We start from the raw sequence: 71314 nt of genomic DNA on the forward strand, positions 1-71314 counted from the left end.
GGCAAAAAACACACCCAGACTTTGGTGATGATGGTGGGCTTCATGAGAGAACAAGCTGTGTCCCAAAACAGCACCCTATTCCCCATAGGGCTCTGGTCAAAAGAAGTACACTACATAGAGAATAGGGTTCCAATTGGGATGCTTCCTAGCTCTAGGTAAGGGCTGTAGATCAACATCCCTTTACCTTCAGATCTTGGAGGATCACATTGTTACTTTTTTATGCTGCCCAGTAACTTTTTCCCAGAGTGGGGTGTGTAGTTAGTGTTGCTAGATGGAGCCTAGATTGTAACATGTAGTAAATTATCTTTAACAAAGACCCTCTCTGAACCTCCTCTCTCTAATCCTAATCCTATCTCTACGCCTAACTCTAATCCTAACTCTAACCCTATCTCTGCGTAGATGATTCAACCTATCAAGGACCTCTATAAAAGACCATTAACCACAAAAGGCAGTGCAGCTTCACTGATAAAACATACAAGTCAAAAACTGGAAGGGTTTTACTAGTAAAATATATAACTCATTGACTGGAAGGGTTGTCATGTTTATTGTGAAACTAACTGGGCCAAAAAAAGCTTTAAGCTTCGCGTAAAAACAAAATCGCCTCCACGGTGAATAAAAGCAAATAATTAAACCAAATCGAGGACATGTCTGTGTGACTAAAGGGTTAGGTTGCTGCCTGCGGTCTACAGTATATAAGCAGAGCAGACAAAGGTCAAGCCTTCGTCCTACTCCATATAATCAGATCTGAGCTCAAAGCTATGACAAAGTTTATTGCCTCACCCGGCTACTTAAGCAGGTGTCTGTGCCTCAGCCTATCGCTCAGCTATCTCCTGAAACCATTTTTATACAATCTGAAACTTCTTCGTTTTGAGACTATCATGTACCCATGCTACTAAACTTCCTGAAAAATCTAGAAAGTTCATTTATTTGGTTCTCATGCTGCATCTTGCTAGCAGGTGCAAGTGAAGATGTTGGCTATCAAAGTAATTAGCTGTTATTGACAGACAGAGCGGATGGTTGTCTTGGTAATTAGCTGTTATTGACAGACAGAGCTGATGGTTGTCTTGGTAATTAGCTGTTATTGACAGACAGAGCTGATGGTTGTCTTGGTAACTAGCTGTTATTGACAGACAGAGCTGATGGTTGTCTTGGTAACTAGATGTTATTGACAGACAGAAGGTGATGGTTGTCTTGGTAATTAGCTGTTATTGACAGACAGAAGGTGATGGTTGTCTTGGTAACTAGATGTTATTGACAGACAGAAGGTGATGGTTGTCTTGGTAATTAGATGTTATTGACAGACAGAAGGTGATGGTTGTCTTGGTAACTAGATGTTATTGACAGACAGAGCTGATGGTTGTCTTGGTAACTAGATGTTATTGACAGACAGAAGGTGATGGTTGTCTTGGTAATTAGCTGTTATTGACAGACAGAGATGATGGTTGTCTAGGTAATTAGATGTTATTAACAGAGAGAAGCTGATGGTTGTCTAGGTAATTAAATGTTATTGACAGACAGAAGGTGATGGTTGTCTTGGTAACTAGATGTTATTGACAGACAGAAGCTGATGGTTGTCTTGGTAATTAGCTGTTATTGACAGACAGAAGGTGATGGTTGTCTTGGTAACTAGATGTTATTGACAGACAGAAGCTGATGGTTGTCTTGGTAATTAGCTGTTATTGACAGACAGAAGGTGATGGTTGTCTTGGTAACTAGATGTTATTGACAGACAGAGCTGATGGTTGTCTTGGTAATTAGCTGTTATTGACAGACAGAAGGTGATGGTTGTCTTATTCCCAACAACAAACAAACAGGAACATGAGTCAGAAACAGTAAATCTGATTTACTACCAACCTCCTCCTTCCTTTAGAGAGAGAACAGTCTAAAGACTGGAGGAGGAACAGAGAGAGAACAGTCTAAAGACTGGAGGAGGAACAGAGAGAGAACAGTCTGAAGACTGGAGGAGGAACAGAGAGAGAACAGTCTGAAGACTGGAGGAGGAACAGAGAGAGAACAGTCTGAAGACTGGAGGAGGAACAGAGAGAGAACAGTCTGAAGACTGGAGGAACTGACGTCAGGTTGTACCCCACATAGGAACTGGAGGGCAGCAGGAACTGACGTCAGGTCGTACCCCACATAGGAACTGGAGGACAGCTGGCAGCAGGAACTGACGTCAGGTCGTACCCCACATAGGAACTGGAGGGCAGCTGGCAGCAGGAACTGACGTCAGGTCGTACCCCACATAGGAACTGGAGGGCAGCTGGCAGCAGGAACTGACGTCAGGTCGTACCCCACATAGGAGCTGGAGGGCAGCAGGAACTGACGTCAGGTCGTACCCCACATAGGAACTGGAGGGCAGCTGGCAGCAGGAACTGACGTCAGGTCGTACCCCACATAGGAACTGGAGGGCAGCTGGCAGCAGGAACTGACGTCAGGTCGTACCCCACATAGGAACTAATGGGCAGCTGGCAGCAGGAACTGACGTCAGGTCGTACCCCACATAGGAACTGGAGGGCAGCTGGCAGCAGGAACTGACGTCAGGTCGTACCCCACATAGGAACTAGTGGGCAGCTGGCAGCAGGAACTGACGTCAGGTCGTACCCCACATAGGAACTGGAGGGCAGCTGGCAGCAGGATCTGACGTCAGGTCGTACCCCACATAGGAACTGGAGGGCAGCTGGCAGCAGGAACTGACGTTAGGTCGTACCCCACATAGGAACTGGAGGGCAGCTGGCAGCAGGAACTGACGTTAGGTCGTACCCCACATAGGAACTGGAGGGCAGCTGGCAGCAGGAACTGACGTCAGGTCGTACCCCACATAGGAACTGGAGGGCAGCTGGCAGCAGGAACTGACGTCAGGTCGTACCCCACATAGGAACTAGTGGGCAGCTGGCAGCAGGAACTGACGTCAGGTCGTACCCCACATAGGAACTAGTGGGCAGCTGGCAGCAGGAACTGACGTCAGGTCGTACCCCACATTGGAGCTGGAGGGCAGCAGGAACTGACGTCAGGTTGTACCCCACATTGGAGCTGGAGGGCAGCAGGAACTGACGTCAGGTCGTACCCCACATAGGAACTGGAGGGCAGCAGGAACTGACGTCAGGTCGTACCCCACATAGGAACTGGAGGGCAGCAGGAACTGACGTCAGGTCGTACCCCACATAGGAACTGGAGGGCAGCAGGAACTGACGTCAGGTCGTACCCCACATAGGAACTGGAGGGCAGCTGGCAGCAGGAACTGACGTCAGGTTGTACCCCACATAGGAACTGGAGGGCAGCAGGAACTGACGTCAGGTCGTACCCCACATAGGAACTGGAGGGCAGCAGGAACTGACGTCAGGTCGTACCCCACATTGGAGCTGGAGGGCAGCAGGAACTGACGTCAGGTCGTACCCCACACCAACTATGAGCTCTGATCTGATGGGGTTCGGCTGGCTCCTATTATCTGACGCTCTGTCCCAAATGGCACCCTATGTCTTATATAGTGCACTACTTTTACCAGGTCTCATAGGTTATAGGTATAATGTGTCATTTGGGAAGTAAACCCTGTGGACTGTAACCTACCATCTAATCTCCCTCAGTGTAAAAAGAGTTATGCCAGGAAGACTTTTGGGGGCCCGTTTCAAAATGCTACTGGGGGGGCCCTTACCCCCAAAAAGAGAAACGTTCCCCCATACATGAAGTGTTATGATAATTAATAACCTGCTACTAAAAATACCTCTTCAGTTCTTCTGTTTCCTGTCCGACTCCGGCGTTATGGACAGTACAGTTGGACCCTGAGTAGTGAGGCTGAAATATTCCTGATAAACTGCTTAGTTACCCTAAGACCCAGCGTGAGCTGCTGACCCTAAGACCCAGCGTGAGGTGCTGACCCTAAGGCCCAGCGTGAGCTGCTGACCCTAAGGCCCAGCGTGAGCTGCTGACCCTAAGGCCCAGCCGTGAGCGGGGGCTGCTGACCCTAAGGCCCAGCGTGAGCTGCTGACCCTAAGGCCCAGCGTGAGCTGCTGACCCTAAGGCCCAGCGTGAGCTGCTGACCCTAAGGCCCAGCGTGAGCTGCTGACCCTAAGGCCCAGCGTGAGCTGCTGACCCTAAGGCCCAGCCGTGAGCGGGGGCTGCTGACCCTAAGGCCCAGCGTGAGCTGCTGACCCTAAGGCCCAGCCGTGAGCTGTGGCTGCTGACCCTAAGGCCCAGCCGTGAGCTGTGGCTGCTGACCCTAAGGCCCAGCCGTGAGCGGGGGCTGCTGACCCTAAGGCCCAGCCGTGAGCGGGGACTGCTGACCCTAAGGCCCAGCCGTGAGCTGCTGACCCTAAGGCCCAGCGTGAGCTGCTGACCCTAAGGCCCAGCCGTGAGCGGGGGCTGCTGACCCTAAGGCCCAGCGTGAGCTGCTGACCCTAAGGCCCAGTGTGAGCGGGGGCTGCTGACCCTAAGGCCCAGACGTGAGCGGGGGCTGCTGACCCTAAGACCCAGCCGTGAGCGGGGGCTGCTGACCCTAAGACCCAGCCGTGAGTGGGGGCATGGGAAACCTCCTTGCGGGAGTGGCCCAACTGGTGGGCCTGATAGTCCCTGGGCAGGGGAGGGACGGTGCCGCTGGGCTTCAGGGGGAAAAAATATCCTAATGTCAACAGCATTGTGTTGAAAACTACATCGGCTCAGATTATAGAAGGTAAAGACACAGTTTAATGTGTTGCAGGTCCACACAACTGTGGAAAGGTTAACACACAATAAACAACTGCTGCGTAATGACCATGGTATGTTCTTATTCCAATAGCAGGCCTGCAATCAAGCACGAACAAGCCTTAACAATAGCAATAGCTTGTCCCTGGGAAAATAAAAATGCTGAGGGCGCCATCTACTGGTGACATTGTGTAGTCACACCCTCCTCATGTTTCCTGACATTTTACATTGCATTGCATCTGGTGGTGTCCTGTGTCATAGGGCTTTAGGGTTAGAATCTTATCTCCTACACCCCATGGCATGAGTCAGTAATGACTCACAACCATTACCTCTGAAAATGTATCCTGCTGTCGTTCTTCCATTTCTGATGGAACAGAGTGTCTCCCACAGACAGTTACTCTCTGAGGTGCCCAGCCCAGACAAAATAGACACCTCTCTGCCCAGGTAAGAGGACGTAGACCCATACAACACGTAAATAACATTCAATATGAGGCCAACATTAATATGCCTTCAACTGAATGGAGTAGTGCCTAATAACATAACAGTACACTACTTCCATAGGGTTTATAGTAATGCACTATAATGGGGAATATGGCGCCATTCAGGACATCAACATTATCTTCCCCCTCTACAATACCAGAGTCGACAAGTTCAAATAAAAAGGCATGTCTTGGAATTCAGCTGATACAGTAAGGTAGGAAGAGGAATATTCAGCTGATACAGTAAGGTAGGAAGTGGAATATTCAGCTGATACAGTAAGGTAGGAAGTGGAATATTCAGCTGATACAGTAAGGTAGGAAGAGGAATATTCAGCTGATACAGTAAGGTAGGAAGAGGAATATTCAGCTGATACAGTAAGGTAGGAAGAGGAATATTCAGCTGATACAGTAAGGTAGGAAGAGGAATATTCAGCTGATACAGTAAGGTGGAAAGAGGAATATTCAGCTGATACAGTAAGGTAGGAAGTGGAATATTCAGCTGATACAGTAAGGTAGGAAGAGGAATATTCAGCTGATACAGTAAGGTAGGAAGAGGAATATTCAGCTGATACAGTAAGGTAGGAAGAGGAATATTCAGCTGATACAGTAAGGTAGAAAGAGGAATATTCAGCTGATACAGTAAGGTAGGAAGGGGAATATTAATCTGATACAGTAAGGTAGGAAGTGGAATATTCAGCTGATACAGTAAGGTAGGAAGAGGAATATTCATCTGATACAGTAAGGTAGGAAGAGGAATATTAATCTGATACAGTAAGGTAGGAAGAGGAATATTAATCTGATACAGTAAGGTAGGAAGGGGAATATTAATCTGATACAGTAAGGTAGGAAGTGGAATATTCAGCTGATACAGTAAGGTAGGAAGAGGAATATTCAGCTGATACAGTAAGGTAGGAAGATGAATATTCAGCTGATACAGTAAGGTGGAAAGATGAATATTCAGCTGATACAGTAAGGTAGGAAGAGGAATATTCAGCTGATACAGTAAGGTGGAAAGAGGAATATTCAGCTGATACAGTAAGGTAGGAAGAGGAATATTCAGCTGATACAGTAAGGTAGGAAGATGAATATTCAGCTGATACAGTAAGGTAGGAAGAGGAATATTCAGCTGATACAGTAAGGTGGAAAGAGGAATATTCAGCTGATACAGTAAGGTAGGAAGAGGAATATTCAGCTGATACAGTAAGGTAGGAACAGGAATATTCAGCTGATACAGTAAGGTAGGAAGAGGAATATTCAGCTGATACAGTAAGGTAGGAAGAGGAATATTCAGCTGATACAGTAAGGTAGGAAGAGGAATATTCAGCTGATACAGTAAGGTAGGAAGTGGAATATTCAGCTGATACAGTAAGGTAGGAAGGGGAATATTAATCTGATACAGTAAGGTAGGAAGAGGAATATTAATCTGATACAGTAAGGTAGGAAGAGGAATATTAATCTGATACAGTAAGGTAGGAAGGGGAATATTAATCTGATACAGTAAGGTAGGAAGTGGAATATTCAGCTGATACAGTAAGGTAGGAAGAGGAATATTCAGCTGATACAGTAAGGTAGGAAGATGAATATTCAGCTGATACAGTAAGGTGGAAAGAGGAATATTCAGCTGATACAGTAAGGTAGGAAGAGGAATATTCAGCTGATACAGTAAGGTAGGAAGAGGAATATTCAGCTGATACAGTAAGGTAGGAAGAGGAATATTCAGCTGATACAGTAAGGTAGGAAGAGGAATATTCAGCTGATACAGTAAGGTGGAAAGAGGAATATTCAGCTGATACAGTAAGGTAGGAAGAGGAATATTCAGCTGATACAGTAAGGTAGGAAGAGGAATATTCAGCTGATACAGTAAGGTAGGAAGTGGAATATTCAGCTGATACAGTAAGGTAGGAAGAGGAATATTCAGCTGATACAGTAAGGTAGGAAGAGGAATATTCAGCTGATACAGTAAGGTGGGAAGAGGAATATTCAGCTGATACAGTAAGGTAGGAAGAGGAATATTCAGCTGATACAGTAAGGTAGGAAGAGGAATATTCAGCTGATACAGTAAGGTAGGAACAGGAATATTCAGCTGATACAGTAAGGTAGGAACAGGAATATTCAGCTGATACAGTAAGGTAGGAAGAGGAATATTCAGCTGATACAGTAAGGTAGGAAGAGGAATATTCAGCTGATACAGTAAGGTAGGAACAGGAATATTCAGCTGATACAGTAAGGTAGGAAGAGGAATATTCAGCTGATACAGTAAGGTAGGAAGAGGAATATTCAGCTGATACAGTAAGGTAGGAAGAGGAATATTCAGCTGATACAGTAAGGTAGGAAGAGGAATATTAATCTGATACAGTAAGGTAGGAAGAGGAATATTCAGCTGATACAGTAAGGTAGGAACAGGAATATTCAGCTGATACAGTAAGGTAGGAAGAGGAATATTCAGCTGAATCTTCTCCATTTTACCCACAAACAAAATCACATGTCTTCTAGTAAAGCATATGTTTTTTTTTATTATTATTGCCAGTATAATTTAGCAAATTATCTTTACAGTCATTTGTAATGGGTAATTCAAATCGTGTAGTGAAACATTTGCTGTAATGATCCGACCTCAAATAAAGGCTGTTTCATATTTAGGAAGTACATTTCCTTGTAAAAAAATAAAGTCTTGTGCTATCTGCTCATTGATGCATAGGCAGCCTACTCCACTTCATGGAGACCACACATATACTCGGCGTACCTGAGGTAGGCTACTTAACTCGCAAGCAGCGAATTCTGAGTGAATAATGCGACAAATATGTGTTTTTAATACAATGGGTAAGCCAACGCATACAAAGCAAAAAGACGACCCTTTCCAAATAATGTGATCTTTTCCCACAGGGAAAAATTCTGACCGCGCCGCAATGTTCTCTCGGGACTCGCAGCCATATACAGTTGAAGTCAGAAGTTTACATACACTCAGTTTTTCACAATTCCTGACATTTAATCCTAGTAAAGATTCCCTGACTTAGGTCAGTTAGGATCACCACTTTATTTTAAGAATGTGAAATGTCAGAATAATAGTAGAGAGAAGGAATTATTTCAGCTTTTATTTCTTTCATCACATTCCCAGTGGGTCAGAAGTTTACATACACTCAATTAGTATTTGGTAGCATTGCCTTTAAATTGTTTAACTCCTCCAAACATAACGATGGTCATTATGGCCAAACAGGTCTATTTTTGTTTCATCAGACCAGAGGACATTTCTCCAAAAAGTACAATCTTTGTCCCCATGTGCAGTTGCAAACTGTAGTCTGGCTTTTTTACGGTGGTTTTGGAGCAGTGGCTTCTTCCTTGCTGAGAGGCCTTTCAGGTTATGTCGATATAGGACTCGTTTTACTGTGGATATTGATACTTTTGTACCTGTTTCCTTCAGAATCTTCACAAGGTCCTTTGCTGTTGTTCTGGGATTGATTTGCACTTTTCGCACACCAAAGTACATTAATCTCTAGGAGACAGAACACATCTCCTTCCTGAGCGGTATGACGGCTGCGTGGTCCCATGGTGTTTATACTTGCGTGCTATTGTTTGTACAGATGAACGTGGTACCTTCAGGCGTTTGGAAATTGCTCCCAAGGATGAATCAGACTTGTGTAGGTCTACAATTTTTTTTCTAAGGTCTTGGCTGATTTCTTTTGATTTTCCCATGATGTCAAGCAAAGAGGCACTGAGTTTGAAGGTAGGCCTTGAAATACATCCACAGGCGCACCTCCAATTGACTCAAATTATGTTATAACTGAAATAATCTGTCTGTAAACAATTGTTGGAAAAATTACTTGTGTCACGCACAATGTAAATGTCCTAACCGACTTGCCAAAACTATAGTTTGTTAACAAGACATTTGTGGAGTGGTTGAAAAACGAGTTTTAATGACTCCAACCTAAGTGTATGTAAACTTCCAACTTCAACTGTATATATATTAATAATATATAACTATATATTATACTGAACAAAAATATAAACGCAAAATGCAACCATTTTAAAAGATTTTACTGAGTTACAGTTCCTATAAGGAAATCAGTCAATTGAAATACATGCATTAGTCCCTAATCTATGGATTTCACATGACTGGGCAGCAGTGGCGTGTATGTACGGATGCCAAGGGAAGCCTGGCTTCCCTGAAAAATGTAACAATAAAAATACAATTGATCTTTTCTCTCTGTTTCATACTTTTACTTCAATTCGCAAGAGGCTGAATGTATTTGACAGGAGATCCAAGCAAGGAAAACACCGCCCCTCTGTAGGCCATCTATCTGATGGTGTCTGGTCCAAACGTGGATGACCCGTACCGTTGAACGCAAGGGAAGCCAGCGAGCATTTGACATTCCCTTGATGATAAAAAAGTATAAAAACTTAGCCAATCAGGGTTGAGCTAAACGTGAGCGAACTTAACTGTGATTGGTCCTGGTGCACCAAATCGCTTTGAGATACGTCATTGACAAGTTGAATTGTTGCATCTCGTTGTCCTCCGGTGGCTAGTTAGCTAAAATTGTCCCTTTCCTAAACTAGCTATGGATGGAGATAGGGATTTGGACTTGTGGTTTTACCTAATTCTCTGTACTGACCAATGATTATAACGGCGACTCTGATCCAACCGTTAGTTCATACATTGTTGTGCCTCTTGGCCTGAGAGGATGTTAGTTCTATATGTAGCTAGATGTAGAAGACTAATGTTAACTAGCTAACATTGCCCATGAATGGAAGTTAGGCAAGAGAGCAATCATTTTAGCCAAGTAGCCTCGGACAACAAAAAATACAAGTTTTGTCAACATGAAAGAGAGAAGAATGGCATTGGTGTTTCTCTACAAGTAGGGTGAGTCAACATGTGTTTCTACTTACACTAACAACTTGCACTACTTGCACTAGTTTACAATTGGCTCATTCATCCCCCTCCTCTCCCCTGTAACTATTCCCCAGGTCGTTGCTGCAAATGAGAACTTGTTCTCAGTCAACTTACCTGGTAAAATAACGGTAAAATAAATAAATAACACACACACAGAAATCAGAACCATGGACAGCCACATCATATTTAGCTGATTGGACTAAATAGTTTTTTGTGTATCTTCTTAGACTAAGCAGAGGTGATTTGATGATGTTGAAATGGTGCTGGAATAGTGGAGGCAGCTCCTGTTTTCTCTGGGACTTGCGGTAACTCTGTGTGGATCTAAATCAATGTCACATTAACTTGCCATAGGTCATGTAACTATCTGTTACACAGCAATGTGCTTCGTGGACTTCATGGGACAGAGGTCGCTCTACGTTTTTTTTTTATAAAACAAAGTAGTGGTTGAATTTATTCTGCCACTGTGTCTTCTTATTGTCTCGGCTATAGTCCTATATATAAGAGCGTCTCTGGATAAGAGCGTCTGCTAAATGACTTAAATGTAAATATATAATATATTAGTCACAAGGCATATGAATTAAAAGGATTTATAGAAAAAAACGATGCAATTATCACAACGCATGGTTTGTAATATGGCTCTTTTTTGGGGGCGTCAGCAAACTTAATGATGGTGTTGGGAGTCGTGCTTGGCCACACAGTCGTGGGTGAACAGGGTGTACAGGAGGGGACTAAACACGCACCCTTGAGGGGCCCCAGTGTTGAGGATCAGCGTGGCAGATGTGTTGTTACCTACCCTCACCACCAGGGGGGCGGCCCGTCAGGAAGTCCAGGATCCAGTTGCAGAGGGAGGTGTTTAGTCCCAGGGTCCTTCGCTTAGTGATTAGCTTTTTGGGCATCATGGTGTTGAACGCTGAGCTGTAGTCAATGAACAGCATACTCACATAGGTGTTCCACTTGTCCAGGTGGGAAAGGGCAGTTTGAAGTGCAATAGAGATTGCGTCATCTGTGGATCTGTTGGGGCGGTATGCAAATTGGAGTGGGTCTAGGGTTTCTGGGATGATGGTGTAGATGTGAGCCATGACCAGCCTTTCAAAGCACATCATGGCTACAGACCTGAGTGCTACGGGGCGGTAATCATTTAGGCAGAATACCTTCGCTTCCTTGGGCACAGGGACTATGGTGGTCTGCTTGAAACATGTAGGTATTACAGACTCGATCAGGGAGAGGTTGAAAAGGTCAGTGAAGACACTTGCCAGTTGGTCCGCGCATGCTTTGAGTACAGGTCGTGGTATTCCGTCTGGCCCTGCGGCCTTGTGAATGTAAACCTGTTTTAAAATCTTGTTCACATCGGCTACAGAGAGCGTGATCAGACTGGATTTCTTATAAGCGTCCGGATTAGTGTCCCGCTCCTTGAACGCGGCAGCTCTAGCCTTTAGCTCGATGCGGATGTTGCCTGTAATCCATGGCTTCTGGTTGGGATATGTACATCAAATCAAATGGGGACGTCATCGATGCACTTATTGATGATGAAGCCGGTGACTGAGGTGGTAAACTCCTCAATGGCATTGGATGAATCCCAGAACATATTCCAGTCTGTGCTAGCAAAACAGTCCTGTTGCGTAGCAGCCGCGTCATCTGACCTCTTCCATATTGAGCAAGTCACTGGTACTTCCTGCTTTAGTTTTTGCTTGTAAGCAAGAATCGAGAAGTTAATATTATGGTCAGATTTTCCAAATGGAGGGCGAGGGAGAGCTTTGTACACATCTGTGTGTGGAGTAGAGATGGTCTAGTTTTTCTCCTCTGGTTGCACATGTGACATGTTGGTAGAAATTAGATAAAACAGATTTAAGTTTCCCCGCATTTCAGTCCCCGGCCACTATAAGCGCCGCTTCTGGGTGAGCATTTTCTTGTTTGCTTATGACCTTATACAGCTGGTTGAGTGCGGTCTTACAGCTGGTTGAGTGCGGTCTTACAGCTGGTTGAGTGCGGTCTTACAGCTGGTTGAGTGCGGTCTTACAGCTGGTTGAGTGCGGTCTTACAGCTGGTTGAGTGCGGTCTTACAGCTGGTTGAGTGCGGTCTTACAGCTGGTTGAGTGCGGTCTTACAGCTGGTTGAGTGCGGTCTTACAGCTGGTTGAGTGCGGTCTTACAGCTGGTTGAGTGCGGTCTTACAGCTGGTTGAGTGCGGTCTTACAGCTGGTTGAGTGCGGTCTTACAGCTGGTTGAGTGCGGTCTTACAGCTGGTTGAGTGCGGTCTTACAGCTGGTTGAGTGCGGTCTTACAGCTCGTTGAGTACGGTCTTACAGCTCGTTGAGTGCGGTCTTACAGCTGGTTGAGTGCGGTCTTACAGCTGGTTGAGTGCGGTCTTAGTGCCAGCGTCGGTTTGTGGTGGTAAATAGAAGTCTACGAAAAATATAAATGAAAACGCTCTTGGTAGTGTGGTCTACAGCTTATCATGAGGTACTCTACCTCGGGCGAGCAAAACCTTGACTACCTTAGACATCGAGCTGTTATTGACAAATAGACGACCCCCCCACCCCTTCGTCTTAGCAGACGTAGCCGTTCCGTCCTGCCGATACACGGGAAACCCAGCCAACTGTATATTATCATTGTCGTTTAGCCACGACTCGGTGAAACACAAGAGATATTGGTTTTTAATGTCTCTGTTAGAACAGTCAGTGATTGCACGTTGGCTAAAAGAACGGATGGTCGAGGCAGGTTATCCACCCGACTAACTCTCACAAGGCACCCTGATCTCCCCTTCATGTGAATGACGGGGATTTGGGCCTGGTCTGGGGGAAACATTACATCCTTCCCGCCCAACTCATTAAAGAAAAAAAATCCTTTGTCCAGTTAAGAGTAATCGCTGTTCTGATGTCCAGAAGCTTTTTTCGGTTATGAGAGACGGCAGCATCAACATTATGTACACAATAAGTTAATGTGAAACACCACAAAATAGCACCATTGGTTAGGAGCCCGTAAAACAGCCATCCCCGCTGGCACCATTGGTTAGGAGCCCATAAAACAGCCATCCCCGCTGGCACCATTACGTTGTGACACTGCTGATGACCAGAGGCCAAATCTTTGTTTTGACCTTTCAGTTAAGTATATACTTTGGGCACCATGTTTCAATAAACATCTTTGCATTCAAGCCTCAGTTTTGGATCATTTTTCACGTGGGTCTCTCTTCTAGTGAAACAAAACCAGACGTTTTAAAGTGACCCTTTGTCCACAGCACAAGGAGCACCTATGTAATGATCCTGTTTAATCAGCTTCTTGATATGCCACACCTTTCAGGTGGATGGATTATCTTGGTAAAGGAGAAATGCTCACTAATAGGGATTTAAACAAATTTGTGCAGCTCATTTGAGTAATACATTTTTAGTGTATATAAAAATGTCTGTGATTTTTTGTTTCAGCTCATGAAACCCAACACTTAACATGTTGCGTTTATATTTTGTCAGTCTTAACACACCTCATGCTAAAATAAAACTCAAATTACCCAAAAAATGTACTGTAAAATACCATTTGAATACACTTTTATAATTGTCATTTGGATGTAATGTACCACTAGTTACTTAAACAATGCCTCTTTATATGTTTACATTACTCGTCTCATATGTATATACTGTACTCTATACCATCTGCCTGTCGTTCGGCCATCGCTCATCCATATATTTACATATTCTTAATCATTCCTTTACACTTGTGTGTGTGTATAAAGTAGTTGTTGTGAATTTGTTAGATTACGTGTTAGATATTACTGCACGGTCGGAACTAGAAGCACAAGCATTTCGCTACACTCGCATTAACATCTGCTAACCACGTGTACGTGACCAATAAAACTCGATTTGACTGTACAGCATCAAAAGTGACTTGAATTCCAGGACCATCTACACATTTTTAATATAATTGCGAAATGAATATTGATAAAAAAATAAATGTAGAGCATAGTGGATTAAAGGTTGTTTTAAAGTTGGATGGTCCAACATTATACACTAGATGGCAGCAGAACCACAAAAATAATGACTTCAGACCAGAGTTAAAAACAAATCCATTTCTTCAGATGTCTTTTTATTGTACAGAGCTCAGAATCCCGTGAAAAACCTGAAGGACAGAAATTCACAACATTAATACCAGAAAACAGGTTCTTACAGCAAATAAACATTTCCAATAGTTTGTGTAGTCAGATTTACATAAAAATACTAAAGACTCCAGTAATCTAGTCAAGGGTTTCCTTGATACCACGTGATAACAAAACAAAACACATTGTAATCCAAGTTTCACTTTCAGGACGTCGATTCGTCTTTGGTAACAGCATGCTTAAACTAGTGTGTCGTATATCCAGACAACAAGCTGCTTTTAGTGGGACTTACAGTTAACATCCCAGAGGGCGCCCCCACGCCCCACAGAGGGCGCCCCCACGCCCCACAGAGGGCGCCCCCACGCCCCACAGAGGGCGCCCCCACGCCCCACAGAGGGCGCCAAAAGGGAGCCCATAAGGGACACAACCTGGGATGTTGGGAAATATCAGGACAAGCTGCTCTACAAAAACAAATAATGTGCCGCTGGCAAATTCAATGGATTTACATTTTTTTATGTATATGATTTTAACAGAGCCTGGGCGTTTAATCCAGAGAATTCATACTTGTTCCCCATCGAAATAGGAAATGAAATCTCAGTGGAATACAATCCGGTCCAGAATTACCAGGTTTTGTGACGGTGTAAAATACCGTTTTCACTTCATATTTGGAATGACAGTAAGTTTACTTGTGGTTTCAGACAAAAATTGGCTTATTTTTCAGACTGGTTTCACCAGAGTCGATAAGATGGGGAAAAAAGTTGAGCATCATTAACCACATTTCGTAAAACTAGTAACTGGACACTTCAAGTAGAAACAACGACATTCAAAATGATTGAATTGGATCAAGCTGAGAAACTGGCCCCGAGACTGTAGGCCCAGAAGACAGTCCTGATGCCAGAGGTACACAGCACTGAAACGCTAAATCGAGACCTTGACGATTCAATAAAACTTAAAAAGGTGGAAATTGTCTCGCCTACTCATCTTCAGGACCTGCATTTACTGACATCAGACGTGACATCCCAATACTAGATCATTGAATTAGCTGGTTGATAAGATGAAATCAGGTTTGCTACAACACATACAGGTGGGTAGCTCCCCAGGAACGGAGTTGAGAGCCCCTGACATAAACGTCTCATCTCACCACAGCTTCTCTAGTTCATCCTCCTGATGAGTCTGTTGATCTGGTCCTCTCGGTTTCCAGCATCTCCTCCCTCCACGAAGTGAGTCGTCTTCTTGTTCATGCCGCCGCGAGGTGAGGACAGTTTGAAGGGCCACAGGAAGTTGTTGGCGGGCTTGAAGTTCTTTCCGACGGTGTAGATCTCATGGATCAGGTCCTCCACACAGATGATGCTGTATTTACCTGGGGAGGGAGGGACGAGGACAAAGCCAGAGTGAAGAGACGGCACGGTTTTTCAGAGAGGTAATCTACAGCTCAAACTACTAAGCCTTCACCCCGCCACGGTTTTAGTAAACAGCTGAGGGATGGAGAAATGTAACGACTCAAATTACCCCTTTAATGGACAACGGTCTGTGTAGATCACCCCTTTAATGGATAACGGTCTGTGTACCGTAATGGGATATCTAGGTCCATTAAATTAAACATTATCCAAATGCAGTCGGTTTCTCAATGTGGTTTCAGACAAAATTTGGCTAATTTTTTTTCAGACTGGTTTCACCAGAGTCGATAAGATGGGGAAAAAAGTTGAGCATCATTAACCACATTGTGTAGAAGTTTATAAGACAGGAGTAAGGGGGCATCCTGCCCTAGCTTAGTATTCGAAACTGGCTTTCACTTCTCAGAGATAGATCTATCTCCATCCAGCCCCATATAGGACCGGCAGCCCAATTCAGATCATTGTCCTCCAATTGACCTTTTAACCAACCAGATGAGCTCTTGCCAATAACTGGGCAAAAGATCAGAGTTGGTCTGCCTGTGTAAAACACAGGCGTACAGAAGTAGCGTAAAAAGCATACCCAGAGCCTTATCGATCAGGGCGTTGTCTGTGAGGGCGATACGCTGCTTGGTCATCCTGCCATGGCCGCGCTTGTAGATCAGCTCACGCACAGACTTCAGGTTGGGGTACCTGGGAGACAAGAGAACAAACACTCAGTTGTGTAATTAAGGAGAAGTATACCTTTAATTATATGCATAATACCTGTATCTTTTATTCATGTTTATTATTATGAGTATTTCTGTAAATTGACGTGGCTCTGTGCAAATTCACAGGGTTTTTTGGAGGCAAAGCCAGGTGTAAACTGAGTTTTTTTTTTGGGCTGTTGGCGAGGGGTTCCGCCCAGACAGGTTAACACCTAGTTTATCGTTGCCATTTTACCCATCTTCATTTCAAAAATACATATAAAAAAAAAAAATGGTGAGCTTTGAAACCTACTGAAAAACATTAAACAAATGAAATGCATTAGCATTAGGTTATGTAGTCTCATTAAACCAGAGACATATTCCTGCACCCAATCAAAACATCAATGGGTCATTTATACCGGGCATGCCACAGACTGGTTTACTGCAGTTAAGTGAGTGCCATTAGTAATTTCTCAATGTGGTTTCAGACAAATTGGCTTATTTTTTCAGACTGGTTTCACCAGAGTCGATAAGATGGGGAAAAAAGTTGAGCATCATTAACCACATTGTGTAAAACTTCTGGGACAATGACAGCAGTTTCAAATTGTACCATCTTACCTTAAATCACTGCCAAATAAATCAATATATACGAAACAGAACCCCAAAAAAATAGGGAAGGGGGTAATCAAATCCAAGCCTGGAGGTCCAAAGTACTGCTGGTTCTGTTCTACCTGAATTAATTGCACCCACTATGTGTCCCAGGTCTAAATCAGTCCCTGATTAGAGGGGAATTACCCACTATGTGTCCCAGGTCTAAAACAGTCCCTGATTAGAGAGGAATCACCCACTATGTGTCCCAGGTCTAAATCAGTCCCTGATTAGAGAGGAATCACCCACTATGTGTCCCAGGTCTAAATCAGTCCCTGATTAGAGGGGAATCACCCACTATGTGTCCCAGGTCTAAATCAGTCCCTGATTAGAGGGGAATCACCCACTATGTGTCCCAGGTCTAAATCAGTCCCTGATTAGAGGGGAATCACCCACTATGTGTCCCAGGTCTAAATCAGTCCCTGATTCGAAGGGAATCACCCACTATGTGTCCCAGGTCTAAATCAGTCCCTGATTAGAGGGGAATCACCCACTATGTGTCCCAGGTCTAAATCAGTCCCTGATTAGAGGGGAATCACCCACTATGTGTCCCAGGTCTAAATCAGTCCCTGATTAGAGGGGAATCACCCACTATGTGTCCCAGGTCTAAATCAGTCCCTGATTAGAGGGGAATCACCCACTATGTGTCCCAGGTCTAAATCAGTCCCTGATTAGAGGGGGAATCACCCACCTGGTGTCCCAGGTCTAAATCAGTCCCTGATTAGGGGGAAATGAAAATTAGTGGCACTGGCCCCGATACCCCTGGCACTGGGTGTCCACATCCAAGCAGATGGTCACGGCAGCCTTACCCCCAAGCGATGTAGGGCTCAGCGATCCTCAGCATGTTGATGGAAGCCTTGTTCAGTTTGACGAACACGCCGTTGAAGATCTGACGCAGACGCATGAGCTGGAGGACCTTGCGCACCTTGGGGCTGACACCGTTGATACTGAGAGGAGGAGGAGGAGGGGGGGCAGAGAAAGGTAGTTACACTTGTGTTTTCAGAAACGTGTCATTACTTCATTTTTCAGTCTGTTTTAGTTTACACTCAATGTGGTTTCAGACAAATTGGCTAATTTTTTCAGGCTGGTTTCACCAGAGTCGATAAGATGGGGAAAAAAGTTGAGCATCATTAACCACATTGTGTAAACATGAGGTAGAATTACCCTTTGTTTTCTGTTCTACCTGATAATTCATTGCATATCCTTGTGTCCCAGGTCTAAATCAGTCCCTGATTAAAGGGGAACAGTGGAACTGGCTTAGAGATCCAGAGTTGAGTTTGAGGGACAGGAAAGTGGGACGTTACAAAGACAGGAAAGTGACATTCATTGTCTATCCCAAGTGACAATACAAATAAAAAAAACAATGTGACCTTAGATTTAATATTACATGCGTCTTTTTTACCCAGCAGCTGAGTGAAAATGGAGAACAAGCCACTGAGAGGCAATTTCTGACAATGTCATTTAGCAGGCACTTTCATCCAAACAGAAACCTACCCCCTGATCCTGATGACGAAGGCCAGTTTTGGCTCAGCTGGAACGTAGAAGTTTCCAACCTTGCGGGCTGTCCGCCCCATGCGGATCTCACGCCGGTACATCTCCCTGTACTCCTTGTGGTACTTCTCAGCCCTCTTGTAGATCAGGTGCCTGGTCACCTTGCGAGTCTGGGGGATGCAAAACATCAAGTATGAGCCAGAGCACTAAAGCTGGGTAACACGTGTAGTTAACCTTTACACGTTGTTTTGTGCCTGAAGTAATTGTTGAATCTGATAGTGGATCGCTAAATATTACAGCTGGGGGGGGGGGAGCTTATTTTGGACATTGCCAGTAGTTTCTAATCAATGTGATTTCAGACAAATTGGCTTATTTTTTCAGACTGGTTTCACCAGAGTCGATAAGATGGGGAAAAAAGTTGAACATCATTAACCACATTGTGTAGAAGAAGTTTGAATTACGGTGCATCCTTAAAACCAGTAAGGTTAGTCATTTTCCCCACAACCAGCAGTAGGCCAATGCCAGTACATCAACTACATATTCTAAAATCATCGTCAAGGTGGAAACCTGCTAGTTAACTAGCTCAAACTTACTTTTTTATCGGCAAGCATCTTCTTGATACGCATGGTCTTCATGGTGGCGAAGGCCTTTCGCCTTTTCAAAAGGCTCTCCGGGACCGCCGGAACCTTTTTTCTGTAACCCAGATTCAAATGAACGTTTTTTAATATGGTAGCGACTGGCAGTGTAATCGTTTTCTTAAAAACGGAAAAAACTCATGTCAAGACTGCTAGCAACATCACCGCTAACGTTTCCTAGTCATTTCCGAAACGTGAGCCTGACTTGGTAACGTTAACGTAATCAGACAACGGACGGAGACAAATGTATTGTGGGGGACCAAACAGCAAAATAGTCAGAAATCATTCGCTACCCATCGACAATATATCCGTAACACTAAAAGCCATGCATATAACGTTAGCGTGAAACGTGCAGATGCAATCGCTAGCCGGACGTGTTTTTCGGCCCACATCCAAATGAACCCAAATATCGTCGAGCAGAAAACGACATTCTCAACACTACTGATACGACCAACATGTTTTTTAACAGTAGATACACAATTTTATGTCAAATAACTTATGATATTCGTTAAATCGGTAGATGGACTAAGATTCTGGCAGAGCACAAATCACTCACTCTACGTCCGCCATTGTGTCCACCGAGAAAGAGAATCTCTCTGATGCGCATGTGTGAGTTAAAGATTGTAGGACACCGGTCGTTGTCTATTAAACTGCCTGAACAGAATTTGCTCCTGCCATTGATAAAGAAGACTGTATCCACTATATCACAGATAGAAAGATTAATTATACATATATTTCAATACATCTTCCAGTATATTTGGTGATTTTGACAGTGCACCCAAAATTGATTTAAAAAAAAGGATAAATATTGTTTTATTTTACAATAAAAACATAACTTTTACCAGAAATATATAGTTATTGAATATAATTATAACTGATGTGTACATGTTGACATGATGTGTTCATGGTATTATAAGATTTTGGATGAATTCACTTTCGTTTCATAACTTTAAATCAAACTGGCATTTTGTTGATGTAATAAACAAAAACAGTACAATCTTCATCAACAGGTTATCCACTAAGTTATCTTTACAATGTTTTATTTAAATAGGCAAATCAGTTAAGAACAAATTCTTCTTTATAATGACAGCCTAGGAACAGTGTGTTTAACTGCTTTGTTCAGGGGCAGAACGACCGATTTCTACATTGTCCACTCTGGGATTCTAACTAGCAACCTTTCGGTTACTAGTCCAACGCTCTAACCACTAGGCTACCTGCCTCCTCTGACCACTAGGCTACCAGCCTCCTCTAACCACTAGGCTACCTGCCTCCCGGAACCACTAGGCTACCTGCCTCCTCTAACCACTAGGCTACCAGCCTCATCTAATCACTAGGCTACCTGCCCCCTCTAACCACTAGGCTACCTGCCTCATCTAACCACTAGGCTACCAGCCTCATCTAACTACTAGGCTACCAGCCTCATCTAACCACTAGGCTACCAGCCTCATCTAACCACTAGGCTACCTGCCTCCTCTAACCACTAGGCTACCAGCCTCATCTAACCACTAGGCTACCTGCCTCCTCTAACCACTAGGCTACCAGCCTCATCTAACCACTAGGCTACCTGCCTCCTCTAACCACTAAGCTACCTGCCTCATCTAACCACTAGGCTACCAGCCTCATCTAACCACTAGGCTACCAGCCTCATCTAACCACTAGGCTACCAGCCTCATCTAACCACTAGGCTACCTGCCTCCCGGAACCACTAGGCTACCTGCCTCCTCTAACCACTAGGCTACCAGCCTCCTCTAACCACTAGGCTACCAGCCTCATCTAACCACTAGGCTACCTGCCTCCTCTAACCACTAGGCTACCTGCCTCCTCTAACCACTAGGCTACCTGCCTCCTCTAACCACTAAGCTACCTGCCTCATCTAACCACTAGGCTACCAGCCTCATCTAACCACTAGGCTACCAGCATCATCTAACCACTAGGCTACCTGCCTCCCGGAACCACTAGGCTACCAGCCTCATCTAACCACTAGGCTACCAGCCTCATCTAACCACTAGACTACCTGCCTCCTCTAACCACTAGGCTACCAGCCTCCTCTAACCACTAGGCTACCAGCCTCATCTAACCACTAGGCTACCTGCCTCCTCTAACCACTAGGCTACCAGCCTCCTCTAACCACTAGGCAACCAGCCTCATCTAACCACTAGGTTACCAGCCTCATCTAACCACTAGGCTACCAGCCTCATCTAACCACTAGGCTACCTGCCTCCTCTAATCACTAGGCTACCAGCCTCATCTAACCACTAGGCTACCCGCCTCCTCTAACCACTAGGCTACCTGCCTCCTCTAACCACTAGGCTACCTGCCTCCTCTAACCACTAGGCTACCAGCCTCATCTAGCCACTAGGCTACCAGCCTCCTCTAACCACTAGGCTACCAGCCTCCTCTAACCACTAGGCTACCTGCCTCCCGGAACCACTAGGCTACCTGCCTCCTCTAACCACTAGGCTACCAGCCTCCTCTAACCACTAGGCTACCAGCCTCATCTAACCACTAGGCTACCTGCCTCCTCTAACCACTAGGCTACCTGCCTCCTCTAACCACTAGGCTACCTGCCTCCTCTAACCACTAAGCTACCTGCCTCATCTAACCACTAGGCTACCAGCCTCATCTAACCACTAGGCTACCAGCATCATCTAACCACTAGGCTACCTGCCTCCCGGAACCACTAGGCTACCAGCCTCATCTAACCACTAGGCTACCAGCCTCATCTAACCACTAGACTACCTGCCTCCTCTAACCACTAGGCTACCAGCCTCCTCTAACCACTAGGCTACCAGCCTCATCTAACCACTAGGCTACCTGCCTCCTCTAACCACTAGGCTACCAGCCTCCTCTAACCACTAGGCAACCAGCCTCATCTAACCACTAGGTTACCAGCCTCATCTAACCACTAGGCTACCAGCCTCATCTAACCACTAGGCTACCTGCCTCCTCTAATCACTAGGCTACCAGCCTCATCTAACCACTAGGCTACCTGCCTCCTCTAACCACTAGGCTACCTGCCTCCTCTAACCACTAGGCTACCTGCCTCCTCTAACCACTAGGCTACCAGCCTCATCTAGCCACTAGGCTACCAGCCTCCTCTAACCACTAGGCTACCAGCCTCCTCTAACCACTAGGCTACCTGCCTCCTCTAACCACTAGGCTACCTGCCTCCTCTAACCACTAAGCTACCTGCCTCATCTAACCACTAGGCTACCAGCCTCATCTAACCACTAGGCTACCAGCCTCCCGGAACCACTAGGCTACCAGCCTCATCTAACCACTAGGCTACCAGCCTCATCTAACCACTAGGCTACCTGCCTCCTCTAACCACTAGGCTACCAGCCTCATCTAATCACTAGGCTACCAGCCTCCTCTAACCACTAGGCTACCAGCCTCATCTAACCACTAGGCTACCTGCCTCATCTAACCACTAGGCTACCAGCCTCATCTAACCACTAGGCTACCAGCCTCATCTAACCACTAGGCTACCTGCCTCCTCTAACCACTAGGCTACCTGCCTCCTCTAACCACTAGGCTACCTGCCTCCTCTAACCACTAGGCTACCAGCCTCCTCTAACCACTAGGCTACCAGCCTCATCTAACCACTAGGCTACCTGCCTCCTCTAACCACTAGGCTACCAGCCTCCTCTAACCACTAGGCTACCAGCCTCATCTAACCACTAGGCTACCAGCCTCATCTAACCACTAGGCTACCTGCCTCCTCTAACCACTAGGCTACCAGCCTCATCTAACCACTAGGCTACCAGCCTCATCTAACCACTAGGCTACCTGCCTCCTCTAACCACTAGGCTACCTGCCTCCTCTAACCACTAGGCTACCAGCCTCATCTAACCACTAAGCTACCTGCCTCCTCTAACCACTAGGCTACCAGCCTCATCTAACCACTAGGCTACCAGCCTCATCTAACCACTAGGCTACCTGCCTCCTCTAACCACTAGGCTACCAGCCTTATCTAACCACTAGGCTACCAGCCTCATCTAACCACTAGGCTACCTGCCTCATCTAACCACTAGGCTACCAGCCTCATCTAACTACTAGGCTACCAGCCTCATCTAACCACTAGGCTACCAGCCTTATCTAACCACTAGGCTACCAGCCTTATCTAACCACTAGGCTACCTGCCTCCTCTAACCACTAGGCTACCAGCCTCCTCTAACCACTAGGCTACCAGCCTCCTCTAACCACTAGGCTACCTGCCTCATTTAACCACTAGGCTACCTGCCTCCTCTAACCACTAGGCTACCAGCCTCATCTAACCACTAGGCTACCAGCCTCATCTAACCACTAGGCTACCTGCCTTATTTAACCACTAGGCTACCAGCCTCCTCTAACCACTAGGCTACCAGCCTCCTCTAACCACTAGGCTACCTGCCTCCTCTAACCACTAGGCTACCAGCCTTATCTAACCACTAGGCTACCAGCCTCCTCTAACCACTGGGCTACCAGCCTCCTCTAACCACTAGGCTACCAGCCTCCTCTAACCACTAGGCTACCAGCTCATCTAACCACTAGGCTACCAGCCTCATCTAACCACTAGGCTACCAGCCTCATCTAACCACTGGGCTACCAGCCTCCTCTAACCACTAGGCTACCAGCCTCCTCTAACCACTAGGCTACCAGCCTCATCTAACCACTAGGCTACCTGCCGCCCCAAAAGGTTTGAATGTTATTTTATTTTCAACAACAAAAAAATGAGAAAAAATGAGGAAAAAAATTCTAAAACAATGGCTAATTGTTGAATAACACATTTGTTACAACGTTTTCCCTCTACTTTCATTCATCTGACAACACTTATGCAAAATTTCCCACAGGTGGCACAAGAGCGCTAGTCATCCTCCAGTTTCCACGACGCGCCTTTTTGCTATAATCTCAGTGATGATCTGACGTGTTCTGACGCGTCGTATTTCTGTCAGGCGCTCCGGCCCCGCTCCTATAAGGGTCCATTGATGAGCAGACTGGTACAAAAGCGCTTCAGCCACTGTTATGTTATGAGAGAGGTGAAGGGCTGTCACTGCAACAGAGGGAAGGGCGCAACACACTGACAGTGTACCTATTCGCGACTCCGTTCTCACGGAATCTTTGCGCACTTGTGAAAGCTGGGACTCTGCTCGATCGAGAAGCAACTTTAGAAAAGCAGATAGCCTACATTTTTTTTTTTTTAGGTTTTCGTTCATTGTTTCAATTATTAGCTGATTTCTTTTTGCATGTCTTGGGATAATTTATTTAACCAAAAGCAGTCTAATAGATCTTCTATTTAAAGCGTTTGGAATTGACAGTATTCTGACCGTTTTGTTTCATAAACAACACTGGCTATATTAGTTTAATTCGTCTACTAGTCAGTTCGGTACATAGCCGAACATATCACAACTTTGGCTGCTATAACTGACTTGTCATTCAAACCATAAAAGACGAAAGAACTGTGCGTGCGCATTCTTTAAAAGTTTTATTTCCCGTTTTTTAATTTATTGAAATATCTTTCTCAAGATGATGAATGCGATGGTAATTTTTGCGGAGTTCTTTGTGGTAATCTTGAAAGTACTCTGGGCTTTTGTTACCGCCGGGGCGAAATGGGTAGTGCGGCCGAAGGAGAAGAGTGTGGCGGGACAGGTGTGTCTTATCACCGGGGCTGGAAGCGGTCTGGGTCGGCTGTTCGCCAAGGAGTTCGCTCGGAGACGGGCAGTATTGGTGCTGTGGGACATCAACAGCCAAAGCAACGAAGAAACGGCGGAGTTGGTACGGGAAATCTACCGAGAACTGGACAGTGAAACCCCGATGTCCAAAGATGGTGAGTTCGTTGCCTGAAAATATCTGTCACCCGATCCTTGCAGCACTTATTTTCCTCCTGCAGGTTAGTGTATAGAGCTCGTCAGCTTGATAAAGTCTGGTCAGGGTCACCCTAGATGACATTGTGTATTCTATTGATCGCAACATTGTACTAACAAGATTGTATCTTGTTTAAACATGAATGTTTTTAAGCCAACTATTTACTGTCGACTTTAGTTTATTTATAATAGCGCATTGCTGTAGCCTATTAGATCGGTAGCTGGGCTGCATAATTCTGCGGAGAACTTAACTTAAATCAGTAGCCTGCTCTGGCACTAAGGTCCGATAACTATGGTCATTGGCAGGGAGCTATCTCTCTCTCGCTCTCTGTCTCTCTGTCTCTCTGTCTGTCTGTCTCTCTGTCTCTCTCTCTCCCTCTCTCTCTCTGTCAATTCAATTCAATTCAAGGGGCTTTATTGGCATGGGAAACATGTGTTAACATTGCCAAAGCAAGTGAGGTAGACAATACACAAAAGTGAAACAAACAATACAAATTAACAGTAAACATTACACATGCAGAAGTTTCAAAACAATAAAGACATTACAAATGTCATATTACATATTATCTCTCTCTCTCTCTCTCTCTCTCTCTCTCTCTCTCTCTCTCTCTCTCTCTCTCTCTCTCTCTCTCTCTCTCTCTCTCTCTCTCTCTGTGGGTTTATGCGGTATTAGTGTAAAGGACGTCACGCTGCTTGCTTAGCGAGTACCACTTCGTCCTGATTCGGCTCACACAAACTCTCGAACCATATAACGTTACCTCTGCCTTGCTAGCACGTAACCGCCCTCCTGAGGGGCATCTTACCAGTCGGCGCAACGCGAAAAGTTATCTAGTCACTGGCGCAAGTGGGGACACTTCGGGCAGTGTACGTTTCACACATCCCCAGTGGCAATGTCAGGATACTAGTATAGCACAAGGGGATACAATACATTGGGTCTTATTTTAGTCTAGCTACCACCACATGCAGTGTGCACAGAACAGCTATAGAGGGGTGAAAAGTATACATTTTAGAACTGTTGCATAGCAATCTAACGGTCCGACTTTCCCATAAACCTTTACAATGATTTTCGATGGCTTGATTTGAAACGTTTTTTTATTACTTTGATTTGCACTGTTCTGACTGTCTGTCTGCGCCGCTGTGCTGTAGTCCATTCTCACTCTCCCCTCCCCCCCTCTCTCTCCAGGAGCAGTTGGCGGGTTAGAAGAGATTCCCCCCTTCCAGCCGCAGGTGTACACGTACGTGTGTGACGTGGGCAAGCGGGAGAGTGTGTACTCCACGGCGGAGAAGGTGCGTCGGGAGGTGGGCAACGTGGACATGTTGATAAACAACGCCGGTGTGGTCTCTGGTCACCATCTCCTGGAGTGTCCTGACGAGCTGATCGAACGCACCATGCTGGTCAACTGCCACGCACACTTCTGGGTGAGTCCCCCACGGCTACTGTACTGTCATCCCTGTCCCCCACGCCTACTGCACTGTCATCCCTGTCCCCCACGCCTACTGTACTGTCATCCCTGTCCCCCACGCCTACTGCACTGTCATCCCTCTCCCCCACGCCTACTGTACTGTCATCCCTGTCCCCCACGCCCACTGTACTGTCATCCCTGTCCCCCACGCCTACTGTACTGTCATCCCTGTCCCCCACGCCCACTGTACTGTCATCCCTGTCCCCCACGCCTACTGTACTGTCATCCCTGTCCCCCACGCCTACTGTACTGTCATCCCTGTCCCCCACGCCTACTGTACTGTCATCCCTGTCCCCCACGCCTACTGTACTGTCATCCCTGTCCCCCACGCCTACTGTACGTCATCCCTGTCCCCCACGCCTACTGTACTGTCATCCCTGTCCCCCACGCCTACTGTACTGTCATCCCTGTCCCCCACGCCTACTGTACTGTCATCCCTCTCCCCCATAACTACTGTACTGTCATCCCTGTCCCCCACGCCTACTGTACTGTCATCCCTGTCTCCCACGCCTACTGTACTGTCATCCCTGTCCCCCACACCTACTGTACTGTCATCCCTGTCCCCCACACCTACGGTACTGTCATCCCTGTCTCCCACGCCTACTGTAGTGTCATCCCTGTCCCCCATGCCTACTGTACTGTCACCCCTGTCTCCCACGCCTACTGTACTGTCATCCCTGTCCCCCACGCCTACTGTAGTGTCATCCCTGTCCCCTGTCCCCCACGCCTACTGTACTATCATCCCTGTCCCCCACGCCTACTGTACTGTCATCCCTGTCCCCCACACCTACGGTACTGTCATCCCTGTCCCCCACGCCTACTGTACTGTCATCCCTGTCCCCCACGCCTACTGTACTGTCATCCCTGTCCCCCACGCCTACTGTACTGTCATCCCTGTCCCCCATGCCTACTGTACTGTCATCCCTGTCCCCCACACCTACGGTACTGTCATCCCTGTCCCCCACGCCTACTGTACTGTCATCCCTGTCCTCATCTCCTACTGTACTGTCATCCCTGTTCCCCACGCCTACTGTACTGTCATCCCTGTCCCCCACGCCTACTGTACTGTCATCCCTGTCCCCCACGCCTACTGTACTGTCATCCCTGTCTCCCACGCCTACTGTACTGTCATCCCTGTCCCCCACACCTACTGTACTGTCATCCCTGTCCCCCACACCTACGGTACTGTCATCCCTGTCTCCCACGCCTACTGTAGTGTCATCCCTGTCCCCCATGCCTACTGTACTGTCACCCCTGTCTCCCACGCCTACTGTACTGTCATCCCTGTCCCCCACGCCTACTGTAGTGTCATCCCTGTCCCCTGTCCCCCACGCCTACTGTACTATCATCCCTGTCCCCCACGCCTACTGTACTGTCATCCCTGTCCCCCACACCTACGGTACTGTCATCCCTGTCCCCCACGCCTACTGTACTGTCATCCCTGTCCCCCACGCCTACTGTACTGTCATCCCTGTCCCCCACGCCTACTGTACTGTCATCCCTGTCCCCCATGCCTACTGTACTGTCATCCCTGTCCCCCACACCTACGGTACTGTCATCCCTGTCCCCCACGCCTACTGTACTGTCATCCCTGTCCCCATCTCCTACTGTACTGTCATCCCTGTTCCCCACGCCTACTGTACTGTCATCCCTGTCCCCCACGCCTACTGTACTGTCATCCCTGTCCCCCACGCCTACTGTACTGTCATCCCTGTCCCCCACGCCCACTGTTCTGTCATCCCTGTCCCCATACCTACTGTCATCCCTGTCCCCCACGCCTACTGTAGTGTCATCCCTGTCCCCCACGCCTACTGTACTGTCATCCCTGTCCCCCACGCCTACTGTAGTGTCATCCCTGTCCCCCACGCCTACTGTACTGTCATCCCTGTCCCCCACACCTACTGTCATCCCTGTCCCCATACCTACTGTCATCCCTGTCGCTCATACCTACTGTCATCCCTGTCGCTCATACCTACTGCCATCCCTGTCCCCTGTCCCCCACGCCCACTGTACTGTCATCCCTGTCGCTCATACCTACTGTCATCCCTGTCCCCTGTCCCCCACGCCCACTGTACTGTCATCCCTGTCCCCCATACCTACTGTCATCCCTGTCGCTCATACCTACTGTCATCCCTGTCCCCATACCTACTGTCATCCCTGTCCCCATACCTACTGTCATCCCTGTCCCCATACCTACTGTCATCCCTGTCGCTCATCCCTACTGTCATCCCTGTCCCCCATATCCACTGTCATCCCTGTCCCCCATATCCACTGTCATCCCTGTCCCCCATATCCACTGTCATCCCTGTTCCCATACCTACTGTCATCCCTGTCCCCATACCTATTGTCATCCCTGTCCCCCATACCTACTGTCATCCCTGTCCCCCTTATCCACTGTACTGTCATCCCTGTCCCCATACCTACTGTCATCCCTGTCCCCATACCTACTGTCATCCCTGTCCCCATACCTACTGTCATCCCTGTCCCCCATACCTACTGTCATCCCTGTCCCCCTTATCCACTGTACTGTCATCCCTGTCCCCCATACCTACTGTCATCCCTGTCCCCCATACCTACTGTCATCCCTGCCCCCATACCTACTGTCATCCCTGTTCCCATACCCACTGTCATCCCTGTCCCCCATACCTACTGTCATCCCTGTCCCCCATACCTACTGTCATCCCTGTCCCCATACCTACTGTCATCCCTGTCCCCCATACCTACTGTCATCCCTGTCCCCCGTATCCACTGTACTGTTACCCCTGTCCCCCATACCTACTGTCATCCCTGCCCCCATACCTACTGTCATCCCTGTCCCCATACCTACTGTCATCCCTGTCCCCCATACCTACTGTCATCCCTGTCCCCCATACCTACTGTCATCCCTGTCCCCCATAACTACTTTACTGTCATCTGAATCAATATCACCTTTATTCCCCAATAAAGGTGACTGATGACAAAAGGACTTTAAACACCATTTTACCACCCATTGATGACAAAGGTCAAATTCCTGCTTCATGTTAATGTACTAAAATGAACCAGGAATTTGACCTGGTGAAATGGTGTTTAAAGTCCCTTTGTCATCAATGGGTGGTGAAATGGTGTTTAAAGTCCCTTTGTCATCAATGGGTGGTAAAATGGTGTTTAAAGTCCCTTTGTCATCAATGGGTGGTGAAATGGTGTTTAAAGTCCCTTTGTCATCAATGGGTGGTAAAATGGTGTTTAAAGTCCCTTTGTCATCAATGGGTGGTAAAATGGTGTTTAAAGTCCCTTTGTCATCAATGGGTGGTGAAATGGTGTTTAAAGTCCCTTTGTCATCAATGGGTGGTAAAATGGTGTTTAAAGTCCCTTTGTCATCAATGGGTGGTAAAATGGTGTTTAAAGTCCCTTTGCCGTCAATGGGTGGTAAAATGGTGTTTAAAGTCCCTTTGTCATCAATGGGTGGTGAAATGGTGTTTAAAGTCCCTTTGTCATCAATGGGTGGTAAAATGGTGTTTAAAGTCCCTTTGTCATCAATGGGTGGTAAAATGGTGTTTAAAGTCCCTTTGTCATCAATGGGTGGTGAAATGGTGTTTAAAGTCCCTTTGTCATCAATGGGTGGTAAAATGGTGTTTAAAGTCCCTTTGTCATCAATGGGTGGTAAAATGGTGTTTAAAGTCCCTTTGTCATCAATGGGTGGTGAAATGGTGTTTAAAGTCCCTTTGTCATCAATGGGTGGTAAAATGGTGTTTAAAGTCCCTTTGTCGTCAATGGGTGGTAAAATGGTGTTTAAAGTCCCTTTGCCGTCAATGGGTGGTAAAATGGTGTTTAAAGTCCCTTTGTCATCAATGGGTGGTAAAATGGTGTTTAAAGTCCCTTTGTCATCAATGGGTGGTAAAATGGTGTTTAAAGTCCCTTTGTCATCAATGGGTGGTAAAATGGTGTTTAAAGTCCCTTTGTCATCAATGGGTGGTAAAATGGTGTTTGAAGTCCCTTTGTCATCAATGGGTGGTGAAATGGTGTTTAAAGTCCCTTTGTCATCAATGGGTGGTAAAATGGTGTTTAAAGTCCCTTTGTCATCAATGGGTGGTAAAATGGTGTTTAAAGTCCCTTTGTCATCAATGGGTGGTAAAATGGTGTTTAAAGTCCCTTTGTCATCAATGGGTGGTAAAATGGTGTTTAAAGTCCCTTTGTCATCAATGGGTGGTAAAATGGTGTTTAAAGTCCCTTTGTCATCAATGGGTGGTGAAATGGTGTTTAAAGTCCCTTTGTCATCAATGGGTGGTAAAATGGTGTTTAAAGTCCCTTTGTCATCAATGGGTGGTGAAATGGTGTTTAAAGTCCCTTTGTCATCAATGGGTGGTGAAATGGTGTTTAAAGTCCCTTTGTCATCAATGGGTGGTAAAATGGTGTTTAAAGTCCCTTTGTCATCAATGGGTATTTTCTAGTTTTTTTTTCTGTGATTGCTGTATGATTAATTGAAATAACTCGGCCATGTTGCCAAGCAACACATAGTTTAAACATCCATTTAGTCATCTGAAAGTGTTTACCACTAAATCTACTCCAGTCTGTGGATTACACTGTAATAACAAATACACTGTAATAACAAATACACTGTAATAACAAATACACTGTAATAACAAATACACTGTAATAACAAATACACTGTAATAACAAATACACTGTAATAACAAATACACTGTAATAACAAATACACTGTAATAACAAATACACTGTAATAACAAATACACTGTAATAACAAATACACTGTAATAACAAATACACTGTAATAACAAAGTGACATCATCGGTTCTCCAGAAGCTCTCATCTTCCGTCCATGACCACCTTTCTATCCTGATGTCTACTGCTCTTGACAGCTTCTATATGAATGCTTCTTCATAATGTGTGTGTGCCAAACTCTGGTTCATTTAGGGGTGCGTGTTAATTTAGGGGTGCATGTCTGTCTATGTGTGGAAAGTAAATGACCATAAATAGTTACCCTGTATCTTCAGTTTGTGCAGACAGCTCTCCTCTCCCAGCCTCAGAGAGAGAGAGAAAGAGAGTGGTGGGGCTGGGTTTGGTTTGATGTTACAACTGAAGACAGCTGTTTGGCAGGCAGAAAAAAGAGGTAGTGTTCCAAAATGGCACCCTATTCCCTATGTAGTGCACTACTTTTAACCCGAGCCCTATGGGACCCCGGTCAAAAGTAGTGCACTCTATAGGGGAACCATTTGGAACAGAGCGACTTCTCCATTTGTTTTCCCTCTTCCTCGCCTGCCAACATGAATATTTATCTGCAAGACCAGATGAACCTCGGAGATGACGGAGAATACACACGTCTCTGGTTGTAGTGGTGGTTGACGAACGGGATATTTTAGAAAACGGTACGCAGGTCAAACTATCTGTACCGTCTTCACACACACGCACGCACGCACGCACACACACACACACACACACACACACACACACACAATCTGCTTGACCAGAGTTATTTAATTAAAAGCCCGTTTGAAAGGGTACATCCTGTCTGCAGGGTGGGGATGTGATGGGGGGGGGGGTCGCTTGTTTGTATTAGGCCCCATGACCCCCCCCCCCCCACCCCCTCTAATTAAGCTCATGTTAGTAAACGAGTCTATTCTGAGGGGTGCGTAGAGCATTGTTGCGATCACCACCCCTGTGGTTGTGATGGGGGGGGGGGGGGGCAGTTGTGATGGGGGGGGGGCAATTTGTTCAGAAACCTGCAGAAAGCCGACTCCCCCCATGAAGAACCAGGAAGCTCTTTTATAGCACAGCTTGACTAGGTTGCGTTACAATCACAATCGGCCATATTTGTTTGTTTCATGCGGGGGTGACGAATGACACGCTGATTGAAGGGAGTGGTTGTTTGCCACAGGGCTTAGAGTGGCGAAAACGGTCCATTTCGTAAATCAATCACCCCATATGATGTGATGCTATACATTTGAGCACGAACGAGTCTCTTGTCTGTCCAATGTACTGTAGGAGACGGGTTATCTAGGACCGACCCATGAACTTAGTGAAGAGTCCCTGGGTTATGTAGGAGACGGGTTATCTAGGACCGACCCATGAACTTAGTGAAGAGTCCCTGGGTTATGTAGGAGACGGGTTATAGGCTTCCTCTCCCCAGCCACACTCCTCCTCAGTTCTGTTACTGTTAGTCTCAACTTGCACCCTATTCTCTATAAATAGGGTGCACTATAATAGGGAATAGGGTGCACTATATAGGGAATAGGGTGCACTATATAGGGAATAGGGTGCCCTTCGAATCCAGTGGTGTAGTAGTCAAGATTCTCCTGCTTCTGTTTTCTCTCTTGTTCTGTGCAAAGGGAGGGAGGAGAGGAGCGAGGGGAGGGAGGAGGGGAGGAGGGAAGGGGAGGGAGGGAGGGACGAGGGGAGGGAGGGAGGGACGAGGGGAGGGAGGGACGAGGGGAGGGAGGAGGGAGGGACGAGGGGAGGGAGGGACGAGGGGAGGGAGGGACGAGGGGAGGGAGGAGGGGAGGGAGGGAGGGGCGAGGGAAGGGAGGGGAGCGAGGGGAGGGAGGGAGGGAGGAGGGGAGGGGGGGGGGGATGAAAGCAGGGCCTAATGAATATGGACAGACCAGTATGTCAGAATGGAGGATGTGGTTCATTAAAGATGCTGGCTGGATGAATAGAGCTTGGACCAACATGGGACCTGTCGACTGAGTACCAAATGGCCTTCTGCTCTCTATCTGCTCTCTATCTGCTCTCTATCTGCTCTCTATCTGCTCTCTATCTGCTCTCTATCTGCTCTCTATCTGCTCTCTATCTGCTCTTCCCGTAAGGCTCTCGTCAAAAGTAGTGCACTACATAGGGGATAGGGTGTCGCGTGGGACGCGGAGCTCCTCTCTTACACGAACGCGTGCTAAACCCCTGCTGCTGTAGACCACCTGCATGTAGGGAGCGATCACACACCGCTTTTCCTGTGTGTTGGGCTGGTAGGGTACAGATTCTCCTGTGGGTTGGGCTGGTAGGGTACAGATTCTCCTGTGTGTTGGGTTGCTAGGGTACAGATTCTCCTGTGTGTTGGGCTGGTAGGGTACAGATTCTCCTGTGTGTTGGGTTGGTAGGGTACAGATTCTCCTGTGTGTTGGGTTGGTAGGGTACAGATTCTCCTGTGTGTTGGGCTGGTAGGGTACAGATTCTCCTGTGTGTTGGGTTGGTAGGGTACAGATTCTCCTGTGTGTTGGGTTGGTAGGGTACAGATTCTCCTGTGTGTTGGGCTGGTAGGGTACAGATTCTCCTGTGTGTTGGGCTGGTAGGGTACAGATTTTCCTGTGTGTTGGGTTGCTAGGCTACAGGTATATTGTAGTCATCCATACCATGAGACAACAACTAACCACTAATGTGATTTTGGGCTAGTCATATATATATATTAGTCGAGTAGGACGTTAAAACTAGTTTGTTGCTTTTAAAACTTTAAACTCAGTGGTTCTTCTACTGCCAGAAAGAACAGATTAAAATCCGGGAGAGAGGTCCAGTTCCTGTCAGTTTTAGTTTACAGAGGGATTGTGGGAGTTTGCTCCTCTGCTGCTTTCTCAAGCTTGTCATCTCTCTGCTTTGGTCATAAACCGTCTGTTGTCTATTCTAAGTTGGATGTTTTCTGAAGAGGAAAACAATGAAGAAATTCTCCAGAAGCCTCCATTTTGTATGTTTTCTTTCTACGACTTGTCTAACATTTTGCTTATTATTAAAGCCAACTAATATCCTGCAGGGTGGCAGTAGCTTGGCCCACCCAGGGTAACAGTTGTGAATGATTACCAGATAACTGCTGCCCCTAAAGCACATAGTCTGGCCTCTCCTTTGTGACAGCCAACACATCTCTGCGTCTCTGCACTCTGAATAACGCTCAAGTCTGGCCTTTAAGAGTGAAGTTTGAAGTCTTCCTCTCTCTCTCTCTCTCTCTCTCTCTCTCTCTCTCTCTCTCCTTCTCTCTCTCTGTCTCTCTCTCTGTCTCTCTCTCTCTCTCTCTCTCTCTCTCTCTCTCTCTCTCTCTCTCTCTCTCTCTCTCGCTGTCTCTCTCTCTCTCACTCTCTCTCTCTCTCGCTGTCTCTCTCTCTCTCGCTGTCTCTCTCTCTCTCGCTGTCTCTCTCTCGCTGTCTCCCTCTCGTTGGCTCTCTCGCTGTCTCTCTCTCACTGGCCTCACAACCAGCACCGTCCTCTCATCTCCTCCCCTTCCCATCTCTTCCTCCCCTCTCCGATCCCACGCGACCTGGCAGGTGGTTCGCTGCTCTGACTCCATCTGAAACGCTCCGAGTGTAGAAACTGGAGAGAGAGACTAAGGGGAAGGGCAAATCCAGATGGGAGAAGGAGAGGCTATGTCTTGAAAGTGTGTCTGAGCAGGAGGGTTTGCCTGTGTGTTATTGTGGGAATGCAGCTCCGATAGTGACGTGAACAGGAAGTGGGTGGTTATCTAAGCATGAGTCTGCCAGACTGTTAACACGCAGTGCTCTCCTCCTTGGGCCCCTGGTGGCTCCTGTGATCCCCGAGGCCTGATTCAGACGGCCCGGCCCAGGATGGGAGTCACCGGGTCCAGCTCTGACCATTCGGTCACGGATCAGCCGGCGCTGACTCAGATCCCTGGCGCTTTCACTTTCCTGTGTTGAAGGGAGAGGAGGTGGAGGAGGAGGGGTGGGGCTGTGGGGGGGGGGGGGGGGGGGGGGTACTTCTTCATTGACTTGATGATGCCTGATAACTCAACAGCTGGCCTGGTAGTGTTAAGGAAATGGGAGTAATCACACACACACACACACACAGAGTAAGTGGATATGGAATGTTCTGGCTGGTGTACAGAGAGGAGGTACAGAGTTTTCCGCCTTGATTCATTCTTCTTGTGAATTAAGTTTAAGTAGTGAAAAATAACTATAGATAGTGTCACTGACACTATCTTAATCAGGGTATTCAACAGGTGTGTGTGTGTGTGTGTGTGTGTGTGTGTGTGTGTGTGTGTGTGTGTGTGTGTGATGCAGTGTCCCTCCTATCTCAGTACCCATGTCGTGGGACGCTCCGTGGAGAATGGCATGGTGGGAAACCAGAAAGGGGCGGGATAAGAAAAGGAAGGCCGTCACTTCCTCCAGGCTAGATTAGACGAGAGGCTAATGGTCAGCTCCTGTCTGAAACACTTAATGTGACAATTGGTTTATTGTCTAAGGATAATGGGCTTGACGTGATGCCAAGCGACAGGAGCCAAGTTCCCCTCCCTGCATTCCTGCCCGGCCCGGAGAAAGGAGGCAGCCAGGCAGAAGGGTCGTACTTGACTGGTTTTATATGAGCCCTCCCCTTGGCTCAGGGCACCTGTAGGCTGGCTGGGCTGGCTAGGCTGGCTGGGGTAGGCTAGGCTAGGCTAGGCTGGGCTGGCTGGGCTACGCTACGCTGGGCTGGCTGGGCTACGCTACGCTGGCTGGGGTAGGCTGGGCTGGCTGGGCTACGCTACGCTGGCTGGGGTAGGCTAGGCTGGCTGGGCTACGCTACGCTGGCTGGGGTAGGCTGGGCTGGCTAGGCTAGGCTGGGCTACGCTGGCTGGGCTACGCTACGCTGGCTGGGGTAGGCTAGGCTGGGCTGGCTGTGCTACGCTACGTTGGCTGGGGTAGGCTAGGCTACGCTGGCTGGGCTACGCTACGCTGGCTGGGGTAGGCTGGGCTGGCTGGGCTAGGCTGGGCTACGCTGGCTGGGCTACGCTACGCTGGCTGGGGTAGGCTAGGCTGGGCTGGCTGTGCTACGCTACGTTGGCTGGGGTAGGCTAGGCTACGCTGGCTGGGCTACGCTACGCTGGCTGGGGTAGGCTGGGCTGGCTGGGCTAGGCTGGGCTACGCTGGCTGGGCTACGCTACGCTGGCTGGGGTAGGCTAGGCTGGGCTGGCTGTGCTACGCTACGCTGGCTGGGGTAGGCTAGGCTACGCTGGCTGGCTAAACACTGTTGTCCTATTCAGGAAGGGGAGAGTACTGGCGTCATATTCAGGAAGGGGAGAGTACTGGTGTCCTATTCAGGAAAGAGAGAGTACTGGTGTCCTATTCAGGAAGGGGAGAGTACTGGTGTCCTATTCAGGAAGGGGAGAGTACTGGTGTCCTATTCAGGAAGGGGAGAGTACTGGTGTCCTATTCAGGAAAGAGAGAGTACTGGTGTCCTATTCAGGAAGGGGAGAGTACTGGTGTCCTATTCAGGAAGGGGAGAGTACTGGTGTCCTATTCAGGAAGGGGAGAGTACTGGTGTCCTATTCAGGAAGGGGAGAGTACTGGCGTCATATTCAGGAAGGGGAGAGTACTGGTGTCCTATTCAGGAAGGAGAGAGTACTGGTGTCCTATTCAGGAAGGGGAGAGTACTGGTGTCCTATTCAGGAAGGAGAGAGTACTGGTGTCCTATTCAGGAAGGGGAGAGTACTGGTGTCCTATTCAGGAAGGGGAGAGTACTGGTGTCCTATTCAGGAAGGGGAGAGTACTGGTGTCCTATTCAGGAAGGGGAGAGTACTGGTGTCCTATTCAGGAAGGGGAGAGTACTGGTGTCCTATTCAGGAAGGGGAGAGTACTGGTGTCCTATTCAGGAAGTCTGTGCTGGAAGGGAAGTTGCCTTGAGGTATTTGTAGTGGAGTTTCAGGGAAAGAGAATTGACTATAGCACTATTAAGGGTTTTATGGGTTTTCTATGCATACATGATTTCATAATGAAGCAAATTAAGGATGATTCCCTTTTTGGATGACCGTTTGAATCATTCTCATCCCATGATCCCACACTATATAGACACACCTGACTGTGTCCTTCTCCTACTTTAGGAATACGCCTCTGTCGCTATGACTACACAAACCCTCCACTTTCTCGAGCCTCAATCAATACAGCAATCAAAACAAAATGTCCTTATGGGTCTTTTCTTTGACCAAGGACATTGTGGTTCTGTCTCCAGCCTCCGGGTTAAGGTTGGTCCTTCTAATTAAACGACCATCTGGCCTTTCTCTAGCATTTGTTCATATTCCTGTTGGCCAGGCGCTAGCACTAATGCACTCTGACACCCCAGCTGCGAGCAGCTTTGTGTGGGCAAGATTGTCTTAGGGGTATGCAGCAATTAGAGGCAGGCAGCGGGCAGGACCCCCCCCCCCCCCAAAGGGGCCCGGGAGGCCGAGTGGCTCTGTTGGTGGGGGTAATTAAGCAGAACTGAGAGCGTTGAGGCCCAATTACGGACCTCTCTGATGTAAGACATGAGCCCCTGGTCGCTTTCACACGTTTCGTGTCAGAGGTCGATGGAGGTCGCGGCCGACACTCCTGAGAAGCAGGGCATCATGGGAGGGCTGGGAGGTTTGGGCGGAGAGTGGTCTCTGTTTTGCCTGCTATACGTAGAGCCAGGAGGGTTTTCCTTCATGCACATTTAACCTAACTAGATATCAAATCCGAAGTCTTGGAACTATCAATGACAGTCAACTCAGGATGACCTCACGTCAGCTCGTCTAACTTACATCTCTGACCTCACAGTTCTGTCTTGAAAGCCAGATCTTTTTCAAAATGAGTTTACCAGTCATGTCTTATTTTCCTGTCCTGATGACAGGTAGGCCCAGTCATTGTACTGCTGGACCAAATCAAAAAGGACCCTTCCTTCCCCCCGGATGTGGGAGTGGGTCCTGGGGTTGAGTTTGCTGGACCAGGTATAAGCATCTCCCCGCTAATGCTCCATTTGCACGCATAGCCCTACTCACTCACCGCCATCTTGGCACGGAGACGCCTGTCTCCACTCTTTGCCTAGTCCTGCTATTCCTTGAGTCCACCCCCCCCCCCCCCCCCACCCAACATCACTCAATGTGAATATTGCAGCAATTTCAGATTTTAATGTCTTGAAAAAGTTAATGTCCTCATAGCTGAACGGCCTGGTACCACTCATTCAATCACTCACTAAATCACTCACTCAGTCTCTCCTTCTCTCTGTCTCTCAGAATCACATTTTTAATGAGGTGTGGTTCCTCCTCATAGCTGAACGGCCTGGTACCACTCACTCAATCACTCACTCAATCACTCACTCAATCACTCACTAAATCACTCACTCAGTCTCTCCTTCTCTCTGTCTCTCAGAATCACATTTTTAATGAGGTGTGGTTCCTCCTCAAAGCTGAACGGCCTGGTACCACTCATTCAAATACTCACTAAATCACTCACTCAATCACTCACTAAATCACTCACTCAGTCTCTCCTTCTCTCTGTCTCTCAGAATCACATTTTTAATGAGGTGTGGTTCCTCCTCATAGCTGAACGGCCTGGTACCACTCACTCAAATACTCACTAAATCACTCATTCAATCACTCACTAAATCACTCACTCAGCCTCTCTCATTCTCTCTGTCTCTCTCCTTCTCTCTGTCTCTCAGAATCACATTTTTAATGAGGTGTGGTTCCTCCTCATAGCTGAACGGCCTGGTATCACTCACTAAATCACTCACTAAATCACTCACTCAGTCTCTCCTTCTCTCTGTCTCTCAGAATCACATTTTTAATGAGGTGTGGTTCCTCCTCATAGCTGAACGGCCTGGTACCACTCACTCAATCACTCACTAAATCACTCATTCAATCACTCACTAAATCACTCACTCAGTCTCTCCTTCTCTCTGTCTCTCAGAATCACATTTTTAATGAGGTGTGGTTCCTCCTCATAGCTGAACGGCCTGGTACCACTCACTCAAATACTCACTAAATCACTCATTCAATCACTCACTAAATCACTCACTAAATCACTCACTCAGCCTCTCTCATTCTCTCTGTCTCTCTCCTTCTCTCTGTCTCTCAGAATCACATTTTTAATGAGGTGTGGTTCCTCCTCATAGCTGAACGGCCTGGTATCACTCACTAAATCACTCACTAAATCACTCACTCAGTCTCTCCTTCTCTCTGTCTCTCAGAATCACATTTTTAATGAGGTGTGGTTCCTCCTCATAGCTGAACGGCCTGGTACCACTCATTCAAATACTCACTAAATCACTCACTCAATCACTCACTAAATCACTCACTCAGCCTCTCTCCTACTCTCTGTCTCTCTCTCCTTCTCTCTGTCTCTCAGAATCACATTTTTAATGAGGTGTGGTTCCTCCTCATAGCTGAACGGCCTGGTACCACTCATTCAAATACTCACTAAATCACTCACTAAATCACTCACTCAGTCTCTCACTAAATCACTCACTCAGTCTCTCCTTCTCTCTCTCTCTCAGAATCACATTTTTAATGAGGTGTGGTTCCTCCTCATAGCTGAACGGCCTGGTACCACTCATTCAATCACTCACTAAATCACTCACTCAGTCTCTCACTAAATCACTCACTCAGTCTCTCTCTCATTCTCTCTGTCTCTCAGAATCACATTTTTAATGAGGTGTGGTTCCTCCTCATAGCTGAACGGCCTGGTACCACTCATTCAAATACTCACTAAATCACTCACTCAGTCTCTCCTGCTCAATCTTTCTCAGCCTCTCTCTTTCTCTCTTACTCTCCTCTCTCTCTCTTACTCTCCTTCTCATTCTGTCTGTCTCTCTCTCCTTCTCTCTGTCTCTCTCTCCTTCTGTCTCTCTCTCTCTTACTCTCCTTCTCTCTCTCTCTGTCTCTCTCCTTCTCTCCTTCTCTCTCTCTCTCTCTCTCTCTTACTCTCCTTCTCTCTCTCTCCACCTCTCTCTATCTCTCTCTCTCTCTTACTCTCCTTCTCTCTCTCGTTCTCTCTCTCTGTCTCTCTCTCTCTTACTCTCGCTCTCTCTCTCCATCTCTCTCTCTCTCAATTCAATTCAATTCAAGGGGCTTTATTGGCATGGGAAACATGTGTTAACATTGCCAAAGCAAATGAGGTAGACAATACACAAAAGTGAAACAAACAAAACGAATTAACAGTAAACATTACACATACAGAAGTTTCAAAACAATAAAGACATTACGAGTGTCATATTAAATATATACAGTGTTGTAACAATGTACAAATGGTTAAAGCACACAAGTTAAAATAAGTAAGCATAAATATGGGTTGTATTTACAATGGTGTCTCTCTCCATCTCTCTCTCTCTCTCTCTCTCTCTCTCTCTCTCTCTCTCTCTCTCCATCTCCATCTCTCTCTGACTCTGTGAACTGCCTTCCATCAGAGTTTAGAACTGGGTATATTCTTCCTCTTTCCAGGCTGTGGTCACCAAGTGCTGCAACATGGAGAATACCCGACAAGGTTCTTAGTGATTGAAAAAAAATATATATATATATTTGAGGGTAATGGGGATAAGTGCAATTTGAAACGTTGAATGATCAGCATTCAATATTATACCGTAATACATTCTCTTTCTAGTATGTGTTAAAAGCACAATATAATAGTATATTGTCTTCTTCTTCTGTGATTTTGAGTTCTACGCCCATTTATATCACCAGTACTTGTAGAGATGGTAATGAGTGAAGGTAGGTCCTCCTCGACGCCGACACCTCGGGTCTAATTGAAGTCGTTAAGGCGTCCGCATGCCTCCCCATCCGGAACAGTTTGTGCATATTATGACGTTTTTGTAAAACAAATTACAAAATAATCTACGTCCCACGATGGTTATTGGTCAACATTAGATGAAGTGAAGTGTTTACTATATATATATATATATATATATATAGTGCACTACTGTTGAGCAGGGCCCTGTGGCACCCTATTCCCTATATATAGTGCACTACTGTTGAGCAGGGCCCTATGGCACCCTATTCCCTATATATAGTGCACTACTGTTGACCAGGGCTTTATGGCACCCTATTCCCTATATATAGTGCACTACTGTTGAGCAGGGCCCTATGGCACCCTATTCCCTATATATAGTGCACTACTGTTGAGCAGGGCCCTATGGCACCCTATTCCCTATATATAGTGCACTACTGTTGAGCAGGGCCCTATGGCACCCTATTCCCTATATATAGTGCACTACTGTTGAGCAGGGCCCGTTGCGCTATGAATGAAATAGGATGCTATTTGAGACTCGGCCTCCCAGGCACAGATCTAGGATCAGTTTAATCCTTAAATCCTAACCTTAGACGTTAGAGGGAAGTCTCGGAAAACTGACCTGAGATCAGCTTCTAGGGGGCAACTTAATCCCACATCACAGCACCTCACTGACTGTCATTGAATTAGCTTCTGTACCTACTGAGACCTTGACGTGGCAATAGTCTGTTCACTCTCTGTCCCCTATCGCTCTGAGTATTGTTCCCCCGGACCGCTGCAGAGCGTTGGACAGAGGTTGAATTGCATTGTGGTCCTTGGTGAGTGAACGGGGGGGGGGGGGGCTGTGATTGGTTCTGTCAGCGAGGTTTTTAAAGCTGGGCACGGCATTGGGTACTGGATCTGTGTGGGAAAAGAACAGACTCGTACAGTAAACCATCTCTCTTCTCTTGTCTCTCTCTCTCTCTCTCTCTCTCTCTCTCTCCTCTGTGGGTGTGTGACCTGTGTGTCTCTCTCTCTGTCTCTCTCTCTCTCTCTCTCTCTCTCTCTCTCTCTCTCTCTCTCTCTCTCTCTCTCTCTCTCTCTCTCTCTCTCTCTCTCTCTCTCTCTCTCTCTCTCTCTCTCTCTCTCTCTCTCTCTCTCTCTCTCTCTGTGGGTGTGTGACCTGTATCTCTCTCCTCTGTGGGTGTGTGACCTGTGTCTCTCTCTCTGTGGGTGTGTGATCTGTATATCTCTCTCCTCTGTGGGTGTGTGATCTGTATATCTCTCTGTGGGTGTGTGATCTGTATATCTCTCTGTGGGTGTGTGATCTGTGTGTCTCTCTCTGTGGGTGTGTGATCTGTGTGTCTCTCTCTGTGGGTGTGTGATCTGTGTGTCTCTCTCTGTGGGTGTGTGATCTGTGTGTCTCTCTCTGTGGGTGTGTGATCTGTGTCTCTCTCCTCTGTGGGTGTGTGATCTGTGTCTCTCTCCTCTGTGGGTGTGTTTCTCTCTTTTCTCCTGTTTTCCTCTCTCTCCTTGTCGTTGAATATCTGTCTCTCTCTACATTAAATTCACAGGGAAGCCGTTAATACCCAAACTCACTAAGTTACAGCTCTAGTGACATCACTCTGCCTGTTTTATGAAAGTCAATTCAAAAAGTCTCTCTCTTTCTCTGATCACCATGGGGAGAGAGAGAGAGGGTGAGGATCAAAGGGCTTTGGCAGAGACAAACTGCACCAGTAAACTAACCTTCCCCTCTCCCTCTTCCCTCTCCCTCTCCCTCCTCCCCTCTCCTCTTCCCCCTCCCATCTCCCCTCTCCCCTTCCCCTCTCCCTCTCCCTCTCCCTCCTCCCCTCTCCTCTTCCCCCTCCCCTCTCCCTCCTCCCCTCTCCTCTTCCTCCTCCCCTCTCCTCTTCCCCCTCCCCTCTCCTTGCTGCAGACCACCAAGGCATTCCTTCCCAAGATGTTGGAGCTGAACCACGGTCACATTGTGACGGTTGCCAGCTCTCTGGGGCTATTCAGCACAGCTGGCGTGGAGGTGAGTTACTACACATGATGGAGACACACTCTCTGCAGTTAGGGATACTATATAGTGGCAGTTGCATCTACAGTATCGCTCTAGTCGACACAACCAGGAACCCGGGTGGAAAACACACTTTGGACACTCCGTATCCTAGCTAGCACAGTTTGGCGAGCAGATTCAATTACATGCGCAACTGCTCACACACACACAGACACACAGACACACAGACACACAGACACACACACACACTGACCCTCACCCTCACTCACACTGACCCTCACACAGGGAGATTTGCCTTTCTCGTAGCATCCCCCCCTCCCACCGCTGGAAAATAAAGTAACAGATGAGCCTGTTACAGGGCCCTCTGTCTGTAGCTGGGGGGGTCTGGGGGGCCTGTTACGGGGCCCTCTGTCTGTAGCTGGGGGGGTGTGGGGGGCCTGTTACGGGGCCCTCTGTCTGTAGCTGGGGGGGGTGTGGGCGGGCCCCCATAGAGCCCTTGGCTCTGAGTGAAGAACAAGCTGACAGGTCTCTGCGGGAGAGAGACATCTTCATCAGGCTCTTTGTGAAACCATCGCAGCTCTCTCAGTAATCACGTCAATTCACTGTAAATGGAGGTGATTTTGTTTTCGCTTTTTTTTTAATATATATATTTTTTTTTTTACATTTTCTGGTTCTCTTTCATCCAGGCCCCTCACCGTTTTCTTTTTGTGTGTTATCTGAGTCAGTGTTAAAAGGATTTTCTGTGGTCATTTGTCCTGGGGACAATAAGAAGAGGCTGTAGCCGTCACTCTGTGACGTGTTCCAGAGAAGCCTTCTAGAATGGTGTTTAATATTCTAGAACACATGGACTCCCTCTTTGTAATGCGTGGGCTGGCACTCATTCTTTTATTTTTTTTTTTTTTTTTTTTCATCCCATTTTCTCCCCAATTTTCGTGGTATCCAATCGCTAGTAATTACTACCTTGTCTCATCGCTACAACTCCCGTACTGGCTCGGGAGAGACGAAGGTCGAAAGCCATGCGTCCTCCGAAGCACAACCCAACCAGCCGTACTGCTTCTTAACACAGCGCGCCTCCAACCCGGAAGCCAGCCGCACCAATGTGTCGGAGGAAACACCGTGCACCTGGCCCCCTTGGTTAGCGCGCACTGCGCCCGGCCCGCCACAGGAGTCGCTGGAGCGCGATGAGACAAGGATATCCCTACCGGCCAAACCCTCCCTACCCCGGACGACGCTATGCCAATTGTGCGTCGCCCCACGGACCTCCCGGGTGCGGCCGGCTGCGACAGAGCCTGGGCGCGAACCCAGAGACTCTGGTGGCGCAGTTAGCACTGCGATGCAGTGCCCTAGACCACTGCGCCACCCGGGAGGCCCTGGCACTCATTCTTAATTATTTAGTTTTTCTACAAAGGGACTGGAACACAGTCCAGGTTCTCGTCCTTAATGATTAAGTCTCTCTACAAAAGGGGACTGGAATACAGTCCAGGTTCTCGTCCTTAATGATTAAGTCTCTCTTCAAAAGGGACTGGAACACAGTCCAGGTTCTCGTCCTTAATGATTAAGTCTCTCTTCAAAAGGGACTGGAACACCATCCAGGTTCTTGCTACCCCTATTATACTTCCTAGAAATATCTTGAACGTGCTTTTTGTGGCATGGAGGGAGTATTTATTTAGGAGCCATAGTCTGCCAGGCTTGTCACGTGGGCACAGTCACATCTCCCATATCCTCTCTGTGTTTCTCCACAACGCATCTGTGTTGGCCCAAGCTGTTTTGTTTTTTAAAAGATTAGTTCCTGGTTGAACCACATCAAACTCTCCCAGCCTAGCGCCTGCAGGGCCCATACCCTAACCCAACGCTGGTCTGTCTGATGAAGGGCAAAAGAATGCTAATGAAACTGTAGAAAGGAGGACTGTAGAGGTTTGGAGGAGTGGGGAGGGTTTTTGTGGTGTGTTTTCAAATGCCATTATATTTCCTATATAGTGCACTACTTTTCACTAGGGCCTCATAGGGAGTCCAATAGGTCTCTGGTCAAAAGTAGTGCACTATATAGGGACTAGGGCACCCTTTTTGGGACGTATCTGTGTAGCTAACAGGAAGTAGAATCCGGCCTGCGAGGGAGACGGTGATCACGTTCTGTCATTACTGCAGTGCGGTCAGGTGTAGCAGTTAAATACACTCTGTTTAGAAGCAGAGGGACCTGTGGAGCTATAACCCGCTGGGTACGGACGTCAGTTCAACGTCTAGTTTTGATGTACATCTGGTTGTGTTGGTCAACTAACGTGAAATCAGCAAATGTCACCATGTTATTGGATTTAGGTTTAAAAGTTGGGTGAAATAATTACTAAAATATATAAACCGATTTTTTTTTTTAAAAAGGAAAAAAATTCAAAGCCAATCTGTTTTCCATGTTGATTCAACGGCGTCGGGGGGGGAGGGGGGGGTTGAAAGGACATGGAAACAACGTTGAATCAACCAGTTTGGGCCCGGTTGGAAGAACCTAGCCAGACAACCACTTGCAGCACGATCGCCACAACGGAAGCCAAGCTGTTGCTGCAGGGTGTTAAAGGGGGTACCTGTTGTGTCCATAGAGAGAGAATGAATAGAACAGACTCGGAAACCTCTGACCTTGACAATTTGACTAGTAAACCCATATGGACAGTCAGAATGGCCGCCAGTCCACTCGTTATGGCGTCATTGACCAAAATGGTGACGCCCGTTCTATTCCGTGTAATTCTACGGTTGTGATAGCTACACAGGATTTAACAGGGACACCTCTTCATAACCCCTATAGGACTACTGCGCCAGTAAGTTTGGGGCCATCGGCTTCCACGAGTCGCTGAGCCACGAGATCAAGGCTTCGGATAAGGACGGCATTAAGATGACGCTGGTGTGTCCCTACCTGGTGGACACGGGCATGTTCAAAGGCTGCAGGATAAGGTGAGACAATCAATCAATCAATCAATCAATCAATCAATCAATCAATCGGACAGACGTGATCCATCATATATTTTCAATCCATCAACCAATCAATCTAACATGCTTCGTTATAAATATACTTTGAGGTTAATAATTAGATCAAATGCACCAGGGAATCTACAGTGCAGTAATGGGACTGTACAGCGAGAGAGATGCCCTTAGTTTAGTGATGTACTGCACTGTTCTACTGCGTTGATTAGTGCCCGGACCTGTCTGTTGATTAGTGTCCGGACCTGTCTGTTGATTAGTGCCCGGACCTGTCTGTTGATTAGTGCCCGGACCTGTCTGTTGATTAGTGCCCGGACCTGTCTGTTGATTAGTGCCCGGACCTGTCTGTTGATTAGTGCCCGGACCTGTCTGTTGATTAGTGCCCGGACCTGTCTGTTGATTAGTGCCCGGACCTGTCTGTTGATTAGTGCCCGGACCTGTCTGTTGATTAGTGCCCGGACCTGTCTGTTGATTAGTGTCCGGACCTGTCTGTTGATTAGTGCCCGGACCTGTCTGTTGATTAGTGCCCGGACCTGTCTGTTGATTAGTGCCCGGACCTGTCTGTTGATTAGTGTCCGGACCTGTCTGTTGATTAGTGCCCGGACCTGTCTGTTGATTAGTGCCAGGACCTGTCTGTTGATTAGTGCCCGGACCTGTCTGTTGATTAGTGCCCGGACCTGTCTGTTGATTAGTGTCCGGACCTGTCTGTTGATTAGTGCCCGGACCTGTCTGTTGATTAGTGTCCGGACCTGTCTGTTGATTAGTGCCCGGACCTGTCTGTTGATTAGTGCCCGGACCTGTCTGTTGATTAGTGCCCGGACCTGTCTGTTGATTAGTGTCCGGACCTGTCTGTTGATTAGTGCCCGGACCTGTCTGTTGATTAGTGCCCGGACCTGTCTGTTGATTAGTGTCCGGACCTGTCTGTTGATTAGTGTCCGGACCTGTCTGTTGATTAGTGTCCGGACCTGTCTGTTGATTAGTGTCCGGACCTGTCTGTTGATTAGTGCCCGGACCTGTCTGTTGATTAGTGCCCGGACCTGTCTGTTGATTAGTGCCCGGACCTGTCTGTTGATTAGTGTCCGGACCTGTCTGTTGATTAGTGTCCGGACCTGTCTGTTGATTAGTGCCCGGACCTGTCTGTTGATTAGTGCCCGGACCTGTCTGTTGATTAGTGTCCGGACCTGTCTGTTGATTAGTGTCCGGACCTGTCTGTTTTAATCTCAGTGTTTCACCTAAACAATGAATGCTTTACAGAGCTCCACTTTCACAAGGAATCCCCTCCCTCTGCTAAACAGGTGCACTCTGGATACTGTTCCCCTCCTCAGTTTCAATGCCCCCCCCCCCCCACTGTGTGTGTGTGTGTGTGTGCTGCCCTGTTCTAGGAGCTTGTCGAGAAAGAAATGGTCAGACATGATTGTCTGTTTACAGCCTTAACACTGTTGGTTGCGAGCCACCGAATAGCCCCCTGGATATCTTTCCCTGTGTGAGTGTGTATTCTGATCGGTCCGTGTTCGCCTTGTCTCCAACTTATGTCACTTCCTGTCTGTACAGGAAAGAGATTGAGCCCTTCCTGCCTCCCCTGAAGCCAGAGTTCTGCGTAACACAGTCTATGAGGGCCATTCTCACCGATCAGGCTATGATCTGCACGCCACGTATCGTATATATGGTCAACATCATGAAAAGGTCAGTCCTTCTTTCTACGAATGAACTGATTCTCTCTCTCTGTCTCTCTGTCTCTCTGTCTCTCTGTCTCTCTGTCTCTCTGTCTCTCTCTCTCTCTCTCTCTCTCTCTCTCTCTCTCTCTCTCTCTCTCTCTCTCTCTGTCTCTCTCTCTCTGTGTTGTGAATTAACTGTGTGAATCTAAACTCTGACCTCTGTTCTCTCTCTCTCTCCAGCATCCTGCCCTTCGAGGCCATCGTGTGTATGTACAGGTTCCTGGGTGCTGATAAGTGTATGTATCCCTTCCTAGCCCAGAGGAAGGAGCTGATGAACAACAACGAGGCTAAGGAGGACATCTAAGGGGTGGGGTGGCGCTGTCGGGACCGGGCGGGGCACATGACCTGGAGGCACCAGGATAGACCACTGAGGGTGCATGGATGAAGAGAAATAAGACTGAATCTAGACTGGTGCACTTGCATTGAACAGATACAAAGGTTGACCATATCGTTCCTCTGGAACAATGCCAGCTGTGTACTACACAACGGATTCGTTTGTTTAAAGAAACCAATTATCTATATACTGTGTCAATAGTTTTTTTTTTTTTTAAATCATATGATAAAAAAAAGGTATTCAATAATTAACTATTTACATAATGTAGTCACCAGCTTTTTATGTAGCGTCTTGGTGGAAAATATACAGTATGTTACTGTACAGTAAAATCTTGTCACTTTTAGTTGTTTTAATTTGTAGACATGCACTGTAATACTGACTCTCTCTATATGACCAAGTCTCTCTGTCGAAACAACGGTTCAACATGGCATTTTCCAGAAATACACTACCCAGCAACCCACCGAGGCTCAGTCTAACCAATCACAACGTGATGCTCCAAATGGTTATCCAATCATACTGTAGCGATCTTAGCTTGCCTTTGTTTATGTATTTTAATTCCGCAGATCTCTTGAAGATATTCCGATGATTCCATTTATTTCAAACTGTTCCTTTTAACGTTGTCCTGAGATCACAACATTCCGTTTCTGTATTCACTTTTTTACTTGTTTTTGGTCACCATGGAAAATCCAAAACAGGAAATCATTGAATTGTAGATCGTGTTATTTTGTATTTTTCTTCTAGATTATGTTTCTATTCAGTTTCCCAGCTGTATACTCTTTTTACCTCCTGCGAGAATAGTGGTACAAAATATTGGAATCTTAGATAACATATTGGCTGGCTTACCTGAGGCTTATCCAATCGGGTGACACATTTCAGAACATCCAGATGTAATGTAAATATAAGGGTTGTGTGAATTCAACCAAGTCCATTGGATGAATCGTCCTGTCTGAGTTCAACTTAGGGTTGACAAATTCTGGTAAAAAAAAAAAGAATTATACAAATTTTGCTAAATTTCCTGGTTTTACAGAAATCCTGGTTGAAAGATTCCTGGAATCACAGGTTTTTATGTCATGAATCTGCCGCAAAGTCATGAAATCTAGTCTATTTTTTATTTATTTTTACCTTAGCCACACTGATAACCCTAATGCCTAACCTTAAATTAGATCAAAAAGCACGCTTTTTTTTGTTTTCAGGAATTTTTACAATATAGCAAATTTTGACTTTGCAGCTCACCCATCTAGTTGACGTTTATTGGGATGAGTCTTGTCCTGGAGGCAGAACTGAGCAATTTCCGCTAGATGGGCCAGCTGCAAAGTCAAAATTGGTTATATTGTAAACATTCATAAAAACAAATGTGCTTTTTGGTCTTAATTTGAAGTTAGGGTTCAAATCTGATTTTGTGGCTATGCCAGATAGTGACCACTGTGCAGTTCTGCCTCCAGGGCAATATTCATGGTGAAAAAACGCTAACCTTCCCCCATCTAACAGAAATGGCTCAGTTCTGCCTCCAGGGCAAGATTCATGGTGAAAAACGCTAACCTTACCCCATCTAACAGAAATGGCCCAGTTCTGCCTTCAGGGCAAGATTCATGGTGAAAAACGCTAACCTTCCCCCATCTAACAGAAATGGCTCAGTTCTGCCTCCAGGGCAAGATTCATGGTGAAAAACGCTAACCTTCCCCAATCTAACAGAAATGGCTCAGTTCTGCCTTCAGGGCAAGATTCATGGTGAAAAACGCTAACCTTACCCCATCTAACAGAAATGGCCCAGTTCTGCCTTCAGGGCAAGATTTATGGTGAAAAACGCTAACCTTACCCCATCTAACAGAAATGGCCCAGTTCTGCCTCCAGGGCAAGATTCATGACAAACTTCAACCTGTGGAAAGATACTGGAATTTTGCAACCCTAGTTCCTATCGTTGAACTGATGAGGTCAATCAGCCTGAAGGCTCAATACCCTTCTGAACTCTGATATGAGTACTGATTGATTGATTACTACTGTCTTCTATCACTTTCTCTATAAGACATACTTCCAGTCCAACCAATGACGAGGCCTTTTTATTTATGGGGCGGCAGGGTAGCCTAGTGGTTAGAGCTGTTGGACTCGTAACCGAAAGGTTGCAAGTTCCAATTCCCCGAGTTGACAAAGTACAAATCTGTCGTTCTGCCCCCTGAACAAGGCAGTTAACCCGCTGTTATTGAAAATAAGAATTTGTTCTTAACTGACTTGCCTAGTAAAATACAAATCTACCAGTGAATGATTTATGCGTGGAGGAACTGTGTAGCTAGCTGATCTAGAAACTCTACTGTTTTCGCATCTTAGTTCAGACATCCAGTAGTCTTTCTCTCTCTATCGTCCTCCACTACGTTCATTAGTCTCTCTATCGTCCTCCACTACGTTCATTGGTCTCTCTATCGTTCTCCACTACGTTCATTAGTCTCTCTATCGTCCTCCACTACATTCATTAGTCTCTCTATCGTCCTCCACTACATTCATTAGTCTCTCTATCGTCCTCCACTACGTTCATTAGTCTCTCTATCGTCCTCCACTACGTTCATTAGTCTCTCTATCGTCCTCCACTACGTTCATTAGTCTCTCTATCGTCCTCCACTACGTTCATTAGTCTCTCTATCGTCCTCCACTACATTCATTAGTCTCTCTATCGTCCTCCACTACGTTCATTAGTCTCTCTATCGTCCTCCACTACATTCATTAGTCTCTCTATCGTCCTCCACTACATTCATTAGTCTCTCTATCGTCCTCCACTACGTTCATTAGTCTCTCTATCGTCCTCCACTACGTTCATTAGTCTCTCTCTCGTCCTCCACTACGTTCATTAGTCTCTCTCTCGTCGTCCACTACGTTCATTAGTCTCTCTATCGTCCTCCACTACGTTCATTAGTCTCTCTATCGTTCTCCACTACGTTCATTAGTCTCTCTATCGTCCTCCACTACGTTCATTAGTCTCTCTATCGTCCTCCACTACATTCATTAGTCTCTCTATCGTCCTCCACTACATTCATTAGTCTCTCTATCGTCCTCCACTACATTCATTAGTCTCTCTATCGTCCTCCACTACATTCATTAGTCTCTCTATCGTCCTCCACTACATTCATTAGTCTCTCTATCGTCCTCCACTACATTCATTAGTCTCTCTATCGTCCTCCACTACATTCATTAGTCTCTCTATTGTCCTCCACTACGTTCATTAGTCTCTCTATCGTCCTCCACTACATTCATTAGTCTCTCTATCGTCCTCCACTACGTCCATTAGTCTCTCTATCGTCCTCCACTACATTCATTAGTCTCTCTATCGTCCTCCACTACGTTCATTAGTCTCTCTATCGTCCTCCACTACATTCATTAGTCTCTCTATCGTCCTCCACTACGTTCATTAGTCTCTCTATCGTCCTCCACTACATTCATTAGTCTCTCTATTGTCCTCCACTACATTCATTAGTCTCTCTATCGTCCTCCACTACATTCATTAGTCTCTCTATCGTCCTCCACTACATTCATTAGTCTCTCTATCGTCCTCCACTACATTCATTAGTCTCTCTATCGTCCTCCACTACATTCATTAGTCTCTCTATCGTCCTCTACTACATTCATTAGTCTCTCTATCGTCCTCCACTACATTCATTAGTCTCTCTATCGTCCTCCACTACATTCATTAGTCTCTCTATCGTTCTCTACTACATTCATTAGTCTCTCTATCGTCCTCTACTACATTCATTAGTCTCTCTCTCTCGTCGTCCACTACATTCATTAGTCTCTCTCTCGTCGTCCACTACATCCATTAGTCTCTCTCTCTCGTCGTCCACTACTTGCGTCCAGTGAAGGTGAAAATGTAAACGTTGGTTGAGCTGTTATGAGTACAGTAATACATTACCCACAATTCCCTCCATGGAAATGATTTTTCACTAGGGTTGCACATTTCCAGTAACTTTCCTAAAATTCCCAGATTTTTCTATAAATTTTGGTTAAAAGGTACCAGGAATCAAGATATGGGGGGGGAAGCAGGATATCCTCCAACCAGGATTTCTGGGAATTTGGGAAAATGTACTGTAATTTTGCAACCCTAGTCTCCACTGTATTTGCTATTTGTTTATATATTTGATCTACTTTAGGGAAGAACACAACTGCAGAGTTATGTATTGTATTACAACTACATTCCAATAGGCCTCATTCCTCCAGCTACGGTGATGAGCCTAAATTCTCTACCTCTTCGTTTGCCATTCGTTTGACAGTATGACATATTCCTCTTCTTTCTGAAAGACTGCTCTTTAGTCGAGCAGATGTGGTTCCTATGTTTAGTGTCTGTACCTAACTTAAATTAATAAAGTGATTTCAGATTATTATGTGGTGTGTGTGTGTCCCTTGGCTTATTTTTAATCTAAGCTGACCTGATTTCTTAGTATCATTTAAACCGTGATTCAATCCAATCAACAGTAGATCCACGTTTTAAAGCGCACTTGATATTTAAAGTTTGTTTTTTGATTGAGCCGACGTACGCAGTGTTAAACATGAAGGTGGTCTCGGCAAGTGCGGGGACATAGCGGGATCAGATTGAATAACGGTTTTAGTTGGACTTTGATAGTAAACACCATTCTATAGTAAACACCATTCCATAGTAAACACCATTCCATAGTAAACACCAGTCTATAGTAAACACCAGTCTATAGTAAACACCAGTCTATAATAAACACCATTCTATAGTAAACACCATTCCATAGTAAACACCATTCTATAGTAAACACCATTCTATAGTAAACACCATTCTATAGTAAACACCAGTCTATAGTAAACACCATTCTATAGTAAACACCATTCTATAGTAAACACCAGTCTATAGTAAACACCATTCTATAGTAAACACCATTCCATAGTAAACACCATTCTATAGTAAACACCATTCTATAGTAAACACCATTCTATAGTAAACATCATTCTATAATAAACACCAGTCTATAGTAAACACCAGTCTATAGTAAACACCATTCTATAGTAAACACCATTCTATAGTAAACACCATTCTATAGTAAACACCAGTCTATAGTAAACACCATTCTATAGTAAACACCATTCCATAGTAAACACCATTCTATAGTAAACACCATTCCATAGTAAACACCATTCCATAGTAAACACCATTCTATAGTAAACACCATTCCATAGTAAACACCATTCTATAGTAAACACCATTCCATAGTAAACACAATTCTATAGTAAACACCATTCTATAGTAAACACCAGTCTATAGTAAACACCAGTCTATAGTAAACACCATTCCATAGTAAACACCATTCTATAGTAAACACCATTCCATAGTAAACACCATTTCATAGTAAACACCATTCTATAGTAAACACCATTCTATAGTAAACACCATTCTATATAAACACCATTCTATAGTAAACACCATTCTATAGTAAACACCATTCTATAGTAAACACCATTCTATAGTAAACACCATTCCATAGTAAACACCATTCTATAGTAAACACCATTCTATAATAAACACCATTCTTTAGTAAACACCAGTCTATGATGCTATTGAGAAACGGTGTTGGGGAAAGCTACTCTGAAATGATAGTTTACCAAACTACCAATTACTTCACACTGAAAGAATTGAAGCTACCCCTAAGACAAATATAGTTGACTTAATTAAAGTTACTTTGAAAAAGTAGTTCATCCAAACTACTTAAAAATATTATCTGTAAATCTGAAATGTCATACACTACAAATTACAAGACAGATCCCTTTTGGGTCAAATGTTAACCGAGTGTGTAATTTAGCCTATTAAACACACCAACTATGTTTCAATTGAGAATTAGGCAGGTCAGATTTTTTTGGGGGGGGTAAAAAGTAGCATGTAATTCCAGTAGTTAGCTACACTACTAAATGGCAAAAAAAAATACATTTTAAATCTTCCACATAGTTCATATTTATTCTAGTTATTATACACTACTATAAACCGGTCTGGATTCTTTAACATTCTGAAGGCTCCATTGTGACATCACTTCCACCATTCCATTCACTGTAAATGGAACTTTTGACAACAACAAAAAGTCAGTATTATCAAATGTTATGAATTAACAGTGTTCAGTAACGATAGTTTTTCAAGTTTGTCTTGTTACCTACGTTTAATAATGATCAATAAAACAAATATGTATATATTTAAATCATGTCATTATTTATCTCAGTGTACAAAATAACATGAAATCATTCATTCTTTAACTCAGAGTATAACAGAACATTAAATCATTACCTCGGGTATAACAGAACATTAAATCATTACCTCAGAGTATAACAGAACATTAAATCATTACCTCAGAGTATAACAGAACATTAAATAATTACCTCAGAGTATAACAGAACATTAAATCATTACCTCAGAGTATAACAGAACATTAAATCATTACCTCAGAGTATAACAGAACATTAAATCATTACCTTGGGGTATAACATAACATTAAATCATTACCTCAGAGTATAACAGAACATTACATCATTACCTCAGAGTATAACAGAACATTAAATCATTACCTCAGAGTATAACAGAACATTAAATCATTACCTCAGAGTATAACAGAACATTAAATCATTACCTCAGAGTATAACAGAACATTAAATCATTACCTCAGAGTATAACAGAACATTACATCATTACCTCAGAGTATAACAGAACATTACATCATTACCTCAGAGTATAACAGAACATTAAATCATTACCTCAGAGTATAACAGAACATTACATCATTACCTCAGAGTATAACAGAACATTACATCATTACCTCAGAGTATAACAGAACATTAAATCATTACCTCGGGGTATAACAGAACATTACATCATTACCTCAGAGTATAACATTAAATCATTACCTCAGGGTATAACATTAAATCATTACCTCGGGTATAACAGAACATTAAATCATTACCTCAGAGTATAACAGAACATTAAATCATTACCTCGGGGTATAACAGAACATTAAATCATTACCTCAGAGTATAACAGAACATTAAATCATTACCTCAGAGTATAACAGAACATTAAATCATTACCTCAGAGTATAACAGAACATTACATCATTACCTCAGAGTATAACAGAACATTAAATCATTACCTCGGGGTATAACAGAACATTAAATCATTACCTCAGAGTATAACAGAACATTAAATCATTACCTCAGAGTATAACAGAACATTACATCATTACCTCAGAGTATAACAGAACATTAAATCATTACCTCAGAGTATAACAGAACATTAAATCATTACCTCAGAGTATAACAGAACATTAAATCATTACCTCAGAGTATAACAGAACATTAAATCATTACCTCAGAGTATAACAGAACATTAAATCATTACCTCAGGGTATAACAGAACATTAAATCATTACCTCAGAGTATAACAGAACATTAAATCATTACCTCGGAGTATAACAGAACATTAAATCATTACCTCAGAGTATAACAGAACATTAAATCATTACCTCAGAGTATAACATTAAATCATTACCTCAGAGTATAACAGAACATTAAATCATTACCTCAGAGTATAACAGAACATTAAATCATTACCTCAGAGTATAACAGAACATTAAATCATTACCTCAGAGTATAACAGAACATTAAATCATTACCTCAGAGTATAACAGAACATTAAATCATTACCTTGGGGTATAACAGAACATTAAATCATTACCTCAGAGTATAACAGAACATTAAATCATTACCTCAGAGTATAACAGAACATTAAATCATTACCTCAGAGTATAACAGAACATTAAATCATTACCTCAGAGTATAACAGAACATTAAATCATTACCTCAGGGTATAACAGAACATTAAATCATTACCTCGGGGTATAACAGAACATTAAATCATTACCTCAGAGTATAACAGAACATTAAATCATTACCTCAGAGTATAACAGAACATTACATCATTACCTCAGAGTATAACAGAACATTAAATCATTACCTCAGAGTATAACAGAACATTAAATCATTACCTCAGAGTATAACAGAACATTAAATCATTACCTCAGAGTATAACAGAACATTAAATCATTACCTCAGAGTATAACAGAACATTAAATCATTACCTCAGGGTATAACAGAACATTAAATCATTACCTCAGAGTATAACAGAACATTAAATCATTACCTCGGAGTATAACAGAACATTAAATCATTACCTCAGAGTATAACAGAACATTAAATCATTACCTCAGAGTATAACAGAACATTAAATCATTACCTCGGGGTATAACAGAACATTAAATCATTACCTCGGGGTATAACATTAAATCATTACCTCAGAGTATAACAGAACATTAAATCATTACCTCAGAGTATAACATTAAATCATTACCTCAGAGTATAACAGAACATTAAATCATTACCTCAGAGTATAACAGAACATTAAATCATTACCTCAGAGTATAACAGAACGTTAAGTCATTACCTCAGAGTATAACAGAACATTAAATCATTACCTCAGAGTATAACAGAACATTAAATCATTACCTCAGAGTATAACAGAACATTAAATCATTACCTTGGGGTATAACAGAACATTAAATCATTACCTCAGAGTATAACAGAACATTAAATCATTACCTCAGAGTATAACAGAACATTAAATCATTACCTCAGAGTATAACAGAACATTAAATCATTACCTCAGAGTATAACAGAACATTAAATCATTACCTCAGGGTATAACAGAACATTAAATCATTACCTCGGGGTATAACAGAACATTACATCATTACCTCAGAGTATAACAGAACATTAAATCATTACCTCAGAGTATAACAGAATATTAAATCATTACCTCGGGGTATAACATAACATTAAATCATTACCTCAGAGTATAACAGAACATTAAATCATTACCTCAGAGTATAACAGAACATTAAATCATTACCTTGGGGTATAACAGAACATTAAATCATTACCTCAGAGTATAACAGAACATTAAATCATTACCTCAGAGTATAACAGAACATTAAATCATTACCTCAGAGTATAACAGAACATTACATCATTACCTCAGAGTATAACAGAACATTAAATCATTACCTCAGAGTATAACAGAACATTAAATCATTACCTCAGAGTATAACAGAACATTAAATCATTACCTCGGGGTATAACAGAACATTAAATCATTACCTCAGAGTATAACAGAACATTAAATCATTACCTCGGGGTATAACAGAACATTAAATCATTACCTCAGAGTATAACAGAACATTAAATCATTACCTCAGAGTATAACAGAACATTACATCATTACCTCAGAGTATAACAGAACATTAAATCATTACCTCAGAGTATAACAGAACATTAAATCATTACCTCAGAGTATAACAGAACATTAAATCATTACCTCAGAGTATAACAGAACATTAAATCATTACCTCGGGGTATAACATAACATTAAATCATTACCTCGGGGTATAACAGAACATTAAATCATTACCTCAGAGTATAACAGAACATTAAATCATTACCTCAGAGTATAACAGAACATTAAATCATTACCTCAGAGTATAACAGAACATTACATCATTACCTCAGAGTATAACAGAACATTAAATCATTACCTCGGGGTATAACAGAACATTAAATCATTACCTCGGAGTATAACAGAACATTAAATCATTACCTCAGAGTATAACAGAACATTAAATCATTACCTCAGAGTATAACAGAACATTAAATCATTACCTCAGAGTATAACAGAACATTAAATCATTACCTCAGAGTATAACAGAACATTAAATCATTACCTCAGAGTATAACAGAACATTAAATCATTACCTCGGGGTATAACAGAACATTAAATCATTACCTCAGAGTATAACAGAACATTACATCATTACCTCAGAGTATAACAGAACATTAAATCATTACCTCAGAGTATAACATTAAATCATTACCTCAGAGTATAACAGAACATTAAATCATTACCTCAGAATATAACAGAATATTACATCATTACCTCGGGGTATAATAGTATAATAGAATGGTTAACATTCAAAATACATTTCTCAGATAAAAAAGAGCAAAGTTGTACATTTACCCAGAGTCTTAGTTAGACCAGGAAGCCTTGAAATGGGGCAATAAATATTAAGATTCCTACTATCCCGTCATTATGGAGTGTCAGCACAAGAGCTGATTTCCATACTTGTGGAATATTTCCTGATAACAATATGAAATTTAAAAAGTGGGTTATTGAGCATACAATGATGGGCGTTGCACACGTAAGCAGACCGGGATCCAATTGGATTTCCTCCTTTTTTGGGGGGACCAGACCCAGCTCCTATCACATTGGTGCCTATTGGAGAGCCACCCCCTTTAACTAGACTGGCGATGTGGCAATTTGTTCAATGTTAAACAACCCTCTTCGCAAAAGACTTTGGAATGGACTTCCAGCAGAGAAACAAACAGCACCACTCTGCATCTGACATCCCAACGCCAACAACAAGGTGACTCCTAGCTAAACAAGGTCTCAGTTTCCTCCCATTTTGTTCCTAATGAATACAATCAAATACGGTTTGCATTGAAATGGCTATCAGGCGCTAAGTGGCTTGGTATAGCTAAGTTATCTTTCAGCTGGTCTCAGATGCTCTGTTGATTTTGTGTTCCCCCTGGAGACAGAGGCGCTCAGAGGGAAAGGGTTACCCTTTCCGGCAAGTATGGGTCCTCTTCCCACTGGTACCCCTCCAGCCCAGAGACGACTTCATGAACATCTCGCTGTCGTCCAAATACATTGTGAAAAATGTTTTATTTTATTTAAAACTTCAACAATGCCTCCTTGTCTTCTGTAGTCTATTATTACAGTTATCTTATACTGTGGTAGTCTAGTAGGAGGGTATTGAAGTATAGTAGTCAGAGTGTATTGAAGTGTAGTAGTCAGTGTATTGAAGTGTAGTTGTCTGAGTGTATTGGAGTGTAGTTGTCTGAGTGTATTGGAGTGTAGTTGTCTGAGTGTATTGGAGTGTAGTTGTCTGAGTGTATTGGAGTGTAGTTGTCTGAGTGTATTGGAGTGTAGTTGTCTGAGTGTATTGGAGTGTAGTTGTCTGAGTGTATTGGAGTGTAGTTGTCTGAGTGTATTGGAGTGTAGTTGTCTGAGTGTATTGGAGTGTAGTTGTCAGAGTGTATTGAAGTTTAGTCGTCAGTGTATTGAAGTGTAGTTGTCAGAGTGTATTGAAGTGTAGTTGTCTGAGTGTATTGGAGTGTAGTTGTCTGAGTGTATTGGAGTGTAGTTGTCTGAGTGTATTGGAGTGTAGTTGTCTGAGTGTATTGGAGTGTAGTTGTCTGAGTGTATTGGAGTGTAGTTGTCTGAGTGTATTGAAGTTTAGTCGTCAGTGTATTGAAGTGTAGTTGTCAGAGTGTATTGAAGTGTAGTTGTCTGAGTGTATTGGAGTGTAGTTGTCAGAGTGTATTGAAGTGTAGTAGTCAGTGTATTGAAGTGTAGTAGTCAGTGTATTGAAGTGTAGTAGTCAGTATATTGAAGTGTAGTAGTCAGTGTATTGAAGTGTAGTCAGAGTGTATTGAAGTGTAGTAGTCAGAGTGTATTGAAGTGTAGTCAGAGTATTGAAGTGTAGTCAGAGTATTGAAGTGTAGTAGTCAGTGTATTGAAGTGTAGTAGTCAGATTGTAGTTATGTCTGATGAAATGTGTGATCTAACTGCCCCACAATCCAAAGTAAAAAGGTTGATATAGTACTATATTAAAGTAATCAGACCGATTATTTAACTTTATTTAACTTTTGCTATATGTAACGGCTTTTCTTTAAATAGCGAAGTAAAACTTTTAAAACTTCTATTAACGCAAAATATATTTAAAAGCTGAAGCAATCCCCACAACTTGACTTCATGTAAAGTTACCATCTAATTCAAATCAAATCAAGCTGTATTTATAAAGAACTGTCACGTTCTGACCAGAGTTCTTTTGTGTTTTCTTTGTTTTAGTGTTGGTCAGGACGTGAGCTGAGTGGGCATTCTATGTTGTGTGTCTAGTTTTCTCGTTTCTATATTGGCTTGATATGGTTCTCAATCAGAGGCAGGTGTTAGTCATTGTCTCTGATTGGGAACCATATTTAGGTAGCCTGTTTGTGTTGGGTTTTGTCTGTGGTTGTCTTCTGTCTTCGTGTGTCTGCACCAGACAGAACTGTTTCGGTTTTTTCCCACATTTGTTGTTTTGTATTTTGTAGTGTTCACGTGTGTTGTCTTTATTAAACATGATGAACACTAACGACGCTGCGTCTTGGTCCTCTCCTTCGTCCACAGAAGAAAGCCGTTACAGGAACATTTCAGACATGGAATGCAACACAATGTGCTTCACAGGAAGAAAAAAAAATCTAAACAATGAAAATATTGACTACACAACAAAGAGGATAAAAATACAAAAGAACAGAAACTGAAAGAATAAAAAAAAAGCATCCTGAGGAAAAGCGAAGCTGAAAAGGTATTAAGATCTATTGTAAATATGTCCATGGCTGCCTCTCCATACCTCTTGGTCCCCCTCTGGTTCTCTGGCAGGCTATTCCAGAGGCTGGGTGCATAGTAACTAAAGGCTGGGAGCATAATAACATTAATTTCCCCACACCCTCCCTCCTATTCCTCATGTCTTCCCCCACACCCCCCTCCTATTCCTCATGTCTTCCCCCACACCCCCCCTCCTATTCCTCATGTCTTCCCCCCCCCCCTCCTATTCCTCATGTCTTCCCCCACACCCTCCCTCCTATTCCTCATGTCTTCCCCCACACCCTCCCTCCTATTCCTCATGTCTTCCCCCACACCCTCCCTCCTATTCCTCATGTCTTCCCCCTATTCCTCTCCTCTTCCTCATCTCTCCCCTCCTATTCCTCCTCTCTCCCCTCCTATTCCTCCTCTCTCCCCTCTTATTCCTCCTCTCTCCCCTCTTATTCATCCCTTCTTCTCTCTGTCCCCTCCTATTCCTCTCCTATTCCTCCTCTCTCCCCTCCTATTCCTCCTCTCTCCCCTCTTATTCCTCCTCTCTCCCCTCTTATTCCTCCCTTCTTCCCTCTCTCCCCTCCTATTCCTCCTCTCTCCCCTCTTATTCCTCACTTCTTCCCTCTCTCCCCTCCTATTCCTCCTCTCTCCCCTCTTATTCCTCCTCTCTCCCCTCTTATTCCTCCCTTCTTCCCTCTCTTCCCTCTCTCCCCTCCTATTCCCCCTCTCTCCCCTCCTATTCCTCCTCTCTTCCCTCCTATTTCTAATCTCTTCCTCCCCTCCTATTCCTCCTCTTCCTCCCCTCTCTTCCCTCCTCTCTTCCTCCCCTCCTATTCCTCCTCTTCCTCCCCTCTCTTCCCACCTCTTCCACCTCTCTCCCCTCCTATCCCTCCTCTCTCCCCTCCTATTCCTCCTCTCTCCCCTCCTATTCCACCTCTCTCCCCTCCTATTCCTCCTCTCTTCCCTCCTATTCCTCCTCTCTTCCTCCCCTCCCATTCCTCCTCTTCCTCCCCCCTCTTCCCTCCTATTCCTCCTCTCTTCCACCCCTCCTCTTCCTCCCCTCTCTTCCCACCTATTCCACCTCTCTCCCCTCCTATTCCACCTCTCTCCCCTCCTATCCCTCCTCTCTCCCCTCCTATCCCTCCTCTCTCCCCTCCTATCCCTCCTCTCTCCCCTCCTATTCCACCTCTCTTCCCACCTACTTCACCTCTCTCCCCTCCTATCCCTCCCCTCTCCCCTCCTATCCCTCCTCTCTCCCCTCCTATTCCACCTCTCTCCCCTCCTATCCCTCCTCTCTCCCCTCCTATCCCTCCTCTCTCCCCTCCTATCCCTCCTCTCTCCCCTCCTATTCCACCTCTCTCCCCTCCTATCCCTCCTCTCTCCCCTCCTATTCCTCCTCTCTCCCCTCCTATCCCTCCTCTCTCCCCTCCTATCCCTCCTCTCTCCCCTCCTATCCCTCCTCTCTCCCCTCCTATCCCTCCTCTCTCCCCTCCTATCCCTCCCCTCTTCCCTCCTATTCCACCTCTCTCCCCTCCTATCCCTCCTCTCTCCCCTCCTATTCCACCTCTCTCCCCTCCTATCCCTCCTCTCTCCCCCCCTATTCCTCCTCTCTCCCCTCCTATCCCTCCCCTCTCCCCTCCTATCCCTCCTCTCTCCCCTCCTATCCCTCCTCTCTCCCCTCCTATCCCTCCTCTCTCCCCTCCTATCCCTCCTCTCTCCCCTCCTATCCCTCCTCTCTCCCCTCCTATTCCACCTCTCTCCCCTCCTATCCCTCCTCTCTCCCCTCCTATTCCTCCTCTCTCCCCTCCTATCCCTCCTCTCTCCCCTCCTATCCCTCCTCTCTCCCCTCCTATCCCTCCTCTCTCCCCTCCTATCCCTCCTCTCTCCCCTCCTATCCTCCTCTCTCCCCTCCTATCCCTCCTCTCTCCCCTCCTATCCCTCCTCTCTCCCCTCCTATTCCTCCTCTCTCCCCTCCTATCCCTCCTCTCTCCCCTCCTATCCCTCCTCTCTCCCCTCCTATTCCTCCTCTCTCCCCTCCTATCCCTCCTCTCTCCCCTCCTATCCCTCCCCTCTTCCCTCCTATTCCACCTCTCTCCCCTCCTATCCCTCCTCTCTCCCCTCCTATTCCACCTCTCTCCCCTCCTATCCCTCCTCTCTCCCCCCCTATTCCTCCTCTCTCCCCTCCTATCCCTCCCCTCTCCCCTCCTATCCCTCCTCTCTCCCCTCCTATCCCTCCTCTCTCCCCTCCTATCCCTCCTCTCTCCCCTCCTATCCCTCCTCTCTCCCCTCCTATCCCTCCCCTCTCCCCTCCTATCCCTCCTCTCTCCCCTCCTATCCCTCCTCTCTCCCCTCCTATCCCTCCTCTCTCCCCTCCTATCCCTCCTCTCTCCCCTCCTATCCCTCCTCTCTCCCCTCCTATCCCTCCTCTCTCCCCTCCTATCCCTCCTCTCTCCCCTCCTATCCCTCCTCTCTCCCCTCCTATCCCTCCTCTCTCCCCTCCTATCCCTCCCCTCTCCCCTCCTATCCCTCCTCTCTCCCCTCCTATCCCTCCTCTCTCCCCTCCTATCCCTCCTCTCTCCCCTCCTATCGCTCCTCTCTCCCCTCCTATTCCACCTCTCTCCCCTCCTATCCCTCCTCTCTCCCCTCCTATCCCTCCCCTCTCCCCTCCTATCCCTCCTCTCTCCCCTCCTATCCCTCCCCTCTTCCCTCCTATTCCACCTCTCTCCCCTCCTATCCCTCCTCTCTCCCCTCCTATTCCACCTCTCTCCCCTCCTATCCCTCCTCTCTCCCCTCCTATCCCTCCTCTCTCCCCTCCTATCGCTCCTCTCTCCCCTCCTATTCCTCCTCTCTTCCCTCCTATTCCTCCTCTCTTCCTCCCCTCCCATTCCTCCTCTTCCTCCCCCCTCTTCCCTCCTATTCCTCCTCTCTTCCACCCCTCCTCTTCCTCCCCTCTCTTCCCACCTATTCCACCTCTCTCCCCTCCTATTCCACCTCTCTCCCCTCCTATCCCTCCTCTCTCCCCTCCTATCCCTCCTCTCTCCCCTCCTATTCCTCCTCTCTCCCCTCCTATCCCTCCTCTCTCCCCTCCTATTCCTCCTCTCTCCCCTCCTATCCCTCCTCTCTCCCCTCCTATCCCTCCCCTCTTCCCTCCTATTCCACCTCTCTCCCCTCCTATCCCTCCTCTCTCCCCTCCTATTCCACCTCTCTCCCCTCCTATTCCACCTCTCTCCCCTCCTATCCCTCCTCTCTCCCCTCCTATCCCTCCTCTCTCCCCTCCTATCCCTCCTCTCTCCCCTCCTATTCCACCTCTCTCCCCTCCTATCCCTCCTCTCTCCCCTCCTATCCCTCCTCTCTCCCCTCCTATTCCACCTCTCTCCCCTCCTATCCCTCCTCTCTCCCCTCCTATCCCTCCTCTCTCCCCTCCTATCCCTCCTCTCTCCCCTCCTATCCCTCCTCTCTCCCCTCCTATCCCTCCTCTCTCCCCTCCTATCCCTCCTCTCTCCCCTCCTATCCCTCCTCTCTCCCCTCCTATCCCTCCTCTCTCCCCTCCTATCCCTCCTCTCTCCCCTCCTATCCCTCCTCTCTCCCCTCCTATTCCACCTCTCTCCCCTCCTATCCCTCCTCTCTCCCCTCCTATCCCTCCTCTCTCCCCTCCTATCCTCCTCTCTCCCCTCCTATTCCACCTCTCTCCCCTCCTATCCCTCCTCTCTCCCCTCCTATCCCTCCTCTCTCCCCTCCTATCCCTCCCCTCTTCCCTCCTATTCCACCTCTCTCCCCTCCTATTCCTCCTCTCTCCCCTCCTATCCCTCCTCTCTCCCCTCCTATTCCACCTCTCTCCCCTCCTATCCCTCCTCTCTCCCCTCCTATCCCTCCTCTCTCCCCTCCTATCCTCCTCTCTCCCCTCCTATTCCACCTCTCTCCCCTCCTATCCCTCCTCTCTCCCCTCCTATCCCTCCTCTCTCCCCTCCTATTCCACCTCTCTCCCCTCCTATTCCACCTCTCTCCCCTCCTATCCCTCCTCTCTCCCCTCCGATCCCTCCTCTCTCCCCTCCTATTCCACCTCTCTCCCCTCCTATCCCTCCTCTCTCCCCTCCTATCCCTCCTCTCTCCCCTCCTATTCCACCTCTCTCCCCTCCTATCCCTCCTCTCTCCCCTCCTATCCTCCTCTCTCCCCTCCTATCCCTCCTCTCTCCCCTCCTATCCCTCCTCTCTCCCCTCCTATCCCTCCTCTCTCCCCTCCTATCCCTCCCCTCTTCCCTCCTATTCCACCTCTCTCCCCTCCTATCCCTCCTCTCTCCCCTTCTATCCCTCCTCTCTCCCCTCCTATCCACCTCTCTCCCCTCCTATCCCTCCTCTCTCCCCTCCTATCCTCCTCTCTCCCCTCCTATCCCTCCTCTCTCCCCTCCTATCCCTCCTCTCTCCCCTCCTATCCCTCCTCTCTCCCCTCCTATCCCTCCTCTCTCCCCTCCTATCCCTCCCCTCTTCCCTCCTATCCCTCCTCTCTCCCCTCCTATCCCTCCTCTCTCCCCTCCTATCCCTCCTCTCTCCCCTCCTATTCCACCTCTCTCCCCTCCTATCCCTCCTCTCTCCCCTCCTATTCCTCCTCTCTCCCCTCCTATCCCTCCTCTCTCCCCTCCTATCCCTCCCCTCTCCCCTCCTATTCCACCTCTCTCCCCTCCTATCCCTCCTCTCTCCCCTCCTATTCCACCTCTCTCCCCTCCTATCCCTCCTCTCTCCCCTCCTATTCCTCCTCTCTCCCCTCCTATCCCTCCTCTCTCCCCTCCTATCCCTCCTCTCTCCCCTCCTATTCCTCCTCTCTCCCCTCCTATCCCTCCTCTCTCCCCTCCTATTCCTCCTCTCTCCCCTCCTATCCCTCCTCTCTCCCCTCCTATCCCTCCTCTCTCCCCTCCTATCGCTCCTCTCTCCCCTCCTATTCCACCTCTCTCCCCTCCTATTTCACCCCTCTCTCCCCTCCTATCCCTCCTCTCTCCCCTCCTATCCCTCCTCTCTCCCCTCCTATCCCTCCTCTCTCCCCTCCTATCCCTCCTCTCTCCCCTCCTATCCCTCCTCTCTCCCCTCCTATCCCTCCTCTCTCCCTCCTATCCCTCCTCTCTCCCCTCCTATCCTCCTCTCTCCCCTCCTATCCCTCCTCTCTCCCCTCCTATCCCTCCTCTCTCCCCTCCTATTCCTCCTCTCTCCCCTCCTATACCACCTCTCTCCCCTCCTATCCCTCCTCTCTCCCCTCCTATCCCTCCTCTCTCCCCTCCTATCGCTCCTCTCTCCCCTCCTATTCCACCTCTCTCCCCTCCTATTTCACCCCTCTCCCCTCCTATCCCTCCTCTCTCCCCTCCTATCCCTCCTCTCTCCCCTCCTATCCCTCCTCTCTCCCCTCCTATCCCTCCTCTCTCCCCTCCTATCCCTCCTCTCTCCCCTCCTATCCCTCCCCTCTTCCCTCCTATTCCACCTCTCTCCCCTCCTATCCCTCCTCTCTCCCCTCCTATTCCTCCCCTCTCCCCTCCTATCCCTCCTCTCTCCCCTCCTATCCCTCCTCTCTCCCCTCCTATCCCTCCTCTCTCCCCTCCTATCCCTCCTCTCTCCCCTCCTATCCCTCCTCTCTCCCCTCCTATCCCTCCTCTCTCCCCTCCTATCCCTCCTCTCTCCCCTCCTATCCCTCCTCTCTCCCCTCCTATCCCTCCCCTCTTCCCTCCTATTCCACCTCTCTCCCCTCCTATTCACCCCTCTCCCCTCCTATCCCTCCTCTCTCCCTCCTATCCCTCCCCTCTTCCCTCCTATTCCACCTCTCTCCCCTCCTATCCCTCCTCTCTCCCCTCCTATTCCTCCTCTCTCCCCTCCTATCCCTCCTCTCTCCCCTCCTATCCCTCCTCTCTCCCCTCCTATCCCTCCTCTCTCCCCTCCTATCCCTCCTCTCTCCCCTCCTATCCCTCCTCTCTCCCCTCCTATCCCTCCTCTCTCCCCTCCTATCCCTCCTCTCTCCCCTCCTATTCCACCTCTCTCCCCTCCTATCCCTCCTCTCTCCCCTCCTATCCCTCCTCTCTCCCCTCCTATTCCTCCTCTCTTCCCTCCTATTCCTCCTCTCTTCCTCCCTCCCATTCCTCCTCTTCCTCCCCCTCTTCCCTCCTATTCCTCCTCTCTTCCACCCCTCCTCTTCCTCCCCTCTCTTCCCACCTATTCCACCTCTCTCCCCTCCTATTCCACCTCTCTCCCCTCCTATCCCTCCTCTCTCCCTCCTATCCCTCCTCTCTCCCCTCCTATCCCTCCTCTCTCCCCTCCTATCCCTCCTCTCTCCCCTCCTATCCCTCCTCTCTCCCCTCCTATCCCTCCTCTCTCCCCTCCTATCCCTCCTCTCTCCCCTCCTATTCCACCTCTCTCCCCTCCTATCCCTCCTCTCTCCCCTCCTATCCCTCCTCTCTCCCCTCCTATTCCTCCTCTCTTCCCTCCTATTCCTCCTCTCTTCCTCCCCTCCCATTCCTCCTCTTCCTCCCCCCTCTTCCCTCCTATTCCTCCTCTCTTCCACCCCTCCTCTTCCTCCCCTCTCTCCCCTCCTATTCCACCTCTCTCCCCTCCTATCCCTCCTCTCTCCCCTCCTATTCCTCCTCTCTCCCCTCCTATTCCACCTCTCTTCCCACCTACTTCACCTCTCTCCCCTCCTATCCCTCCCCTCTTCCCTCCTATTCCACCTCTCTCCCCTCCTATCCCTCCTCTCTCCCCTCCTATTCCACCTCTCTCCCCTCCTATTCCACCTCTCTCCCCTCCTATCCCTCCTCTCTCCCCTCCTATCCCTCCTCTCTCCCCTCCTATCCCTCCTCTCTCCCCTCCTATTCCACCTCTCTCCCCTCCTATCCCTCCTCTCTCCCCTCCTATCCCTCCTCTCTCCCCTCCTATTCCACCTCTCTCCCCTCCTATCCCTCCTCTCTCCCCTCCTATTCCTCCTCTCTCCCCTCCTATCCCTCCTCTCTCCCCTCCTATCCCTCCTCTCTCCCCTCCTATCCCTCCTCTCTCCCCTCCTATCCCTCCTCTCTCCCCTCCTATCCCTCCTCTCTCCCCTCCTATCGCTCCTCTCTCCCCTCCTATTCCTCCTCTCTCCCCTCCTATTCCACCTCTCTCCCCTCCTATCCTCCCCTCTTCCCTCCTATTCCACCTCTCTCCCCTCCTATCCCTCCTCTCTCCCCTCCTATCCACCTCTCTCCCCTCCTATCCCTCCTCTCTCCCCTCCTATCCCTCCTCTCTCCCCTCCTATCGCTCCTCTCTCCCCTCCTATTCCACCTCTCTCCCCTCCTATCCCTCCTCTCTCCCCTCCTATCCCTCCTCTCTCCCCTCCTATCCCTCCTCTCTCCCCTCCTATCCCTCCCCTCTTCCCTCCTATTCCACCTCTCTCCCCTCCTATCCCTCCTCTCTCCCCTCCTATTCCACCTCTCTCCCCTCCTATCCCTCCTCTCTCCCCTCCTATCCCTCCTCTCTCCCCTCCTATCCCTCCTCTCTCCCCTCCTATTCCACCTCTCTCCCCTCCTATCCCTCCTCTCTCCCCTCCTATTCCTCCTCTCTCCCCTCCTATCCCTCCTCTCTCCCCTCCTATCCCTCCTCTCTCCCCTCCTATTCCACCTCTCTCCCCTCCTATCCTCCTCTCTCCCCTCCTATCCCTCCTCTCTCCCCTCCTATCCCTCCTCTCTCCCCTCCTATCCCTCCTCTCTCCCCTCCTATCCCTCCTCTCTCCCCTCCTATCCCTCCCCTCTTCCCTCCTATTCCACCTCTCTCCCCTCCTATCCCTCCTCTCTCCCCTCCTATTCCACCTCTCTCCCCTCCTATCCCTCCTCTCTCCCCTCCTATCCCTCCTCTCTCCCCTCCTATTCCTCCTCTCTCCCCTCCTATCCCTCCTCTCTCCCCTCCTATCCCTCCTCTCTCCCCTCCTATCCCTCCTCTCTCCCCTCCTATTCCACCTCTCTCCCCTCCTATTCCACCTCTCTCCCCTCCTATTCCTCCTCTCTCCCCTCCTATCCCTCCTCTCTCCCCTCCTATCCCTCCTCTCTCCCCTCCTATTCCACCTCTCTCCCCCTATCCCTCCTCTCTCCCCTCCTATCCCTCCTCTCTCCCCTCCTATCGCTCCTCTCTCCCCTCCTATTCCACCTCTCTCCCCTCCTATCCCTCCTCTCTCCCCTCCTATTCCTCCTCTCTCCCCTCCTATCCCTCCTCTCTCCCCTCCTATCCCTCCTCTCTCCCCTCCTATTCCTCCTCTCTCCCCTCCTATCGCTCCTCTCTCCCCTCCTATTCCACCTCTCTCCCCTCCTATCCCTCCTCTCTCCCCTCCTATTCCTCCTCTCTCCCCTCCTATCCCTCCTCTCTCCCCTCCTATCCCTCCTCTCTCCCCTCCTATTCCACCTCTCTCCCCTCCTATCCCTCCTCTCTCCCCTCCTATCCCTCCTCTCTCCCCTCCTATCCCTCCTCTCTCCCCTCCTATTCCTCCTCTCTCCCCTCCTATCCCTCCTCTCTCCCCTCCTATCCCTCCTCTCTCCCCTCCTATTTCTCCTCTCTACCCTCCTATCCCTCCTCTCTTCCCTCCTATTCCACCTCTCTCCCCTCCTATCCCTCCTCTCTCCCCTCCTATCCCTCCTCTCTCCCCTCCTATTCCTCCTCTCTCCCCTCCTATTCCTCCTCTCTCCCCTCCTATCCCTCCTCTCTCCCCTCCTATTCCACCTCTCTCCCCTCCTATCCCTCCTCTCTCCCCTCCTATTCCACCTCTCTCCCCTCCTATCCCTCCTCTCTCCCCTCCTATTCCACCTCTCTCCCCTCCTATCCCTCCTCTCTCCCCTCCTATCCCTCCTCTCTCTCCTCCTATCCCTCCTCTCTCCCCTCCTATTCCACCTCTCTCCCCTCCTATTCCACCTCTCTCCCCTCCTATCCCTCCTCTCTCCCCTCCTATCCCTCCCCTCTTCCCTCCATAAGGCCGTTGTCTTCTTGGATGTCATTGTCCTCCCATGTTGTTGCCACATCACATGACTCATACACATAGATATGGGTGTTGGCTACAGGAGCCACGATCCGCTGTTGTGTCTTTGTGTCCTAATACAGTAGCCTCCCATCCCCATACAGTACAAGGTGACTGTACAAGACAATCAAGTCCTAGTCCTCGGTGAGTCAGAGTAACTGATCGAATCCAGAGCCGTAAAACGTCGTCGTGTCCTGTAAATGTATCATCATGCAGAAACCTCCAATGCGGTAAAGAAAGCAGACCGATCCATTGATCCATTGATCCATTGATCCAGATATGACGTACGTTCAACAAATCTGATCGAACAAAAATGGATAGTGGTTTAAATCCGTGATGAGTTATGTATTGAACCAGAGCCCACAGTGTGCTTACTAAAGTCAGAGTTGGATGCTTTGGCTGCACACCATGTCCATGTTCAGGTCTAGAAGAAGTGACCGCTAAATGCTAACTCCTATCCGTATAAGCTGTTAGCATAGCTAGCATAGAGAAATCAGTGGTGGTGGTAGTCGAAGAAGTTGATTGGTGATGTTGACGTGAACATGTGTTGTGGTTGACATCCATACAAGACTTATTATACTCTGATTTTGACCTCAACGTATTGTGACATACAGATATAGGCAATAGCTGGGGGGGCAATGAGGAGATCTCCCCCCCCCCCCACACACAAGTTTCCATGGCAATTCCATTGTTTCGGTCGAGTTCGATTGACCTCTTTACGGCATCTATAGAATTATAATAGTGACATGTCTCTGGTCTGATGCTTCGTTATATTGTGACTAAATTATTTCTGAAAGCAAGGAAGAGAAGTCATGATATTTTCTCTCTCTCTCTCTCTCTCTGCATTGTGACTGCTAGGGAATAATCCACAAGGGTATGAAATTGTCAGTCTTGTGAAAACCCTTTAAAAAAAAAAAAAAGGCCAGTTTATTATTCAGAATCAGATACGTGAGCAAACGTCAACTGTTATCAAATCTGATGAATTATGTTACTGTTGTCATGGCTTATACAAACGGGTGGTTTGGAATTGTTAGTCTATCCTGGAAAACAGACAGGGAAACGTGGTACACTACTGCTCATGCTCTCAGGTGATATTTATCTGCACCGTTTCCACCCTCAGGTCTTCATCAGGCATCCATATCCCAGGTGGGGGGGTCGAAGGTCCTATATATAGGGGCAGTACTCAGTGACATCACTTCCTGAAACAGGAGGTACAAAATGCATGACATAGTTTCACAATATTAACATTCAAAATATATGATCATACACAAGGAATGTGATCACTATTTTACAGTAACATACAATATTCAATTAGGATAACGAAACACAATTTGGACATATTGAAACTATGAAAACGGTTTCAAGTCAAACTCCTCGTTAAGGCCAAGAGGAGACATTGTGGTGAGCCTGTGGATCCAGAAAGATTCCCTTTATTTTAATCTTTATTTAACTAGGCAAGTCAGCTAAGAACAAATTGTTATTTACAATGACGGCCTACCCCGGACAAATCCTCCCCTACCCCGGCCGAACCCTCCCCTACCCCGGACGAACCCTCCCCTTCCCCGGTCGAACCCTCCCCTACCCCGGCCGAACCCCCCCCTACCCCAGCCAAACCCTCCCCCAGTCAAACCCTCCCCTACCCCGGCCGAAACCTCCCCTTCCCCGGTCGAACCCTCCCTTACCCCGGCCGAACCCTCCCCTACCCCGGCCGAACCCTCCCCTTCCCCGGCCGAACCCTCCCCTACCCCGGCCGAACCCTCCCCTTCTCCGGTCGAACCCTCCCTTACCCCGGCCGAACCCTCCCCTTCCCCGGTCGAACCCTCCCCTACCCCGGTCGAACCCTCCCCTTCCCCGGTCAAACCCCCCCTTCCCCGGTCGAACCCTCCCCTACCCCGGCCGAACCCTCCCCTACCCCGGTCGAACCCTCCCCTACCCCGGCTGAACCCTCCCCTACCCCGGCTGAACCCTCCCCTTCCCCGGGCCGAACCCTCCCCTTCCCCGGCCGAACCCTCCCCTACCCCGGTCGAACCCTCCCCTTCCCCGGGCCGAACCCTCCCCTTCCCCGGCGCCCGAACCCTCCCCTTCCCCGGCCGAACCCTCCCCTTCCCCGGGCCGA

General features: G+C 46.9%; 2 protein-coding genes, 4 non-coding genes and 1 pseudogene across 6 annotated transcripts; 1 reads left to right on the forward strand and 6 right to left on the reverse strand.

Annotated features, from left to right (window-relative positions):
- Positions 1–14076: 14076 nt before the first annotated feature.
- LOC129823261 (60S ribosomal protein L7-like) lies at positions 14077–19628 on the reverse strand. Its single transcript, XM_055882178.1, has 7 exons — positions 19526–19628; positions 18928–19027; positions 18338–18504; positions 17653–17790; positions 16093–16202; positions 15260–15478; positions 14077–14141 (listed from the first exon to the last, which is right to left on the reverse strand). Exons 1-6 carry the CDS (start codon positions 19537–19539, stop codon positions 15270–15272), a joined length of 738 nt encoding a protein of 245 aa, XP_055738153.1. The 5' UTR covers positions 19540–19628; the 3' UTR covers positions 14077–14141; positions 15260–15269.
- LOC129823402 (small nucleolar SNORD12/SNORD106) lies at positions 14804–14897 on the reverse strand. The gene has a single exon (XR_008754640.1). It is a non-coding gene; the product is annotated as a small nucleolar SNORD12/SNORD106 (small nucleolar RNA).
- Positions 15745–15841, reverse strand: LOC129823400 (small nucleolar SNORD12/SNORD106; annotated as a pseudogene).
- LOC129823398 (small nucleolar SNORD12/SNORD106) lies at positions 16671–16763 on the reverse strand. Its single transcript, XR_008754638.1, has one exon. It is a non-coding gene; the product is annotated as a small nucleolar SNORD12/SNORD106 (small nucleolar RNA).
- LOC129823397 (small nucleolar SNORD12/SNORD106) lies at positions 17892–17984 on the reverse strand. Its single transcript, XR_008754637.1, has one exon. It is a non-coding gene; the product is annotated as a small nucleolar SNORD12/SNORD106 (small nucleolar RNA).
- On the reverse strand, positions 18681–18773 carry LOC129823401 (small nucleolar SNORD12/SNORD106). The gene has a single exon (XR_008754639.1). It is a non-coding gene; the product is annotated as a small nucleolar SNORD12/SNORD106 (small nucleolar RNA).
- Positions 19629–23926: 4298 nt separating the features above from the next.
- Positions 23927–52056, forward strand: LOC129823262 (retinol dehydrogenase 10-A). The gene is made up of 6 exons (XM_055882179.1): positions 23927–24775; positions 25996–26231; positions 42605–42703; positions 45477–45622; positions 47201–47332; positions 47545–52056. Exons 1-6 carry the CDS (start codon positions 24475–24477, stop codon positions 47666–47668), a joined length of 1038 nt encoding a protein of 345 aa, XP_055738154.1. The 5' UTR covers positions 23927–24474; the 3' UTR covers positions 47669–52056.
- The last annotated feature ends 19258 nt before the right edge of the window (positions 52057–71314 follow it).

This window comes from Salvelinus fontinalis, chromosome 25 (assembly GCF_029448725.1).
Source record: "Salvelinus fontinalis isolate EN_2023a chromosome 25, ASM2944872v1, whole genome shotgun sequence".
Classification (NCBI taxonomy): Eukaryota; Metazoa; Chordata; class Actinopteri; order Salmoniformes; family Salmonidae; genus Salvelinus; species Salvelinus fontinalis.

What these genes read in the sequence shown, in the direction of transcription:
- LOC129823261 (XM_055882178.1), bottom strand. An exon ending in GAGCCCTACATCGCTTGGGG is followed by an intron (nt 16,203 to 17,652) that starts GTAAGGCTGCCG and finishes CTTGTCTCCCAG; the next exon opens with GTACCCCAACCTGAAGTCTG. An exon ending in CCTGATCGATAAGGCTCTGG is followed by an intron (nt 15,479 to 16,092) that starts GTATGCTTTTTA and finishes CTCCCTCCCCAG; the next exon opens with GTAAATACAGCATCATCTGT.
- LOC129823262 (XM_055882179.1), top strand. Translation starts at nt 24,475, where the DNA reads ATGATGAATGCGATGGTAATTTTTGCGGAGTTCTTTGTGGTAATCTTG. An exon ending in TTCAAAGGCTGCAGGATAAG is followed by an intron (nt 45,623 to 47,200) that starts GTGAGACAATCA and finishes CTGTCTGTACAG; the next exon opens with GAAAGAGATTGAGCCCTTCC. An exon ending in ATGGTCAACATCATGAAAAG is followed by an intron (nt 47,333 to 47,544) that starts GTCAGTCCTTCT and finishes CTCTCTCTCCAG; the next exon opens with CATCCTGCCCTTCGAGGCCA.